We start from the raw sequence: 71,247 nt of genomic DNA on the forward strand, positions 1-71,247 counted from the left end.
CAAAAACATATAAAACAAACACACATTCAATTAATATTCAAGATATTCATGTCAATTTCGAAAATAAATTCATATTTAAGATATTCATGTCATTTGAAAGTCAATTGTTTATACAGATTTTTAGGGGAACACCAGACAACAATAGAAGAGAATATCCCCAATAAATGAATACATGAATAATGTGAATGTTCACCTGTGGGCAGGAGGTTTGACAGTATTTCTATCTGCTCCAGTGGGGTCATGTCCGCATCTGCCTCCCTAAACCACCCTGGTCCAACAGTGTCCAGCCACCCTACAATTGAAAAGATATGACAAATGAAGCACCTTCAACTCTTTACAATCAGTATGTAGTGTCCAGGATGAGTAAGGTCACAGAGTATATGTTAGAGCCATAAATAGAGACCTTTATTTTGACACAAGGTTTTTTGACCTTTGAAGACAACCGTTTAGTTAAAGAAGAGAAGCACGAAGATATACAATTTTTTGACCGTGCTCGTTTAATTGTAAAGAAAGAAAGAAAGTAGGAATCATTTATTTATGTATGTACATAGATACCTGAAGATAAAGAAATTTCAACTTTTAAGCTTTGCACGCGTTCAATTCTTTCCACAAGTGCTTCAAAAGAAAATGTCACAGATACTGGATCTGTTGCCATTACAGTATATTTACAAAGGGTAGTGAACAATTGGATGGAATAAATTAAAAAATAATTTGATGATCTGATGAAGATAATGGTTTATGGCAGTTTTTCTTTGCTACAAAGAACCTCTTTCTTTCTCATACTAACTCACCATAATTAAAGGTGTTCCAGACGTCCTCAACCTGGTCCAGGAAGACCCTGTCTGCTGACTGCTTCAGCCAGCTGTCCTGAGCCTGGTCCAGGAAGACCCTGTCTGCTGACTGCTTCAGCCAGCTGTCCTGAGCCTGGTCCAGGAAGACCCTGTCTGCTGACTGCTTCAGCCAGCTGTCCTGAGCCTGGTCCAGGAAGACCCTGTCTGCTGACTGCTTCAGCCAGCTGTCCTGAGCCTGGTCCAGGAAGACCCTGTCTGCTGACTGCTTCAGCCAGCTGTCCTGAGCCAGGTCCAGGAAGACCCTGTCTGCTGACCGCTTCACCTCTGCTGGCTCCTTGTCGGGCACATGGTGATCTTCCATGGACTCAAGCAGGCAGCACTCACAACGATCTGTTGAAACATCCCAAAGGAATTAACTACAATGAAGCGCTTGTTTCTATTGAGGTTTTGCTGATGTAGTTGATGTTCAATAACAGTGGTTTACTGAAATATCACCAAAACAAGTGTCTTTCCGTAAAAGCACAAAATATTGTATAAATACCATTACACATCACGGCTAAATCTAAAACATAGCTACATTTCTGTACTAGAACATCCTATCCACCATATCCTGTCTTTCTTTAATCTGCCTTCTGAACTTACACTCTGTGTCCAAGCTGTCCTGATCCTGGTCCAGGAGGACTATGTCCTTAGGCCTGGCCTCTGCTGGCATGTTCCGGGGCGCGTGATGATCATCCATGCACTCATGAGGATCAGTCAGACAGCACTCACTCCAGCCTATTGAAATATCCCACAGGAATTAGCCACAGTGTAGTGGTTGGTTCCTATTGAGGTTTCACTGTAGTTGATGTTCAGTAACAGAAGTTTACTGAAATATTACCAAAACAAGAGAGTGTATTTCTTTCATTTATCTGCCTTTTAAACTCACACTCCTCCAGTGGGTAAGCTAGGTCGACTTGCTCAGCCCAGCTCATGTGTCTTCTGATCAGCTCCATCTCGTCCTTTCTGCCAGAGTAGCCACTGCCTCTCTTCACCATAGCCATTTCTATTTTCTACTGACAAATGCTAAACTCACCTCTAAATTAAAGCCTACGGTACAAATAATTCAGTAAAAAATGCTGTATAAGCAATTAAACAAAATAAATCAATTAAATATGTAAGGTAATTAATCAAGTTAAGCAAACAAGAATAAGTAATCAATATGAAGAAATATCGTGGGCAGCAAGCTCTTTCTAATGTTGTATCTCTCTCAGCAAGATTCAAGTGTGAGAGTTCTATGTCAAAGTAGAATTTTAATGTTCAAAGTAGAATCCTCAGGTCAAAGTAGAATTCTCGCAACATTTTAGTCTATGATGTCATGTGAGTGACATCTGGTGAAACTTGAAGAAGACCAGAATTCTAATTCTTATTGCTGTATACTATCATTTGATTTGATTTGATTTGATTTGTTTATTTGATGAAGAGGGAGGGACAGTGTGCATTAATAAACATTAAAATGTAAATGCACTCAATTGTAGCCAACGTTTTCATTGGCAGTCCCCCTGCCAGAGCGAAACTGGCTAAAGATAGGGAAGAATTACAGCATAACATTGGGGAGGGGAGGAGAGAAAAGACAACACCCAGACTATGCTCCTAGAGGAGTACAGTGTGGGAACAGTACTAAAAAAAATGCTGCCACTTGCATTGGCGCATGGCAGTTATGTTTGGGAAATACATGTAATTAACTATATTAGACATGTTTGCTTTGGTGTTTTTATCACATTGCTGCACCAGTTGAGCCACGGGAATACAGACAAGCCTGTGGGTTGATGTTACAAAATAGGAACGGAATGGAACTGGGTTGAGATATCTGTCTGAACCAGAAGCCATATTATAGCCAAAACAGAAAACCAAACCAGGAGACTGAAGGACGGAAAGCTAGTGTAGTTATGCCCACAGTACTCTACACAGAGTGACGAGGACCATGTGGCTGTAGGGGGAGGGCAGATTTATGTGTGCTGGAAGAATGAATGGGATAGATACCACCACATAACTCTGGATACTAATTAGTGAATAGACTTGTGTGAGAGTATTATGTGAGTGCAGTCTGCTCATTGGAGACGAGGGCCTCTGGAACAGGCAGGTGGAGTCCCACTGAATGGTCAACCCTTGATTTTAGCCCTTGGCAGCATCATAAACCACTGTCTCCTCAACTTAGGGCCACAGAATGGCACAGCTGACGTGATCCATAGGGACTGAACTCTCGTATTTCACTCTGAAAGGTCTTAATTCAGTGACAGAGAGTTCCCTGACGTACCCGTAACGGTTGCAAGATGATGAAGCAGTTGCTGCTGTTTGGGCTCCATGGAGCTACAGTATCAGCAGTGTGCATTTTCATCGGACACTGGTGGATATACATAGACAGCCCATAGACAACCCCTGTCTGATTTATTATTTCAACTTTGTTGCTCATTTACAATTAGTGGTTTTCTGAATGAATGCTTTGTGTAAATTACTATTGGTTTTTTTTGTGAGAGATGTTAGAAGATTTTTTTTTTATGTTTTGTTTCTGGCACTGAATATCTGACAGGGGCAGGAAGTGACTTTGCTGCCTGTGATGGGGCACCTGAGTGACCCGCCACTGCAGCCTGTATGCTGCCCCTGGAATAGATTGGATGCTAGTGTTTGTTTGAGTGTTGAGCTTGTTTGATGTTCGTGTTAGTGTACAGTTTATATGTTTGCTATCCATAAATGTTCCATTTATTTAGTTTAAAATCATACAGCATATTGTCATATTTCATAGCGTTTGTCTTACCGCTGTTTAAGTTTCGTCTTATGTTCGTTATTCTGAGGGCATCACTGGCCTTGAACTCATGGGGCCCTTGTCTGTCCCTCCTTTCCACATGCACCCAAACTGTACAAACTGAAATGTCATCTTCAGCCCTGAAGAGGGCGCCATCGCTTTATCACTCCTAAAAGTCCAGAAATGAATCCTCCACTGGCTTTGAGATCAGACAGTTTGGGCTGCAGCTGTGGTGTTGGGTGGAGTGGAGAACACAACACATTCAGTATCCTCAGCTAGTGACATTCTCTGCATGTTTACAGACATTTGCGTGTGTTTATGCATTTCTTTAATGGACTAAAGACAGGAGAAAAGAGCTGACAGGCTACTGTAGACATACAACAATAACATAGACATCTTGCAGAGTTATCCAGTGCCATTTCATCTCGAACCCAGTGCATTGACACAGCCACTGTATGCAAGCATATGCAAAGAGCATCAACACCAGTTACCTGTATTAGGTTGAAAAATCCTCCCAACTCCAAAATGGTTGCCAACTAGTATACTGGTAAGACATACGATAATGCATACGATATAATTTGAACTGTGATTATTGGTGTTGCAGATCAACATTACACAACTTTACACATCACTGTGTGGAACCTGAAAGACCCATTTTGTCATGTAATGCAAAGTTTCATCCATTCAAATTTATTTTCAAATAATTACTTTAGTGTTCTTTCATGTTCATCTGAATTCACTGGAAATTTGGGTGACCTTTCAGCTGGCATTGTTGGCCTCAGCAGTGTGTCATGGTTCACTGATGAGAGCTTTTCAAACCCACGGGTTCTACAGTGGCCTCTTTCAGTCTCTTTAAAGCTAATCTGCTCAACTTGCTCCTTCTCTCTCTCAATCTCTCTCTCTTTCTCCCTCTCTCTCTCTCTCTCTCTCCACACCAGCACTTGAAGACCAACTGCAGTGCCTTTTGGCCAACAGACATTGCAGATGTGACCTGAGTGTTGGGTGGCAAGACAATGTATTTACAACCCTTTGTGGATCCATAAGAAAGGACATGCATATGGTTATATCATATGTACGTGCGCATGGAAAGAAGAGAGAAGGAAAGAGTCTTTTCTCTGATAAAAAGGGGAAAGAGCAGAGACCAGAAAATAATCTTCAGCTCTTTACTCCACACAGCGCTTACTCAAATACTGTTAAGGACAAAAGTGGCTTTTCCATTCAGCTCCTGCTAATGTTCGTCCCTTGGCTGAAGCCTCCTGAACCATTGTCACAGACGAATGGGGAACTAGACAAGGAGGCCACAAAAAGACACGTTTTACAGGAAGGAGAGGACAGAGAGAAGATGCTTCAAATAACGAGTGATAATGACTCAGAGGTAATAGAGGGAGATAGGGAGAAATATATAGGGAGAACTCTGTAACAATGCTGACACAGGTCAGATGGTTGTGTTTGTGTGTGTGTGTGTATGTGTGTGTGTGTGTGTGTGTGTGTGTGTGTATATGTGTGTGTGTGTGTGTGTGTGCCTATATGTGTGTGTGAGGATGGTCGATACAGCCCTTCAGATGATTCAGACAGCCCTTCATCTCATGACCATGCTTTCCCAAATTTAATTGCAAGCAAATCCAAATTCCTTTCATATATTTACTGAATTGTAAAAGGACAATAGCAGTTTCTCCATTAATATTTTGATTACAAGTGTAATTTTTCGGTTAACATTTTTCTCTGTCAAGGCTTAAGGAAAATGGAAAACCTCAAGGGATTTTAAGGAGTTTCTGACATACTGTATGTATGTCATAGTCAGTATTAACTCTTCAGACATTTGACCCAGCAGTGTCATATAAATCTCAGATGAAGATTAAATCCTCCAAACAAAAAGGTATCATGAAGCAGGCCAGCTGTGACCAAATGTAGCACTAACAACATTTTAATCAGTAGAAGGCAAATGAACCAACAGAAAATACTTTTTCTTTACAGACTGAGCCTCCTAACAGAATGTGTTTTATATTCGGAGTCATAACATTTACACATGCAGGTACGTATCAAACAGTTCCCTTCAGATGGACACAACGCCTCTGTGAGTCTGCAGGAGGTCAGACTAGATTCCAGTTGGGTGAAGAAAAACGGGTTTATTGGACACAGTGTGTTCTCAGGTCATCTGTGCTCTGGTCATTACCCTGTTCTCCTCAGGAATGCTTTGGAATGTCTTATCTTCCCATGTGGACTCGATATGCATTCTAAGCAATGTATGTGCTCTGAAAGAGAGCATATCCATCTTGGTTTTTATACATTTTTCTGTTAGCCTGTCTAATAGTCAGTCTAACATTCTGTCCATTCCTTTATCCATAGCTAATCTATCACTCTATGTGATGTGTTGGATATGTGTATGTGTGCTCACAAGTGCAGAGTGGCATTGGTATCAAAGGATATTGTTACTGTAACGTAGCTTTTCAGATAGAACACTCCAAAGTGGTGGTTGGATTCCACTTGCATTTCTTAACCAGAATGATCTTTCCTGACTGTTCCATTCCTTTATTTCATTTTATAAATCTCATTTTTTTTCCGGCCCAAAGAAAATAATTACCCACAATTCCCTTTCTCAAGTTGTGCTCTAGCTGCACCATGTACATTAGGTTTTGGCACTCTCTCCCTTTTCTCTCTCTCCCTTTCTGGGTAAGGTTGAAGTTAACGATTGTTCTCTTCTCAGAAGCGTGGCCACAAATACAGCTGGACTGCATCAACCTCACAGCATTTTTCTAAGTGTGTGTGTGTGTGTGTGTGTGTTCATGTATGCGGACGTGTGCATGTGTGTGTGTTTGTGTTTATATATGTGTGTTTTTGCTTGTGTGTGCATGTATGTGTGTGCGTGCATGTGTTTGTGTATGTGTCTGCGTGTGTGGGTGCGTGCATGTCTATGTGTGTGTGTGTGTGTGTTTTAGAGGAGTGCTGCTGTGTCTGAGGGGATAGTTATCTGTCTGGCAGCTCCCCCTTACCAGAGCACCAGAGGGCTGTGAGCCTGGCAGAGCCATGCCAAAGAATGTTGTGTTTGGAGGAACCTGCTTCGTTTTTCCAAAACACAGCATGCCCAGAGAGTTAAACAGCGTTTGAGACAGTTTTTCTTTTTGGGAATATGAGTCTCTTGAATTTGTTGTCTTTGGTTATTTAAAGATGAAAACCAAATTTAATGATACCTTTTAGTCGCAATTGCAGTTAAGTTTGGCATGTTGGCCATTTTAAATGCAACTGTTGCACATGCACTGTTTTCTTAGGCCGAGCTATCTAACCTATGGGCAGACACATTACTGGCTCCTGTTAAAAAGGTAACAGTCTGGCTTGCTCTTGCCGATCAGTAACCGACACTGATAACAGTAGCACACGTGCTCAAATCTGCGCATAACGAGAACCTTTGTCTGCTTCCCCATGTCAAGAGACTGTTTAACAACTGAATGAACAGCACAGTGAGGTGTCAGTGGTTGAAAGAGGAGCAGGGATTTTGAACAATACTCGTGGAGGAGAAGGATGACATGTATAGAGAGACAGGTGAAAATGAGCAACAAATAAACTGGGAGAAAGACAGGGGCAGAACGTCAGACTGAGAGGGTCATGTCATTCATGGTGGTGGCCATGGTGACAACGCTTCAGATAATTGATGTTTTACATTTTTATTTACTTTTGTGTGTGGACACATGCCATGCTTAAGTGTGTTTTGGTATCTGTGTGTGCGAGTGGCAAAATAGGCCTACTTGTCAATTGAAGATATATTTCAATTCATTCTGATTGAATCATAGGGAACATTGTGGTCTGCATTCTGTTGTGAGCTTTAGTCAATTTGGTCAACTTGACTTGAAGAGTGAACAAATGAGTGCACTTATCCGAAATGCAATTTTTGCCGTGAGCCGACATCTTAGTTTTCGTTCGGAACATTTTGATTTGATTAGACATTGAAAGCATATCTGGGATATTAGTCTTGCGCAGTTTGTCAACTCCAAATATGGCGAGACTCTATTAAAAGCTCAGCAAGATGAGGACCATATGGAGGAATAAGATGACATTCTTGGAATACTGTTAGTAACCAACAGCAAGGATTGGCTCTCTGTGAGCCTTTCCAGCACATGTTCACCATGTCAAAGATATCATATTAGGAAACCAAATGAACACATCCACTGAACAGAGTCTATCACAGGATCTTTCACAAAATCAGTCATGTTTCTACAAAATATAGATTTCAATAGACTTGCGTAATAAATAAGAATCCAAAAAAACGGAGTCACTGAGAAGCAGAGTTGCTAAACTTTGGGTAAGATTCAACATCTGCTTGGACCAATTTGCAGTCATTTCAAAACCTTGTGCGTCAACATGACCTCGAACAGACAATGTTGTAACAAAGGTAAATTGAGCTATTTATACCAAGGGATCTGGTACCTCACAGTGGCCAATAACACAGGCAAAAGGGGCAAATACAATAAAGGGATTTATTAATAGACAATAGTAAAATAGTATAAAATTATGAACACTTGATGCAGCTACCGACAGCAGAGACAACTGGCTCCAAGCCTAGGACAAAAGGTGAAAGAAAATAATCACATCAATAAATCAACCGAAGTAAACGGAAACCAAAAGATCACGACAGACAATGGTGAACAATGAGCCAGTCCTCACGCAAACAACACAAACAATGGAGCTGGGCTACACACAGCAAATCGTGTACGGCGAGGTGGGCTGGACAGGTGTATACAATGGTAGCTACACAGTGTAGCCTAATAGTTGGAAACGGGGCAGCAGACAAAAGGAAAACATATAAAGAAAGAATACAATTACCCGGTGGGAAGTGCGAGGGTCGGACTATGCGTCGCCTGTTGCTTGTTACAAAATAGGCTACCCTTGCAATTACGATTATCAAACTCACCCGTCAATGAATAATGTCGTTTGCTGGCTTGCTCTCCCGACTCTCGCATTTCCCAGACAAAAGCGGCCGCCCTGTCACCGAGTTTGCTTTCCTTTTTAAAACCCACGTTATTGATTAAAACCTCCCACTTCTTCATTCATCCCACCGTGACCTCCCCTCCGAAGCCTGCAGGAAACTAGACGGAGGCCGCCAGGCCATGTCAGGTTAAGAGTCTCATAAGTACGTGTAAATAAAGACATACCTCTTTATTCCCAATAACACCCCACTCAGTGCCCCTTACATCCCTCCCCACTTTGTAATAGCCATGTCCTCATGGCAGTTTGACATTACACTTGGTCAATGAGGCGGTTAGGTGGCGCCCCCTTGTTGGGACGAGTAGATCTCCTTACGAGTTCTTCTGAAGACTGTATGTCTCCAATAGTCGTTGCGGCTGATCGTTGCTGAAAGGGCTGACGGCCATCATGTTCTAATGTTTGTGGGGCAGTGGACCTTGTTAGAGTGGTTTGTTGGAGGAGGTCATCCTTCTGAACAGGCATGGAAGTCAACTGTTGGGTGTAGTTGTAGCTGTGGCAGCAGTTGTCTCATGGTTCAGTGAAGTGGTCGATGCAGGTGGCGTGGTACAGTGGTTGTCGCTCGTCACCGATGTAACTGGTTGATCATTCGAGGAGCGGTCATCACTCAGCATGGACGCCGTGGTGGAGTCATTGTCTATAGAGGGAGCAGTGGCAAAAACAGAAGGGACGTGATGTATTGGAGTGAGGCACGTAGAGCTATTACCAGGGCGCTCGTCACTGGACAGTAGGGCAATGGTTGGTTGGCCGTCTGTGATGGAGGGTGATGCAGCCGGGGTGGTGGTGTTGTCCGCTGGGCCGGGCCTCGTGTTATCTGACAAGAGGGTTGATGGACCTGCAAGAGACATATTACCCCACAACAAGCCTAGTGGCTCAACATTGGTTAATGGGGACGGTACAGTGGGTAGTTTGTTAGATTTGACAGATACAGGGCATGGTTTCATGAGATTTCTGTGTAACACCATTTCTCTACCTTCCCCTTTTTCAGGCTTTACCACATAAACAGGTATGTCAGCATTGGGTTGTTTAGCTATGACATATGGTTTGTCTTCCCAGTAATCAGTCAGCTTCCCATGAGGTCTAACACCACGTCTTTTCAATAAAACCCTCTCCCCAGGAAGTAAGGGCAGATTAGAGGGACAGGTGTCATAACATTTCTTCTGCTGTGCCTTGACCTTTTCTGCCTGCTGTAGTGCCGTGTGATGAGCATAAGACAATCGACGGTGGTGTGCACTCACCCATTCAGGTATAGAATCTGACATCTCTGGGGGTGAGGTTCCCAAGGTCACATCAAGTGGAAGCCGTGGGTGCCACCCAAGGAGAAGATAGGAGGGCGTGTGATTCGTAGCGCTATGTACAGTGTTGTTATACAAGAAAATCAATTCTGGGAGGTAAGACGGCCACTGTGATTTCTTGTCATTTTCCAAGGTGCCCAACACTTGCAAAAGAGTACGGTTCATTCGTTCACAACCCCCATTTCCCTGGGGGTGATAGGGAGTGGTACGAGTCTTCTTAGCTCCATACAAGACGCAGAGCTGTTGCATCACATTTGCTTCGAAATTGGGACCCTGGTCGGCATGAATTTGTTTTGGGCAGCCGAAAAAACGAATAACATTTTCCCACAATACTTTTGCTGTGGTTGTTGCGAATTGATCACGCGTTGGTACAGCCCAGGCATATCTGGTGAAGGCGTCTACCATCACCAACACATTCTGGAATCCCTGTGTGGAAGGGGGTAATTTCAGAAAGTCTAATTGGAGCATTTCCAAAGGAAATGACGTCATGATCGGGACAAGGGGGGCTTTCGTCTGGGTGGTAGGGGCCTTGCGCAGAACGCACCGTGGGCAGGATGCACTCCATTCTAGAATATCCTTGGCCTGTCCCACCCAAAAGAAACGGCTTCGCATTAAATGCAATGTCTTTTCCCCTCCAAAGTGGCCTGCTTTTTCATGGCACAGCTGCCAGGCCTCCTGCCTCCATGCCAGCGGCAATACCAGCTGGTGCCATTCAGCCAAAGTTTTGGGATCTCGCAGCTTACGGTGCAGTACTCCATTCTTCAGGAATAGCCTCGGACGATGCCTTAGGAGGCGCCTTGCATCTGGGGACAGCACTGCTCTTTCTGCTGGCGTGAAATGTGTCCTTCCAAGTGCTTTTGTGACTGTACGAGTCACATGATCGTCCACCTGGGCTTGTTTCCAGTCCACAGATGTAAGTTCAGGACACTGGTTGGGAGCATCAAGGGGCTCACTGGTGGAGGGCCTCACACCTACCGCATTACAGCAGGCCAGCACGACTTCAGCAGACACAGTTTCGACCAGGTCAGAGTCGTTGTCTTCTGGGGTTTTGGCCTGTAGGGGCACTCGAGATAGAGCATCAGCATTAGTATTACTCTTTCCAGCTCTGAATTTAATTTCAAAATCGTAATTAGCTAACTGAGCAGCCCATCTCTGCTCAACACTCCCCAATTTGGCAGTTTGCAAATGAGACAGTGGATTGTTATCAGTAAAAACTACAAATTTTGCACCAAGCAAGTATTCATGAAATTTCTGTGTGATTGCCCACTTAAGGGCCAAGAATTCCAACTTAAAAGAACTGTAGTTGGAATCATTCTTCTCTGATGGGTGTAAACTGCGACTTGCATATGCAATAACACGTTCTGTTCCCTGCTGGACCTGTGCTAAAATAGCCCCCAAACCCCGGTGACTAGCATCAGTGTAGAGCACAAAGGGAAGTGTGAAATCGGCATATGCTAATACAGGTGCTTGGACTAATGTTTGCTTCAGCTGTTGGAATGCATCTTCCGAGTCTGGCCCCCAATCCTTCAGTAGTTGTAGGTTCTGATGTTTACGGTTCCTGGGCTGGCCACAGAGATGCTTATTCAGTGGCATGGCAATCTTAGAAAAATCCTTTATAAAGCGACGGTAATAGCCGGCCAAGCCCAAAAAGGCTCGGAGTTCTCTGACCGTAGCTGGCCGAGACCAATCTTGGATGGCTTCTACCCGCTCTGGTATTGCTGCAATACCTTGCTCTGACACCTCATGGCCCAGGTATCTCACCTTATTCTGGAACAGGTGGCACTTGCTTGGTTTCAGCTTAAGACCTTGTTCTGCCAGGCGCTGAAACACTTGTTCCAAACGCTGTAAATGAGAAGAAAAGTCTGGTGAAAACACAATTACGTCATCCAAATAGATTAAGAGACTCTGATGATTGAGATCACCCAAACAGGCCTCCATCAATCTTTGAAAGGTCGCCGGCGCATGACATAATCCGAATGGCATACGATCCCATTCATATAGGCCCATGGGTGTTGCAAATGCTGTTTTTTCCCGGTCCTCTGGGTGCATCGGGACCTGCCAGAACCCACTAGCAAGGTCAAGGGTGGAGAAGAACTTGGCCTGGGAAAGCATAGTCAAAGACTCCTCTACACGTGGAAGTGGGAAAGCATCTTTACGTGTGAGGCTGTTTAACTTACGATAGTCTACACAAAACCGTGTGGACCCATCTTTCTTCTTCACTAGCACTATCGGTGAAGCCCATGGGCTTGTGCTCTTATGTATAACACCAGCCTCTACCAGTTCTTGCAAGAGGACCCGTACTTCTTGATAAAGGCTAGGGGCAAGTTGACGATAGCGTTGTCGAACAGGAGGTGCATCGCCTGTGGGGATCTCATGGAAGACCGTATGGGTGTAGCCATGGTCTTTATCATTCAGAGCAAAAGCATGTCTGTATTGAGCCAAAAGGTTTCTCACCTCTTTGGATTGTTCAGGACATAAAGCAGAACCATCCAAGTGTACTGGTATATCACTGTGGTCGGGGATGGTAAGTGGGGGTTCTGGTTGAAGATGAACTTCCATCACACCAGTTGTCTCCATTGACAGCTGCACGGTCCCCGAGACGACATCTGTAGGTTTAATCAGACATTTGTGCCAACTTCTGATACTTCTTAAGAAACAAGGGGTGGTTACACACATTCTTCAGCCTTACTGGAACAGTGTTGCCTTTAGCGGACACCACAGCCCGAGCTATCCAATAGGCCTTGGTCTCTGGTGTAGCTTCAACCAACCCCAGGTATGGACGGCCCCCTGGTCCACCTCGCACACGCCCTTGGAGGACCATCTCCGCCCCAGCTGGTATCTCAGTGTTAGTTAGCATACGCACATAACTGACTTCACCGTGACGGTCGTGGAATCTGGCTTCCTCGCTGCATAGTCTCATTGCAGCAGTCCAGGCTTGGTGGCCCGATGGGGTTGCGTCCAGCCCCAGGTCAAGGTTGGCACGCTCTCTTGGTTGCAGCTTGTCCTTAAATAAAACAGACCAGCAGTGACTGAGAATATTCATGCCTAACAGACATGGGCTGCGAGTCAAGCATTGATCTCGCACCACTATGATTCCACAGCGGGAAATAGTTAGGCCGCCGATATTATCAGAGATTTCTAGACAACCGATATAAGGGATAGCTTTTCCGTTAGAAGCAGTAAGGGAGAGCCATGAGGACGGATCTTGTAGCTGAGCACCCTGGCTACCAAACAGTTGCTTAAACATACTCTCTTTTAGAAGGGTAACTTGAGAACCTGTGTCTATCACACATGGCACCTCCTGTCTGGCCATCTTGGCCATAACAATGGGGCCTTGTCCTACCAGGTTATTTAGGGGTCTTTGTCCCTCCCCGACCTCCCCCACTGACAACCCCGCGTCAGTGAGGTGCACTAGTTTAAAGGGCGAGACCCTACGGAGTTTGAGCGCTCTCTTTGGTTGCAATGTCTCTGCATGTGGCCTGGCTGACGGCATTTACTACAAATGGGCCTGCCATCGGAGGTGTATTGATGGAAATGTTCTGTGCGGGGCCTAAAAGACTCCCTGGCTGGGTATGAAGAGGTTGGTAAACTAGGCCGACGCTCTCTTTGGTAGTCATATGGCTGAAAATTACGTCCAGTGGCACCTCTAGGGGCTAGGTTGAATTCTTCTCGGAGTTCACTCACTATACCTTTTGCTAGTGAGGTCATCTGGTTCTGAATTTCAGCTGCCATTTCATCTCGGAGTTCTTTCTTCAGTTGTGCCAAATCCACTGGAGCAGTAAGGGCATTGGTCACGTGTCCAACGGCATCACACGCCACCAAGCCGACCTCTTCAGATACTTCCAGGCGAATTGAGGCCTCTTTGTAGACATCTATAAAAGAGAGACTTGGAGAAGACACGGTGCGCAATTCTCTCTTCAAGACCTTATCTTGCAATCCATGCACAAACTGATCTCGCATCATTGCGTCCATGTTAGGTATACCCTCTGCATCTTTTTCCTTCAGTTTCTTAAAAAGCTCTTGTAACCTAAGAGAAAAGTCTGGTACCGTCTCATTTAGCTCTTGTCGACAGCTGAAGCAAAGAGAACGAAGGACTGAAGCAGACATTTTATCCCCATACAAAGATTTAAGCCTTTTAAACACTTTCTCTGTGGTGTTTCTTTCTCCAGCAGCAACTACTAATATTTGTCGTTTAGCCTCTCCTTCTAGATGACTTAAAACAAAATCCACTTGTAGAGTGTCTGGGATTCTATACATTCGAAACATTGTATGTTAAGTTTCGATCCATTCAGACAGGCTTATGTCTGAATGTTTCCCCTTAAACCTCTGGCCGCACATACTTCCAGGCATAAAAGGAGACATTAGCATTGGTGAAAAATGTGCTTGCGCAGAAGCCTCTGGGGGACTAGACATTTCAAATGAATTGCCTTATTAAAAGGCCACCGGAAACCAGTCCACACCCTGCTCGCAGCGCCAGTTGTAACAAAGGTAAATTGAGCTATTTATACCAAGGGATCTGGTACCTCAGTGGCCAATAACACAGGCAAATAGGGGCAAATACAATAATAACTACTTACTGGCCGAGAGTGAGGTCATGCAGGTATATATCAGACAGAGGCCGTAACGTATCGACCGAGCGTAGCGAGGTTGATGCGGGGGGCCGAAGTCTGATATATACCTGCATGACCGAACGGTTGAGGTTAGTAAGTTGTTTATTATATGGCATTTTTATTTATTTATTATTATTTATGTACATTATTATTACATGTCGTTTTGTTCAGCTATCAAGTCTTCTCACGATTTGTTTCAGATGTTGCCTAGCAACCAAATACTTTTTTTTATAGAAAACAGACAACAAGATTCAGCTAAAATGGTTTTAATTCCAACATCAAATAATGGTACAAGTGATTTAAAGTTTCTAGTCTTCGTCGTCACTTTCGATGACAAATCTTCGCTTCTTCTGAGAGCCTTGTAAGATTTTAACTGGACCATTAAAGATTTGAAACGAACAGCCAGTAATGCTGCTGATGTTTGCCCCGGCGAATACGGCTGGCGTGTTTACTCCTTGCAATGCCGAGGGAAAGGTACTTGCTGTATTCGTTGGAAATGAAGGCATCGATTGCATCGGCATGTTTGCAGAGCCATGGGTAGAGGGACCTTGTGCTGGGGCTGGCATAATCTGGTTTAAAGGTTTGCGGCTCAGGATACTGGACATTTGCCGCTGGTGCTGTTCGCTGGCCGACTTGTAAGACTGAAGGCTTTGGGTGTTCTTGTGCCCATTCAGTTGCGCAACAAAGTTTTCAGGTGTGTTGGCATCCAGTAGCCTGCTGATGCTTGTTTTGCGGGCAACGTGGTTGGACACTTTCCCACCGGTTCGCTGAGCTATGCCAGAGCTTCCAGCAGCTTTCCGCATAAACATGCCCATTTCGTTTTTCCCGAGGGGGGCGTTCTTGTACCAGATGTTACTCTGCTTGCCACTTTGTCTCAAAGAAAGAAAGAAGGGCAAATCTTCCGAATTCATTTCAGCTGGCCTATGGCTTTTAAAGATCTTATATACCATAACTGGACACCTGTTAGTGCCAGTGGCGAACATTTTAGGCTGAAAAGCTCGCCGGTGACCATTATCTTGCCCTTTACGGGTCTTTGTGCCGCGTTCGCTAACCCACACCAAAAACTCATTGCCATCCTCATCACGCTGCATTTCAATGTCGCCCCAGCACAACTTACGGCTCTCATCTCTGGCACGAAACCCAAAGTGTAGTGCCATAAGCCACCATATGGTTCGCTGAAGAGCCTCGGGGTTGGAAATACCGAATACTCCGCTGTCAAACATCTTCTCCTCGTCGTCATCTGTAATTGGCCGGGTGGCGTTAGGTCTGTTGCCTTTGCCGTGTTTCACAATCAGCTGTTTCCTTTTGGCAGCCAAAACCCTCCTGGTAGTTTCAAACGCCGTGTCCTTTAGGATGTTGTGAGGATACTTGTTGTCAGTCAGGAAGCGATGTATGCTCCTATGAAAGCTAGAGACGGTGTCCGGCTCGTATTCTTCTCCATTAACTTTTACTGTGTCCTTAAAGAATTTTGACAGATAACGGTCAAGTTCGGGAGCTGGTAAATTTACCGTTTCTAAATGCCCCTTGTTGATAGATTGTAAAAAACGGTTGAATGTTTTTAGGTCGCTAGTTGTTTTCCTCTCTGTGTTGAGACTTTTTTGCTCTTTAAGAAAGTTGAGTATTTCCTCGTCGCTGTTTATGTCTTCATTATCATCTCCTGGATAGTAAAACTCGGTTTCATTGATATCGCTCAATTTAATGTCGCTGTGTAATAAGAATACTTATCAGACTTCAGACCGGCTAGAACGTCAATGCGCGGCTGGCATGACTACCCATTATCCAATCAGAATGCTCGTACTGTCGTTGCCATATAATAAAGGGATTTATTAATAGACAATAGTAAAATAGTATAAAATTATGAACACTTGATGCAGCTACCGACAGCAGAGACAACTGGCTCCAAGCCCAAGACAAAAGGTGAAAGAAAATAATCACATCAATAAATCAACCGAAGTAAACGGAAACCAAAAGATCACGACAGACAATGGTGAACAATGAGCCAGTCCTCACGCAAACAACACAAACAATGGAGCTGGGCTACACACAGCAAATCGTGTACGGCGAGGTGGGCTGGGCCCTGTTCGGCGTACGACTGAAGCTAAGATAATTAATTTAGCTCGCAACTGGAGATTAACTAGCTCGCTAAATGAGAACAGGCCAAGCCGGTCTGGCGACGGGCGCTAATTTATTTTAACCTCAAGTTAATTTATCTCGTCAGCTAAATTGCGCGTGCACGTCTTGCTTCAAAAGGCAAGAAAGGTCGATCCCCAAAACCATGATTTTTTTGAAAAGGTACAATGGTCTAAACGTAAAGAAAAAGACTATTTTTTTTCTCCGATATTGCAGGATATGATCATTAACGCGTTATGAAGAATTCAAGACCATAATCATGTCAAAATTCAACACTCCCGCGGCTACCACAGCAATATAAGAAACTGTCTATAAGATGTATAATACGTGACATCTTCCCTAAACAGAATGGTACTATGGTGCAGCGGGTAAAGCGTATGGCTTACATGCTGTAGATCACCGATTCTACCCCCCCCCGCACCCTCGTAGGAATTGTAGTTTTAAATCGCTTTGAATAAAACCGTCTGCTAAATGACTAAATGTGAATGCATTAATAAGAGATTCAATACATTTAAGCAATGAAAAGAAATTGTGTCTATTTCTCTCTTCTTATCATGCACCCACCTTACCATCCACCTCCACCACTCACTACCGCACAAACACTAGACACGTTTGCAAAACTAAACGTTTGCAATGATGTAAGTTAAAGTAGGTAAAACAACTTTAGCCAATATCTATTTGAGTTATGTGCTCAAATTTCCTGGGATCAAAGAAAACGTTAGTATTCATGTGCAAACTAAAAATCACATCTCAGGCTGCACATGAAAATTATTTCGGGTTTATCAACTGTACCAATGTCTCAACTGTACTATACTACGGTGGGCTCTCCTTTTTTTATGTACCGGTAGGCTGGTTATAGATATGACAATGTGCAAGGCAAAGCATCTAGAACCCTGCTCCATGCGTGACTTGGTTATGTTAGGTTATGCAAACTATAGTTCGCTCACAGCCTCATACTCCCAATCCCATCACACACTCGGACAGGCCAATGCATCACAAAACACAAAGATGCGTTTACCGACCGCAGTAATTCAGTACCAACAGAAGGCTGGAATTAATACATGCATCCTAGTAGACATAATTTCGGAATTAAGAGCTGTCATTATCCAACGTCACACAACACAGAATATAGTTATCATTTTGTTGCCTCCGCAGCGGGAGAAAACGCTGTTTGAAGCAGCTCGGCGGAGGGGTAATGCCCAATAAGGCTGAACCATCTCGTCGTTGCACCTTCTCCTTGTCTGTGTCCGAGGCTCTCATTTAATTTTCTTTTCATAGTCCCTGTCTTAAACCACCAATCCATGACCTTGTTAATAGATTAGGCAACGATTATTAGATTAGGCTACTGGCTGTGTTCTCTTCGTTCTGAGTTGTATGTTAGAAATGACGCAATAATTTGCTTTTGGCCGTGGCGGACCATTACGGGGCACTGGCGGACCACCAGTGGTCCGCGGACCACACTTTGAGAACGACTGCTATAGGCTACCACTGTCATATAATTATGAGTGCTTTGTTCTCCGCATCGCCGACATTACAAAAATGAAGGCTACCACTCGCAAGAAAGTGATGACATTCAATGTTTGACGGTGGTGTATGCAATAAATGACTCGAGAAGGTCTTCTAAATTAATTATTCCTTGTCGGGTGGATCGGTAGCGCTCATACAAGAACTCATCATGATGGAAAACTGGATCTTCTTGGCGATCGCAAAGAACTCTTCCTACGCTAATCAAACTGACTCCTTGTCAATGGGATCCCTCCTTTTGGCGTGGGTGTGGCAAGTTTAGCCAGCTAAACTTTGCTTAGCCTGCCCTGGAGCAGGCTAGGGCTAAGCGATTAATTACCATGGAAATTGAGCAAAAGTTGCTGAGCCGAATCCGCTAAAGCGTTGTTGTGTTTTTTTAGCCTGGAATTTAGCTCGCTAAACCGCTTAGCGAGTGACGCCGAACAGTACCCTGGACAGGTGTATACAATGGTAGCTACACAGTGTAGCCTAATAGTTGGAAGCGGGGCAGCAGACAAAAGGAAAACATATAAAGAAAGAATACAATTACCCGGTGGGAAGTGCGAGGGTCGGACTATGCGTCGCCTTTTGCTTGTTACAAAATAGGCTACCCTTGCAATTACGATTATCAAACTCACCCGTCAATGAATAATGTCGTTTGCTGGCTTGCTCTCCCGACTCTCGCATTTCCCAGACAAAAGCGGCCGCCCTGTCACCGAGTTTGCTTTCCTTTTTAAAACCCACGTTATTGATTAAAACCTCCCACTTCTTCATTCATCCCACCGTGACCTCCCCTCCGAAGCCTGCAGGAAACTAGACGGAGGCCGCCAGGCCATGTCAGGTTAAGAGTCTCATAAGTACGTGTAAATAAAGACATACCTCTTTATTCCCAATAACACCCCACTCAGTGCCCCTTACACAATGTTTTGGTTAAAGATCTTGAGTAGTTTGCTAATGGTTTTCAGATCCTGCCAGAATTATGAACATGAATTACTGTCATGACATGAACATTCCCCATATGTTGACACAAAATCTATAGTGCTCATTGAGATCCAATCTTAATCGGAATGAAAATTACTTCTGTGGAATGAGAGTCAAAAACATGCAATTTTCCCAACACAGCATTCTGTCTAATACACTTTTATATTAGAAATCACCTGTAGCAAAACAAAAAAAATTGTGGGTGAAGGCCATTAGGCTTTCTGTTTACTGCTAGTCTAGTCTACTCCTCTAAAGCCCCCTAGTCACAAATTTAACATTGCATCCCTATGAACCGCCCAAAGAAGACACCAGACAGAACTCTCACTCTGGCCAGAGAACTCCGCCGGACAGGACAAACACTGGCCAGAAGTCAGTCTGCTGGCTCATGCAAAACCCTCAAATGTTGCAGGGAGGGAGCACTTTTATGAGGGGCGACAGGCCAAAATTCCTCACAGCCAGTTACAAGGCCGCAAATCCCTCAGAAATAGTTACAGGAAACGTCTAATTGAAGGGACTGATGCTTAAGGATTCCAAGCACAAAAATAATGTGAACGTATACCAGTATGCTAAAAGCAGAAGACAGTGCACTTCTTCATGCAGAAAAGATACTGAACGAAAGGTTGAGCTTTTGCACTTTCTGCATGTTCGTTATAACTTTTTCAGTTAAATGCTTTGCACTTCTAGTTTTATCCACCATAGTTTTCCTAGACACAGCATGGATCACCACCTTTCAAGTGGTTCAGACTTAAAGTGGGCAACTTTATTGTGTTCAGAACAGGTCTGTTTCCTTCATTTGTCCAGAGACTGGCTTGCCATCAGATGCTTGCATCCTTCTTTATGAAAAGCCAATGCATTGTTACTTGATTAAATTTAGTTTTAAAGTACTAATCTATGATACATATTTCAATATCCAATTAGTTTTTTTACATACAACTCTAGGGCACAAATACACATTATAATGAACCTCCCTTGTGTCCGAGAGTTAAAGGAAACAGAGATGTATATCATTCAGTTGTGGCTCAGTGTTCCCAGAGTGTTGGTGATGGTCCATAATTCTCTGTTCCTCGCACTTTTTTTTTTTTTCCACGGCCCCTCATCTGTTTCTCATTCTGGGTGCTCCCGTCCTCCCTCCTCCTCTCTGAGGCGCTCCATCCATCTCTGCGCTTTCGTTTCGTCTCCCTCTGTCTTACCATACCGAAGACCCTCCGGTCCGCCTATCCCTCGTTCGCGACCGTCTCTCCACTAGCTCGCCCCTACCCTCGTTACCAATCGTTCGCCCGGAACCCCTCGAGAATTGTTTTTGTTCGTGGCGCGCAATAAAAGTAATGCAATTGCGTAGCTGTGCCATAGCCGTTTGGTTTGCAAACTCAGTGAAAGTTTAATATACTAAGTTTAAGAGACTTAAAAAAAAAAAAAAAAAAAAAACCTTCCCATGCCAAGTCTTTATTGGCCCGAATGAGAGAGTGTGTATCTTTTTAAGGGGAGGATGGACCATGCCTAAGGAGGTGCGAATACTACGGCGAGAGACCGCAGCTAATTATCTTCCATCAGTGGTCTGACTTGACCCAACACTGAACAGCTACAGGTGGGTTTTGGTTAATGGTGACCGAACAATAGCATTGATTGTACCAGAGCAGTTGACGCAAACGTTTTAAAAGTTAGAAGTGCGGTTGATTGTGTTGGATTTTCAGGAAGGGTGTAAATGTGTTTTGGCTGTAGGACGTAGACATGTCAGAACTTTTCCATTCCGACTACTGAGGTTTCAGATTCCTTTTAAATCAAATCTTCAAACAATAAGTAATTTATATCTGTTTAAAATATGTGGCATTTAAAGCAAGCACTGCCATTCCAGTGTATCTACTTCATTTTTAAGGAACTGACGTTGAAAACTGAATGATCTTATCTTGTCAACATGTGGATAAATGATAACATGTTATGTTCCACGTCTATAAATCATGCTGGTTCTGTAGTGAGCTACCACTGGAGGAAAGTAAAACCAATGCAAAGACCAGGACAGTTACAAGGATCATGGAAGAGGAAACTTCTATGAAAAACGTTTGGGCTTATTTGACAGACATTGATTATGAACAGAACCAGTTATTGTATTTCCCCATGGGATGATGCATACTGAGGCAATGTGTGTGTGCAATATAATAACAGTCAGTTTACACTTACACACACACACACTCACTCACTCACTCACACTCACACACATGCAGACACACACACAAGCAACTCTAACTCCATACAATACGGCCAGGAGTAACTTGCTTTTCCACAAACAAATAGTTGTTGGTTTGGTCATCCTTGGTCATTCATATGAGTTGCAAACTGAGAGCCTGGCTTATGTGACCATTATTTGTGTATCGCCGTATGTGTTTGGAGGAGCTTAATTTAGCCCAAATTTGGCTTTGATTGGGTTTGGAAATGATTGAGAAAGATTAGGTCAATCTGATTTTCAGACAGGCATTATAACACATATATCGTTTTTAAAATGAAGAAGCAGCTGAATAGGCCACAGCAGAACATAGGATCTTTGAGAAAGATGTACAGTAAGAAGCAACAATGAGACTTTGATATCTGTTTTTCAAGGAGAGACTCTCTCTGGCTTGGCATTGATAACAGTTGTCCTTGATTTCGGTCTTTAACCCCCCCCATGCTCTGTCTCCTCTCTCTCAGCGGTGGCATGTGCCAGCCACAGCGCATAAGGGTCTTACTCTTACTCCTCTGGTGTGGTGCAAGCATGAGGCAGTGGACAGCATTGACTCTCTGTTGCATCCTGCTGTTTAGGGCAAAGAATACAGGTCAGTGAAGCATGAATGAGTTGATTCGTCAAGAAGTCAAGCGCCCCTGAGATTGCTCAGTACACACGAGAATACAGTGTATTCAGAGGATATATGTCGGTTTGATGGGGCTGTTTGCTTGTTTTGGTCTCTGCAGACTGTGGCCAGGGTGCGGACTGTTCACTCAGCTCGGTGGGGACGGTGTACCCAGTGCAGGGGTTTCTGGAGCGCTTTGATGTGGGGCTGGGCTGTGCAGCCAGGGAGAGTGGCCCCAAAGAGACACACGTCATCACCGTGGCAAGAGCATCACGCTTCTCCAACCAGCAGGTGTAGTGGTTCTTCCTTTCTCCCTTGACTTCTCTCCCCCACTATATTCCCTTAGACTTTGTCTCTTACCCTTCATTTCAGTCTTGGTTTTTTGTTGTTTCTGTATTACAAAGTCAACTGCACACATAAATGTGTGTATGGCAATAATGTATGTACATTGCATTTATAGCCACACATCCATGACTGTTTTATTTCAGGTTACTGTGCTCTTGAGGCCGTTGTCTTATTTCAAGCCTTCAAATCGGCCGGTTGTCTTGGTGCTGAGCTCCCAGCATGCAGTGCGTTGGCGGTTGGAGGTTGAGGGTCTACCTCTTGATCTCCTGGTGCTGGCTCAGGTCTTTCTCTCAGTTTTTTTTTTCAGATCATGCTCATGTTAGTCTGTCCAAAAAGATACATTTTTGTTTTATCTTGTTTTTAACAAAATTCTTGTTTGCCAGGCCTCACCCAACTCCACGGTGGAGTCCCAGAGTGTGGGTGTGCAGGTGCAGCTGGTGCCGTTGCTACCCTGGCGCCCGCGGGCACTACTGCACTGGAGCCTGCAGCGGTACAGGACCATCTCCTCCCTCACCCACTCCACTCATGCCAACCACGTCTACATTCGCCTGGGAGAGGGTAAGCCTGGCGCTGACACACACACACACACACACACACACACACACTCACACACACACACACACACAGGCACTCTCTTTTCAAAAACATTCATTTACAAATGTGTATCTTTGAGATAGTGAGCAGAAAAACTATTTAGAGTGTAACATTGGCTTTAATAATTGGTACTATAGTCAGACCTGGTCAGGACTTTGTTCTAGAGTGGGAAAGCACCAGGGCTAGGGGTGTGCGATTTCATTTCTTTTCTCTGCCCTTCCACTCTAAAATCTCCAAGATCACACTTTGCCAAGGGAGTGTCACCTGCAGTCTCTTTTCCTGTCCCGCAACTATCTGACCTCTGAAGTCCAGCCTCAGGATGTCCAGGGCTGTGTCCCGCCGTTGGCTGAGTCTGACCCGGAAGTACATGTCATCAAACTCTGGTCTGCAGGATCTGGCCTCTGTGGGTGAGACTTTGGCACTTAAACTCAGTATTGGTGTGACCCTGCTGGCCCCAGCAAAGTAGAAGTAAAAATGGTGGGAAGTCTTTAACTGCTTGATTAAAGTCAGCGCTTTTGCACTACATTACCCAGCATGAATCAGCGAAATACATCATTCCTTTTTTTCTCACTCTGTCAATGTTTAATAAATAAGTTCACTCCATCATTGTCTGTCAGCTCTCTGCAGGTGGAGGTGTCTGTCTCGCTACTGCCCCCAGTGGCCAACCGTGGCATGCACAGGCTGGTGCTCATTCTGAGCAGTGCTGCCCCGGTAAACTGGGCCCTGACTGCCACTGGAATCCGGGGACACATATTTGTCTACGTGAGGCCCTTTTTCTCCCTCCCTCCCTCCCTCCCCACACCCTGTGAAATATTAAACAGTAAATCTGTTTTAATGTGTTTATAATGCTCCTCATTTTGAACAAATCTCATAATACTCCCAGCTTTCTTGTCTCATGGACAGTTACATAGTGACTGGGCAACCTGCCCTTGAAAACACAGAGACTGTGGTGTAGCAGCTCTTGGCAGTTTCTCCAGATTAACCAAACAAATGGCTGTGCTTGCCTCTCTGCTCTGACTTGTAAGCCTATATCACCCTGTATGCTTTCCGTGGGTTGTTGTTTTTTGTAACCCACCCACAGGCATCCAACAGCGTTACCCCGCTCTACCCCCCAAGGCCTGATCTGACCATGACCAGCATGCTCAGCTATGACCTCCTCTCCACATCAGACCTCCTGGAATGGGCCAATGAGAATGGCTTTCCCAAAGTGACCTCCTACACGGAGGCCGACCTGGCCAATCGCTTTGTGATCAGGCTAGCAGGAGGAGGAACGGACCAGGATGGTATGCCCCCTTTTTAGGTGCTTTTTGTCTGACATGTGTGTTTAATCATTGGACAGTCTTGACTTCCTTTTTCACTGCCAAAGTGAAGGGTTTTATAATAATGTGTATTGTACATTTTAATATCAGTTCATCAACTCCACAAGACCATGAAAAACACACTATTAGATGCTCTTCACTTGGTCTACACTTGGGCCATATATATATATATATATATATATATATATATATAGTATATATATTAGTTCTTTATGTATTTATTTATCTAACTTATTTATCTTTCTTTTTTCGCCCCTGTTTAATCCCAATCCATCATACATTCTCTGCCTCCACCTCCACCTCCCCCAGTGCAAGTCCCGGTGAGGCCATCATGGATGGGGCAGTCCAGCCTGAGGCAGTTGCTGACCGGAGATGAGGCGGCTCAGGAGGCCATCAGCGTTCAGTGTCAGGATGGTCGACTAAGCGTGGCTGTAGACAGGCACACCCTACAGGTGCCTCTTTTACTGCGCTCCTCTGTTTTATCTGCTCATCTCCAACAGAGTGAGAGAGCGAGAGAGCGAGAGAGTGAGAGAGCGAGAGAGCGAGAGAGTGAGAGAGTGAGAGAGAGAGTGAGTGAGAGAGAGAGTGAGAGAGTGAGAGAGTGAGAGAGTGAGAGAGTGAGAGAGAGAGAGAGAGAGAGAGAGAGAGAGAGAGAGAGAGAGAGAGAGAGAGAGAGAGAGGATATCACCTCTGACTGTAATATTTGACAGTACTTGTGTAGACAGTTGTGTCCTGTCAAATGTTCTATTTGTGGACCGAAAACCAAATTGAGATTACTTAGAGGTCAGATGTAATATTTACCGCGACCCATTTCCCCTCTCTCCCTTCCACACCTGTACAGGCACGGTCGCTTCCTCTGTCAGCAGTGACCTTGCGTGACCCCAGCTGCCAGGCCTGGTCAAACGGGAGCCATTTTCTTTTGGCGTTCCCGGTTATTTCCTGTGGGACCGAGGGCTTGCTGGAGGGAAGCTCCCCAGTCCCTCATTATAAAAATACGGTGAGAGGCTGCAGACTGACACTCGCAAAATACTTTTGGAAAATGTCTGGTACATACAGCATAAAACACATAAGACATGTTGACAAGAGCATGATAACTTCAAAAATGTCCCAAGAAAAGTGCATTACTGTATTACAAACTTGTGATGAGAAAGAAAAATGTTTAGAGCACTCTTTTTGCATAGAATGTTAGATGTTTCTGGAAAGTTCTGGACACTGGAGAGTAGACGGTGGTGGTTGACGTGAATGTGTTAGAGGTCAGCCTGCAGCCACACACAGGAAAAAACAGAGAAGCCCCAGCTGCCTGTCTTACTCTCAGAGGCAGATCTCTGCTGAAGATAACAAATACGGCCCAACCCAAACAACTTGACTCATGCCCAACTGTCTGCTCAGAGCCGCACGGGAAGCAGCCTCGCCTTTGGGGAATATGGGACTGTGAGAGAGTTGGTCAGGAAAATACTCTAGGCCTGATGGTCTCCTTCACATTTTGCCAAAGGTGCTGTTGCATACTTAGACATTTTCACTTCACTTCATGAGAGACACTTCATTTTGAGCTCATGAACCCAAACATTGTGCCTTGTCATTGACCAGGTATGATTAATGGGAGATAGCCTTTTCTGGTTATAGAAAAGAGGATTGAAGTGGGTCACTTTAATTTTCTGTGTGATGTGAATGTATGTGTTGAGTACATTATTGCTGGTGTCTAAGGGATCTCATCCCTGCAGGGTCATTATTGGTCATAACCACACATGGGGCAGCTGTCCAAGGTGTGAACAAGGTCACAGTGTTCAGAACACTTGGACATGATATGAAAGCCTCATCTTTAACACAGGGAGATAGTGAGGAGATATGAATTAGTCATCTTTTACACAGGGAGGTAGTGAGGAGATATGAATTCGTCATCTTTTACACAGGGAGGTATTGAGGAGATATGAAAGCCTCAGGAAGGTAGTGAGGAGTTCAGTGAATCTAGAGAGTTTACGCTATCCAGCAGAGAGTATGGTAAACCATGTGATGATTTTGACAATATCCTTCTCTTTGTCATCCTGCTGTCTCTTGAAAGGTGTTGCTATGGAGAAATAAGCTCCCAGCCCCGGCTCAGAATGAGACAGCATTGGAGTGGACCCCAGACCAGTCTCCAGTAGCCATACACGTGAGACAACATTCACATTTAACTTCTTACTTAAGTCAACAGGCCACTTGAATCACTGAAAATCCGTTTTCACTCAAGTATATTTGTAATATAATTTTTATCTAATATATCATCTCTCTCTTGTACTCAGTTCAGTTGTAAGGGTCCAGGCCCTAATCCTGTGAGCCCCCCAGTGGTTAACCCTCCCCCTGGGTCTGGTGAGGTGTCAGGGGGCCGGAGGGGGCAGAGCTCTCCCTTGTTTCCAGGCCATCGGATGGTCCCTCGGCTCACCATGCAGCTCTTTGTGACTGAACACTACGAGAAAAGGCAGATTGGACCCTGCATCGTAACGGCGGAGAATCGTGTCTATGTGCAGGTCTGCTTGGTCATCTAGTCATTTACACTAAATTCCCTTGTTGGTGCAGATTGTGTTTCCTGTTATGCAACCCTGTGCAGGGCCTTTTGTTTCACTCATATCAATTTACCCTGTCAAGGCTGGCACAGGCTGTCTCCTTGGCACTTGCTATCTCCAGAATGGCTCCAACTCACTATCAGTTCACAATACTGGCTGATAGAAATCAGGTCACCAACAATTCTTCAAGCATTGTTTTCTTTTTGAACTTCTGTTGCTTTTGTTCAGAATTCGACCTTCAGTTAGATTTATCATAAACTGACTCTTTAGTCATATTCATATCTTACATCAATGAATGCTTATCTCTTCTATTTTCTTCAATGTGTAATGTTTACGGATCAGAAAGATGTCCCCTAATTTAATTATTTAAATAATTTTTAGATCTGGGAATTGACTGGTCTATATGAACTTGTGACCTGAATGACTGCATATTGTTCTACATAGGAAGAAACCTTGAACAGAACCTCAGCTCAAAGGAGGGCACCATATGCTTGGGGCTGGCTGGGTAGAGAAATAGAGATAGAAAGAGGGGGTTTGAGAATCAGGAGCAAACAGATGGATTCATACACAGATCAGAGAATATTAGCACATTTGCAGATTATGTACATGAAACAAACAAGATTCCAAGACACATAGAGTAAGGTATATACATGAAATATACAGAATTAATAGTGGATACAAAGGGAGAGAGACAGCATTAAAAGTATTGGTTGTAGAACTGCTCAGTGAGTATAGAGAGTCCTTATAAGGTTATGATTATAAGGATAAGCTGAGCAATCAAGCAGAAAACGAAATAAATGATGGCATTAGTTTATATTATATGGCATATAATAAAGTTTATAAATGGCATGTATTATAAGCAATTAGAATTTGTGTATAATAGTTGGTGGGAATTTGCAGCTGTGAGTAGAGGGTTTCTGCAGGTAGATTGGGTAGAAAGACTGTAACAGCATTCCACAGTGGAAGAAAAGAGATGGTGGTTATGGTGATGAGTAATAATTGTGTCACAGCCATCAGCATTTGCAGGTCATGGTCCTACTCTATGGGAGGGAACAGCGACAGGTTAGAAACAGAATATCAGAAAATTGGTTTTACGCACACACACAAAGTTATAAACGACACACTCACTATGTGAATGGAATGGACTTATTATTACTGTATTCCTAATTATTACTGTATTCCCTAGACTTTCAGTTGTCTCTTCACTCCCCACAGATTTTAGCGGAGGGTCACTTCAGAAGAGGCGTGGAGGTTCAGTCATGTGTCGTCTCTCCCCACTCGAACTCCAGCGCCTCACCCAGCTGGCCTGTCATCCTCAACGGCTGCTCGAAAGAACCCACCTTCATCCTCACCCCCCTACGGAAGAAAAGCGAGGTCGAGGAAGAGACGCCTGAGGAAGAGGAGGGGGTTAATGAGGGTGATGACGAGGATGAGGATGAGGATGACAAAGAGGAGGACAAAGAAGAAGAAAAGGAGGAGGAGGAGGACGATGACAAGGATAGAGGCAAAGCCCCGTCTTTCAGGCGGCAACTTCAAGCAGAGCAGCGTTTGGGAAATAAGAGGAGGAGCCGGACAGGTGTTAATGAAGGGCGGGCTGAAAGAGAGTGGGGAGCGGAGGAAGAGAAGGAGGCGAGGCCGTCCCACCTGAGATTCAGCTTTGTGCTGCGGCCCGTCTTCAACAACTCCATACACTTCCTGCACTGCAGCCTGCGACAGTGTAGCCCAGCAGCCCACAGCCAGTCGGCCTCAGCAGCAGCAGCAGAGAGGGTCTGCCATGGAGGAGTGCCCATCCCAGCCCTCATCAAAGCCCAGCTCACCAGTCAAAAGGTTAGGATCTCAGCAAGTAAACAAGAGGGACAGGCAGACTAGACATGGCACAATGTTTCTTACTTTATGTTTTTCCTTTTTAGTCAATCTCTTCACTCTCTCTCTCTTTCTCTCTCTCCCCACCCCTCTCTCTCCCCTCTCTATCTTTCTCTCTCACCTTTCATCTGAACCACATATCCCTCTTTCTCGGTCTCTGTCTCTCTCTCTCAGTGTGAGAACAGGAATCTGTCCAGGCCAATGCTGGTCACCTCACCTCTGGGGCTGCCCAAACGTCTGCCTCCCCCTGCTGGTGAGTATCATATATTACTCTCACTGTAACTTGGGAGAACAAAACAAAACTGTACTGTAGGAAAAGGATCCCTGTCTGTGTTTCGTTTTTCGTAGAATATTAAATAAATCTAAATGTGTCTTCCTCTCAGGCCAGAGAAATCACAAGTCTGGTGTGAGTGACTCAGCCAAGCCAAAACCCCTGCGTACCAGTGCCAGAGGTTTGGCTACTTCCTCAGCACTATCATCTGATAAATTTCATGTTTTAATGGTTATGTTCATACATAAAATATGTGTATGCTGTGTTTGTTTGTGTGTGTGTGTGTGCGTGTGTGTGTGTGTGTGTGTGTGTGTGTGTGTGTGTGTGTGTGTGTGTTTGTGTGCGTGTGATATGTGTGTGCATGCATGTGTGTTTTTGTGGGGGCAAACAGCAGGTCAAGAGATTGACAAACACCGTGTGATGGAGCCGTTGCAGCCCAGTCCTCTACAAAGTGGTGAGTGGCCCTTATTGACACGTTCAACTCATTCGGTATCTAGCAAAACAAAAATAGATCATGTTTTCTCTTCTTACTGGCTAAATTATTATGAAGATATATGTAATAATGTATTACACTTAAGATATGGGCCATTCTACCGAATTCGTGTAATATGCAGTCCCTCAACAATAAAAATGATTTACAAAACAATTAGGTATTTAGTCATAGATATTTAATTAGAAAATGTTATGGTCTAAATAAACCCAATGCATTACATGAGATAGTGATAAGCTAAATATATACAAAATCATCATTTATAGGGTACTTTCTATTGGGAAGTAGCTGTCCCCAACCCTGACATCTAAATTTCAATGCCTTTAAATAACACTTTTCAATTTTTTTTGATTTTTTTCAATGATTTAATTTCAAAGATCTTTATGATTGGGTTGAAACAGAACTTGGAATATTTAGATTTATTGTGGGTTTAATTTTTAAATCAATTTACTATACTCAAAAAATCATGTCCCTAGTTTTCATGTCACTACCGAAACACAAGAGTTTTAGTCCATTGGCTGAGCCTGTGTTTTAGCCACGACTCTGCATTTTTGACCATGCAGTGACACTGCATCTCTGTCCCTCATGGTTGAATGGTAAGTAGCTAAATCCCATAGTTTTTATATAAATGTGTTCCAAAGTGTAACCTAAAGAATTGTCACTACCGAAACGCATGTTTTCTTCAATTAAGTAAACCTTTTGGGGTTTCATGGAAAATCTTATGTTTGGATGTGTGTTCACCTCTTCAAAGATGTGTTTGAAAGCCGTGTGCTTGCTAGAATTCTTTATTTATGCTTAAAGTTAGCTAGAATTGTCACTACCGAAACAGTCACTACCGAAACATATGGTAGTGACCAGATGATTTGGGTAGTGACAAAATGAAATGGTAAGTAGTTCAATCCCATAATTTTTAAATAAATGTGTTGTGTGGACTAAAGGGCGGCCCAGAGCACCTTTTGGATGATTTTGGGAGAGAAATGAACATCCATCCAACAGTGCAGTCACTACCGAAACAGTGCAGTCACTACCGAAACAGATAAATTGAACTTGAAAATTTGGTAAAAAATTCATTTCTATGGATTTCATTGTGAAAACCTTCAAGAAATATTTGTAAAAATACACTTCAGAGAAGGGAAGGAAACACAATCTGAACAGGTCAATAATAATACTTTTTTACTATAGTAAATGTGATGTTTCGGTAGTGACAATTTTTGGAAGAGGAAAAACATTCCGACACATTCTGAAAATACAATATAAAACTTGACTGTTCTTTTACTAGATATGTGTACTTTAGATATGGTACAATGTACATACGGACAAAGTTTTGGGAATAAACCATAAAAAAATTCAAAATATATCCGACATGACTTTGCATCAATTCGGTAGAATGGCCCATATATGTAATAATGTATTACACTCACAAAAGTGGGACTGTGTGTTTTGTCCAGCGTCAGGAGTGGGCACTGGTCCTGTCCTGGGGATTGTGTTTGCTGCATTTCTGATGGGTATCTGCCTGATGGGGGCATTATGGTGTGTCTACTCTCGTACAGGTGGGGACTCACCAGCACTCCTGCCCACCGTCACACACACACACACAGACAAACACACACACAGACACACACATGCACAGAGTCATACTAACCCTGCATGTGGAATGGCCAGTAGTAAACAAGCAACAAGGTGTCCAAAGACAGACAGTCAAGCTGCCTCATAGACCGAAGCTAAACCTCAAATCTGATTGGTTGTGTCTGCAGGTACCAGGGCTGAAGGGCCGCAGGGCACGTCAGACATGGGCAGAGGTGCCGTGAATCATGCAGCACTTTTGGAGCAGTCAAACACACCTGTGTAGAGGTGAGCAGAAACGGCTTGCCCGGCTTTAAATAGAAATGAATATGTAGTTCTGATTCAGTCAAAGATTCTGCAATACTTCAATTGGAGCAGGTCTTTAAATATTTTTTTCTCACCCACAGGCTGCTTCAGAGAGGGGAGGCAAACCACTTCGAGGCAAACCACTTTTGTGTTTGGACATGTGTATGAGTGTGTGATGTGATTACTGGTCATGCTTGCCAGTGTGTGTGTTTGTGTGTGTGTGTGTGTGTGTGTGTTGTTTCTATGTTGCATTTCTGTTTGTGTACTATGTATTTGTATATATTTGAGAGCCTATGTCTGGGAGGAGATCAATGCTACATTGCAGAAGATGTGAACTATTTTTACCACTAACTGGCGCCAGACACACAACCAATCATTCTACCCTACCCAACGTGCATACTGTGCTTAGTGTAAATCCAGTGTAGTGTTCCTGTGCCAATGTGTAGTGTGACTGGTCATTGTATTACCCTTGTAAAGAGGACCTCCCGCCCTCAGACCCCAGTGCACTATTGTGTATCTGTCTCTAAGGTGCTGCTGCTGGTATACAGAATCTGTATGTACTGAAGAGAGCTCAGATGTGTTGTACTTTAACTAGGATACTATGTGTGTTTGGTTTCTGTGCGTAATGAAATAGTTATTCTGATGGTGTCTTGTGCTTGTGTTGGTGGATGACGTAGAAATCTGGCATTGCTGAAACAGGTTATATTTTTTGCTCACCCAACACCCAACAGAACCTCAGGGTGGAATGAGAAACACAAATAAGGCATGCAAATTTGACTGAGCAATCCTTGAAACAACATTCTTATTGTTCATTATGAATGACACATATTAGAGAAGAGGGTGTTTTCTTAATGGAGTATCCATAATAGAGAAGAGGGGGTTTTCTTAATGGAGTACCCATATTAGAGAAGAGGGGGTTTTCTTAATGGAGTACCCATATTAGAGAAGAGGGTGTTTTCTTAATGGAGTACCCATAATAGAGAAGAGGGGGTTTTCTTAATGGAGTACCCATATTAGAGAAGAGGGGGTTTTCTTAATGGAGTACCCATATTAGAGAAGAGGGTGTTTTCTTAATGGAGTACCCATAATAGAGAAGAGGGGGTTTTCTTAATGGAGTACCCATATTAGAGAAGAGGGTGTTTTCTTAATGGAGTACCCATAATAGAGAAGAGGGTGTTTTCTTAATGGAGTACCCATAATAGAGAAGAGGGGGTTTTCAAGCAAATGGCACACACAGGAAGAATCATACAGATACAGAAGAAAATGTTTTCGTGATGGCAGCAATGTGTTTTACAATATACAATTATATTTGAATGTATGTTTGTGTGTGCTTGTGGGATGTGCACACACAACAGAGTTCAATTCGGATGATAGTTGTTAGAGGTAGCCGTACTGCTGCTGCTGCTGTTGCCACAGTTTTGCTCTAGGTGGCGCTGTAACTCCACTTTACGCTGGAACGATCTGGAGCAACGGTGACAGGCGAAGGGCCGGTATCCGTTGTGCTTGCGGCTGTGGGTGATGAGGTTGGAACTCTGACTGAAAGCCTTCCCACACACTATGCACACGTGAGGTTTCTCCCCTGGACCACAAACACAAACGCAAACAGTCACAAACCATCATGATGATCACACATTAATACAACAAATCCTTTTCATTTGAATCATGCTTACATCTTCATTTTTCATGATGTTCATAAATTTGAATACACTCTTATAATTTTACAAAAATATTACTTGAATCATAGAACATTTAGTTGGGTGTATATTTTGCATTGGCTGATGAACAAGCACATTAGTTTTGTTTGCCATGACACTGCGTTAAGTGATTCATTTTAAGACTGAGTGAAAAGAAATTAATTGCCACTCTTTCTTTATCATTGCCACCCCTATCATGCATAAATGCAACCTCATCTATGTCAGTGACATTGGAAGGGCATATCTGATTCGATTCAACGACTTTGCAACATATGAAACTCTAACTTGAATAAGTATTTATGCCATAATATTTTGCTTACAGTTTTTGTCTTATTGGTCATGAAGAACCCGATAGTACCCTCTACAAGCACTTGCCAATGTACACAATACAAGAACTTACATGAGCTGCACACACATGCACAGAGACACACTAACACACACAGACATTCACACATCCTACTGCTGACCTGTGTGTATGAAAGTGTGCTTCTTCATGTCGGACTTCTGGTGGAAGCGCTTGCCGCAGTACTGGCAGGGGTAAGGTCGCGTGTCTGAGTGGATGAGTAGATGAGTGGAGAGGGTGGAGGAGCGCTTGAACACCTTCCCACACACCTTACAGCCAAAACTACGCTCCTGAAAGGCACCAAAACTTTTATAAACAACCTGAAGGGCACTTAACTTCACAGATGTTCCAAGGAGATAATACACTCACATGTGGGATGACCTAAGCAGTCTTTTTTAAATCCCAGACACTGACTTAATTTTCAGCTTTATACATATTTTCATTTTGTGAGTAGACCAAAATGGATTTGGTTTTGTGTTTTATCCTTGTTTGGTTGAGTTTGGTCACTGGTGTCATGATGCGTTTCTTAAAAGAATACAGCACACTGAAACCACATGCCTTGGTCCTGCCATAGACTCCTGTGGTCTGCTGAAGGTCATAAGACTGGTCAGAACAGTTGGCTGAGCCAGCCAATGGGAGGGGGATTCTGCTGACATGTGACCTACGCAGGTGCGTTACTAGGCCTACTGCAGAGGAGAGTACCTGTTGGAAAGGAGAGGCTTATGAGGAAAACTCACATTCAAGGGTTTAAGGCATTGAACAAGGAAAATAATATAGGACTTGACTGAAGAATCTAATAACCACATGTATTTCTCAAGTATTAAATTACATGAAAACATAACAATAATAAAAGCAAAAAGTTCATAATTTAATTTAAACTATCCCACTGAAGTTTTGAAGGAACGGGCACTAGATAATCGTATATGTAGTTCCATGAATGAACTCAACCGTGGATCGGAGTTGAGGGGCTCGGGGTAAGCCTTCAGGGACTTATGAATGTTTTCACAAAAGCCTCGAACCTTTTTAATAACTTCAGCTTTGTGTCATTTCCCTCAGTTTCTCTGACTGGACCGACAATTCAATGGAGCAGAAGTTATATTACTGGGGAAATATCGCCACCTAGGTCCGCCCTGAGGGGATCTTTATGCTTTATATACACTCTCTATTTAGCCTACAGTCGATGGGTTGTGGCGTGTTTTATTTTTCGTTCACTCTGTCACCGTAGTGAGCAAGCTTGCTAGTAGATAGCTAGCTAACTCATTTGACATAAGAATGTCATTCAAAGAGTCAACCTCAGCTGCCATCCCCGGAAAGTGGTTCATTTTCAGCAGCATGACCATCGACCAGTGCACCGCGGAAAGATGTGCCTTCGGTGTGTGATTCCGCAGCTCCAAGCTAGAAGCAGTGAATTGGTGATGTGACAAGCCCATTGTATTGCTGCTGGCCAACTATCTTACGTTATCGGATTTGACATAGATGCCGCATCGGAGCTTGTGAGATGCGTCTCTGCCGCTGCTGTCTTGCAAACATGACCTGTTCAAATAATATACTGCATTTGGATGTCCTAACGAAAAAAATGGACAAGCCAAGCAACAGGGAATAACGCATCACAGGCGTGAAGTTATTTAAGGATGTTTTATTCCATACCAATCATCGTCAGTCTTCATATACATTTATGTTAAGAGATTAGAGCTACATTTGTATTGTCCCTCTTTCTTCTATAAACAAGTCATTTCTCTGGTACTTTTATTTTCAGTTGTAGCCTACAAAACTGTGAGATTGGTTTATCACAATGTGTAACTGTCACACTGCAACTTTACACAAACCGTCTGATACATTGGAAAGGAATACATAGTTTTTATACATAAAAACTAATAAAATAGCAATATGTTAAATATATCTAAATATAAATGTATTTTTAAAAATGTAAAGCCTGACAAAAATGTACTTAGCCTTATCGTTTGACTTCAGTGCTTGTAATTATATCTTTTGTTAATTAATTCATATTTAATTTATTTCCAAAATTGTCAACAAAATTATGGCTAAAGAATGTATACATAGAAACTAATTACGTAGGGTAAATTCAGCTTAAATATTATATTAATGAGCTATTAACCTACTGTTACTATCTACATAAGAAAGTATGTCTACATATAAAGTATTTTACTTTGACAAGGGAGTGCCCCTGGACTCCATTTGGCTAAACCCAGAATGTTTACAATGTCTGGCTCAGCCCCTGCTTGTTTATGTTGCTGACCACACTGTGTGTTAATCAGCAGTAGAGGTTACTGATAGTTTTGAACACTCGTGGTAATGTTGATCTAGATGCAGCACTACTTTTGGTGGTCTAAATCCAATCATACCACTGATACCTTATTTAGGCTTCCTGCGTTTTTTTTTACCATACTAGTCATAACCTAGATTGGTTATATGGAAGAAGATGAGGTTGCGTTTTGATGGTGCAGTCCTTTACCTTTTCACAGAGGGGGCACTCACAGAGGGGGACCTTGAGATTAATGTGTTGCCTGTAGGTAAGCAGAGCATGGACCAGCCTCTCCAACTCCATCTCCCTCTCTAACCCAGCGGGCCCAAAGGTGGACCAGGGCAGCTCAGGATGGGCTGGCCCGTTAGGAGGACATCTGGGTGCTCCAAACAGAAATGAACACAGAGTTGGATGGTGGAGCTGACTCCATTTTTAATTTCTCCCACAGATTAGGTGGCAGAGATGACATATGCAGGTGCATAGCAGGCTCACAAAGCAGAAATATTCAATGGTCCTTCGCTGATTAGAGTCACTCTTGAGCCTTTACTGTTGAATCGACACTCCCACCCCTGTTAGATGGTGACTATAAAAAATACATACCCATGGGCAATGTGGTCCAGCTTGAATTAGCTTTTGGGCTAGGATCAAGGCCAATTGTCATGGGAACATGCGCTGGGGCATTGCGGTGATCTGCTGGGGCAGACTGGAACTGTCTGGCCACATCCGGGGAGGGGCTTCTCTGAGGCATTTTTACTTCCTGGAGCGAGCAGAATGGCCCATCCTTGGGCTGTGAGCGGCGGTGTGTGAGGCATCGGGTGCGAGACCACACCCTTTTGCTTTTGACCAGGAATGAGCGTGGCATCGCAGGGTCCTAGGTGGAGCTAGAAACATTCACTGGCGGTCATAAACCCATACGAAAACCTGTACAATAAAAGCCCTCCCAAGTCTAATGCAAGTCTACTCGTCTAAGTTATGCTCAAATGATGTGTGTCACAGTGGGGACTTTATAATTGCAGCCTTGATTCCAAGCATATCATACAAAATGTATAGGAAAAGTGTTAATACCAATTCATGTGATGACTGTGAGACATACTACATATCTTAACAGTTGAACAGTTGAAGGCACACAAACACCACATGCACATACACCTGTGACAAGAGGAGTTCAGTTAAAATGTCAGAACTTGAGGTTTTGGGTAGGAACCACTGAAAAGAGACACAGACCATCTGTGAGCAAATACTTCACATTTGCAAAGTAGGCCCAACTATAAGAACTGGCATATATTTGCAGAGGAACTATCTTCATTGTATTATGTCTTGTTAATATTATTTTGAAGCATGGGCATATCTCCCACTGCCCGCAGGGCTAGCAGTTAATGTACTTATAGTTTCTCACTGCAAATAATCAGGGAGAAATCTTTATTATTATATTATTATTATTATTATTATTATTATTATAACCTTATTATATAACTTGAAATATCCAAGATGGTAGATTCCACATAAATCATCAACAAAGATAAAACTGGAAAGTAAACACTGAATGGTGTGGAGGAGGGTGCTGACAGAAATGTTGCTTGCGATAAAAAATATCTTTAATTCTGAATAGTTGTGTGTAATTGTAATTAATAGTAAGTAATTGTAATCAGATGAATTAAGAAGTTTAGAGTAATTATATTTCTCATTCAGATATAACCACAAAATGTGAAGATTATTTCAACATCTCTCACCTCTGCTGCAGGAACTTATTGGAGTACCTATATAAAGTTCTTTTGTAAGCACACTCAATTTTATTTAGTCTTAAAGTTTATTTAGTCTTAAGTTTATTCCTAAGGTTACTGGTTGTCCATTCAATTCCCTTCCCAGTAAAATCTCTGATAACTAAATGGTCTTAAAAATCATAGTGTTTTATAGAAAATTGCTCAATAGGCACTGCTCCACTTACCTTGGTAGCACCTGTAACTGTTGATGTCTCGCTGATGTTTTCCCCACTACACTTTCTCTCTCTGTCCTTGACTTGTTCACTCTGCCTCTCACACACACGTAATAGAACGAGTAACCACGCGCGAAAGAGAGATGTGATTTGCCTTTCAAGACTTCTGCTTTGCAGTGCTGGGGATTCTGGGGATTGTACCAGAGATTTGACAGAAAGCATCCATGTCAGTTTTAGAAAGGCAATATTTAACCCTGAACAGACATGTTATTGTTCTCTCCAAGTATACATTTTTAAATTTCAAATTTAAAGGGGAAAAAAGGTGAACCACATAGAAACAAAATATGTAAGGCCTAATGTTATATCCGCATATTATCCCTACTGAATAGGCAGTAAAAACATTTAAAATATTGTGAACAGACACTATTGGCACTTCACACTAATTGTGAAGTGAACACCACACTCTTAAAATACTCATTGATATCATCTCATGAGGCAGCAAACAAGCTTTTGAAAAGGTAAACCAGTTCACACAAATTAGCCTCATAATTCATCATTTCATTTAGCATGTTTACATTTTAACTTCCAGCACAAAAGTGAGTGTTGCAACATGTACATTTAAACAGGCACATTTAGTGATTGGAGTCAGCTATACTGTTACATGTAGATGTGCATAATGTCCCAAAATAGAGACCTACAAATGACCAATGTCAACCCTTAGCAATAGCAATAAGTGCCACAGCAACCGTCACTTCCCCATTACTTACTTTAGATCTGTTCCAATGTCATATATAGCCCTAGGCACTAATCTGAAATAAAAGGCTTGACCAGTCCTACATCAGTGCATGCTAATTCAGCCTGCAAAGAAACAGTAAAAGTGAGATTTTACATTACATTTGTTCCTGTAAGGTATCAATGAGGCTATGTGTGAAGCATCTCACTGTGCTCGCTGCTGTCTGTGACCTTACATAGCAAAGGTAGAGGCTGTTGTAGACCACAGATGTTGTGAGAGCTAGTTCACCCCCACACCACAAAGGCACTGTGATATTTATGGTGATTGCAAATGTGATTTTTTTTTTCAGTCAGTATGTGGAGAAGTATTTGAAAGTTTTCATTCTTAAGGCATATCGGTTAAACATTTATTAAAGAAATCCCATGTGGTTGGGTGAGGTTAAAGTTGAGAAAAACGTTCTCCTTTCAGGTAAATGCCTATGACTTAACATCTGTAAAATAAAAAAAAATTACATACAGTACTTAAGGTAACCTTTAACATGCGTATACTGGCATACTGTACTTGCAACTTGTTCTACACCACCATCCACAGAATGTTGCTTGACGATCTTAATCTTTTTGCCAAGCTTTCTTTCAGGCTACATAGGTAATGTTCCCTATGCACTGTGTGAACTGTTTAGCACTTTTGCACATAAATGTTGACCTCAGCTGATTCTATGAACCACAACACTCATAGCTCTACTTCTCACACTTCACACGTCGCCGGCAAAGCTGGATGCATGGGCCGAGGGCAGAAAATGGCTGCTGTGTAAAGGCGAGCGTGATTCAATCTTAGCACCAGAAACTCGCAAAGCTGCACAGGTGGTGAGCAGCCAAACACAGCGCAACCAAAACACACAGCTGAGACTCTGTACTGTTTCTCTTTCTCTGCTTTCCTTTTTTTCTCATTCTCTCTCTCTCCTCTATCTGTCTCTATCTTCATCTCCTTCCCACAGTATCTCTTTATGGTTACTGTGGCTGGGGGCTGGTAGACAGCTCCAGGTTTTTGTCAGGCTGCAGGTGTGTGTGTGTGTTGGGGGGGTGGGGGGTGGTGCAGGCTGTAGAGATGGAGCGGTGGGCTCGGTGGGTTTGAGTCACAGGGGGGAGGGGGGGGGCAGGGTGGCGGGGGGCCTCATTCTACTCCATTTCTCGTCTCTGTCGCTCTTGCATTGTTGCACAAAACCTTTCTTTCTAGGAACTAAGGGTAGAAAGGCGTGTGGGTTAGGGGTCCCGGGGAAGAGGGGTTTTGTAGAGGGGGTTGGCAGAGAGAAGTCTACATTTGTGTTCATGCTCTTAAGTACATATGATGTGTGTGATTGAGTTTTTCTTTCATGGTTGCACAACTGTTCTGCTGAAGAGCATATTACAAAACAATTAGAGCTAAAGGACCAATATGTAAGAAACCTACTAAATCATAAACTGACCATGATATGTCATTAGAGATTAAGGTAACATAGTACACTGAAAAACTGGCTTCTCTGACAACAATGCTACAGCCAGTATATTCTCCTTTTAAAATATATTTTCTGGAGCAGAATTTCTGTTTGTGTTTTGTGATTTCACTCACTGCCCATTTCTCAAGTAGGCTACCATTTCGACACAGCTGGTTGCTAGATAAGAATGTGAACATAGTGTGCGACCGCCATGGAAGTAAGCTAATTAACTGGACCAACAGAGATACTGTTTGATTCTACCCAACCAAAAAGCCTCGGCATTCTTCTCCAAAGCTGCATGACCAGAGACGTAGCAAATTGTTTAAATATTGAAGTTACATTGATTTTTTTTTTTTAAATAGTAAAGTTCCATTTATTTTAAAGTAGCATTCCGAATCAATTGCTAATCGCTTACTATATGCTTGCGGGTTAAACTAACGAAATCTCTTGAAATGTGCTGACTTTGACATTATGACAAACTAGTTAGTCAACAACTGTCCTAACACAGTCAAACATCAAGCAAGTGCAACACAAGACAAAGCAAGACGGCAAATTAGCTACTTACTTGTTCGGCAGACAGTAAAAAATCGGGCGGCTTCAGGCAATCCTACATTTAGCAGTAATATGCCTACGGCACGGTGGCGATTCTCCATATTAAAAGTCATTGAAGCGCCCCAATTTTTTTCAAGCTGTTATTTAAAGGCACCCAGTGCAACTTTCGAGGCTTAAAAATAAACATTCAATTTCTAGTCTTTTTTACACGTAGTAAGTTTCAATAACTCCATACGATTACATATCGACATTCAAGGAGCAAAGATGAGACGTCGTTGTGTGGTGAGAACTGTTGGAAAATCGATAACAACAACAATCGCCGCCATTTTCTTTATTTTTTGTAACCTACAATAAATACAGCAGGATTCCAGTCAATGGAAAATGGCCTCTCCCCACCGGCGATTGTTGTTGTTTACGATTTTCTATCAGTTCTCACCACACAACAACGTCTCATCTTTGCTCCTTGAATGACGATATGTAATGGTATGGAGTTATTGAAACTTACTACGTGTAAAAAAGACTAGAAATTGAATGTTTATTTTTCATTGAATGTTTACATAAAGTTGCACTGGGTGCCTTTAAAGGTAAAACTGATCCTAACCCTAATCCTGAAGTACAATTGTTGCATAATGCTTCTTTAATGAGCCACTCCAACATTTACCTATGATCTGGCCCCCCAATGACCAGACTGAACGCGTTGAGTTTAATTTGAGCTTGAGACCCCTGCATTTGACAGATGGAGACAGCTAAGAGCCCAGAAGGATCTTAAGCTAGATGGCAAGTTGGCTCATTCCCTCTTGAACAGGTAAGCATTTAGCTTCAGCTAAGGTTAGCTCACCTTAGCTAGTTTATCACAGCTACTAGTAGGGATGGGCATTTCAAGTAGTTTCACAATTCCAGTACTTACGTTAATATGTGTGCTGCTGGGTTATCAAGGCAGTAAGTATTTGAAACACAAAGCCGGTGAAGCGATCTGTCTAACGCAATCATGCGAACACATGCTAATGTGCTACTATCAATCACACGGTTTCCTACCTTGGCAACAACCAACGTGACAGAACTATAGCCTATGACAGAAACTGTCAGTTTGACTCTAGATTTACATAATTTATATAAGTGATTACTCTATACATTGAAAGAATACTGACGTCCAAATGCAGTCACCATTGACCATCTTGGACAATGACCACCACCCACTGTACAGTACTTTTAATAGCATCTTCAGTGGCAGACTCCTGTCTCTGTCATGCTCATCGGACAGGCTGAGGAAGTCCTTTGTCCCCAGGGCCATACAGCTATACAACCATAGACATGTAAAGGTATACAACGCCACGCAAAAGAGGAGGGGGAGGGAGATGGACTTCTCTGCATGAGTCTACCTCAGTCTGCCCTACCCTTCTCATCTGACTTTATTCCATCCCACTGCCCATCCTTTTTTACTGGCAACACTAGCCCCTGGGACAGTCTTTACTTTGTTTTTTTTTACTATTTATATGACTTTGCACTATCCTCACTCACAAGCACAGGACTCTTTGCACTATCCACACATGCACATGAACACTCTTGCACTACTTTCCACTACTATCCTGTACCTGTAAACACCCCACCTCCTGTGTACTCCCTGTGTATTGTGTGTATTGTGTTGTGATTCATGTATGTTTGTGAGTTAAGTGTAAGCTACTGGATGACCTTAATTTCCCTCGGGATCAATAAAGTATCCATCTATCTAATGTTACTCATTTACATTTAGTCATTAAGCAGACGCTTTTATCCAAAGCAACATACAAGGAAATTGCATTTATACATCAGGAGCAGTTAGGGGTTCAATATCTTGCTCAAGAACACTTCAAGGACACTTACACACTTGGTAAGGAGGAGTGGGGAATTGAACTAGCGACCCTCTGATTACTTAACGACTCCTCTACCTCCTGTACCACTGTCTCTCACGCCCATCCCTAGATAGCTATTTATCTATCGTATCAAATATGTGCGAGTATGCAGGACTTGCACTCTCTCTTCTCTCTGTTGCTCTTCCTCTAGATCCCTCGCTGGCTTCACTTTACACTGGTGAGGGCACGTCATTACTTAGTTTGACATCAGGCTGTAACAAGGAAGAACAGTAGGCTACTACTCCAAAATAAATGTGAAATGATTTATAAGTTATTCTTTGAAATTGAGCAATATGTTTTCATTATCAGGGCCTGGAAAATATTAACTCCAACTGCAGAGTGTAGCCTATTTTTGGAGCCGTGGGCTTGGTTTTGGAATAACAGGCCCAGCTTTGGCCAACGTACATAGCCAGCCACCACGCATCTAGCTAACACGGACAGAGTATAAAAATACATATGAGCTTGTTTACAATTTGCAAAGGACTTGTTTTTACTTGCCATTGTCAAAGTTTTTGTTACGCTCGTCTTGCACTTGTTTGTGTTGGTTTGGTGTCATCAACCTGGCTATCCGGGTGAGGCTGGGGTCGAGTAATATTCAATATTGTGAATTCGGAATGCAGTTCTGATTTGAAATGCTTGGTTTCTGGGCTACATATTGCTCCTTAAAGTAAACACACACGTTACCAGTATGGGTCAGTGGACAGATGTGCATATTGCAGTGGAAGAATGGAAATCCAAAGTAATTGTTATTCAGACAAAAACGAATGTGCTGTTCAACAAGGTCATCATAAACTCAATACAACTCCTGGTAGATGATATTCTACACCCAAGTTGACTTACATGACCCTTTGTGCCTCAAAAAAGCATAAATTAAAATAGAAAAAGTTCTTCAGTTCTGCTGCTATACTAGTAGCGGTGTACATATTAACCAAGTAAATTCTTTTTCAGGATCAAAGCACATTACTTTAGTATACTATAGCTATAGTCTTTTAAATGAAAACAGAGTAGGCTTACAGATAGATATAAAGTAAAATAGCCACATGCCAACTCACTGATGCCTACCACGTGTTCTCAAGTTAACCTGTGATGTTTTTTTTTTTTTAATTTTAGAAAGAAACAAAAGTGGAAATGATGATCAAAAGGTGAAAATCTTGACTGATGTTTCCCACCCCTGGCCAATGTATGGATGGCCAAAGTCAGAATCAGGTTGTGGGGTGGAAGAGTAAAATGTAGTGGTACTTTCCCACAGTTTGTTTCTCTGTCCCCCTCTCTCTGTATCTTTCATTCTCTCCCTTTATTTCCGTTTAGCACCCACATGTTACCATATTTCACACTTTGCCTCCCGTCAGAAGTTTAAAAGAGAAGGTCAGAAGAGGAACAAACCTCTGTGCCCACAAGCTGAGCGACACAGGCCACAGTGAAACAGTCATCATAGCATGTGACATGTAAACGTGTCTTTTTCACTGACTGGCCAAACTGTTTCCCAAACTGTGGTATAACAGTGGCAGGTTTACTTTCATATTCTTGAAGTGATCCAAAGATCATCTAGTTGTCTATATGTTCCTTATGTACTTATGTTATGTTTCTATTCCTTATGAAGACGATTATTTGTATTTAATGTTACTTTCTAATTGTGGTCAGCATCCCAAAGAAAATATTCAGCTAGAGGTAAATCCACTGAAAGTTATACTCTTGACAGCTTCCTGTCTGCCAGTTTACACATCTCTGAGGTGTCCACAAGAGAAAAAAAGTGCTCCAGTACAATGTCACTTTTGCCATGACCTTTTAATAATTTGAGATACGGAGTTACGCAACACAAGATTTGCACAACATTTCTTCTCACCACAGCCACCTCAAATCTTAAAGTTGTATGTGGTCCTTTCTAGCATTCTTTAATGTGGCTTTACTTACTCAAATTTCCCTTTGTCATTGTAGACTTTGTGTCTCAGTAACCCCTCTCTCTCACTCGCTCTCTTTTCTTATTTGTCACTTTGAAAGCAGAGTGGGAGGGAAGGGGGTGTGGGAACTGTGAAACTCACCAGTACTCATAGCCCTTCTGCAGTACAACTACCTCCACAACTCAGAAGAGAAACATTCAGTTATTACCACTGGTAGGAAGATGTTGGTACACCTTCTGCCCCACTCACCAACTTGCATTTCCACCTTGATTCGTCAATATAAATACACAGATTGAAACCTTTTGTATTCAAATTGGACGAATATTCAGTTTCGTTCTCACTCAGCACTACGTTTATACCTGCTACGTCACACCCCACTTAGTGAGAGTGAATACCGGCCTGAACATTTGGTCCAAAAGATGGCAATGCATATTTCTTTAACTCTTTATGCTCATACACTCATAAACAGTTAGAGTGACCAGGTGTCCTGCTTAGTGTTGTACTGGGATAATTTTTCCCTGGTCATTTGGTTTCAATTGTCAGAAATAAGAACACATGGATGCGTTATTTACCCACCAGGCACATGAGCCACTTATGCCATTGTGGTATAATCTCTACCCTATTTAATAGCGTACGTCACAAGCAGCCCCCTGGCTCATACAAATGCAACATAGCCACACTTTCCTAAAAGTCTGGCTTTCATACAGTGACAGAGAGAGCAGTGAAGGTGATCATCAAGAGGCCGGATGGCCGTCAACTGTGCATACTGGGCGGGGGTTTGGGCAATTAACACCTCTTCTACGTTCCAAAAACAACAAAACAAACATTGCAGATAAAGTATAATCTACCAAGCGAAATCATTGCCACATGCTTTACATAGGGACAGTTGCCTTCGATGGGCCTGTAATGGCCAGAGAATGTTAGATGTCTATCAATAGACATGTGTTACATTAATGTGCCAGCAAAAGCTGTAGCCTGTATCTTTTATGGCCAAACTGGTGTGCTGTGGAATCGAGTAGAGGTCAAAGTACGGGTGTTTGCAAGCCAAAAGTCAGAATACAAATGTTTTCTTATTCAGTTAGATAGACATTATATCAAAGGTTACCTCTCAGTGTTGGTAACATGTCCCATATTGTCCCACACAAACATACTATTCCGCCTATATTTGTTCTGCTTTCATCTGGTCATCTGTAATCAGTTTCTCCTGACCTGCCTCTTTTCTGAGCTCAATACAATATCATTGGCAGTCATGACCTGCTTGTGGTGTTTTTGTGCTCAAGCCAGATTTGAGTGCAGTGTGCCACAGCATCCGTTCTAATTTCCTGATGGGCTGACTGGGCAGATCTGGTGCAGTTTAAGACTCTGTTTCCTGTTTGTTAACACATCATGAACCCTCTATTATATCATTAGGTGCTGATTTGTCGTGAGATGTATGACTTTTGTGGCAGTACAATGTATACGGTACAGCTCGCACCGATGACTAAGGGTAATTTGAGACTTCCATCCGGCAGAAGGTTCCGGGGTATCAAGACCAAAACCGTTTTTTTTTGGGGCTCACAAACAAGCCCCCTGCATCACAGTGTAAATTATTCATATACTGCACTATGCTAATTCCAATTTACTGCATCTTAGCCCTAGCCTGGGTGCCATCTGTTTGTATACGTTCCACTGATTGCTGCTTTCTCGCTGAACAAACGGATGGCACTCAGGCTATCTTAGGCCCCCTTTACACTGAGTCTAGATTCACTGAATCGGGTTCATTTTTGACACGAATCGAATATTTTAATTCCTTAAGGACGGAGCCTGGTAACGAGAGATTTGCGTAAATACGAAGCCATCCGATTGTGATGAACTGACTGTAGTACATACCCCACGCCTGCTGGTGGCTGTTTACCGCTGCTACAGACAACTGAAAAAAACGTGAAAAAACTTAGAAGAAGACAGGAGGACACGGGTAAGCAGCCAGTATACAAGCTACAATTAGCAATGTTTAGCCTAACCGCATAGCCTACATTTAATCTGCACAGTAATACATTATGGTGGTTAATAAAATCGGTGGTCAGAGCAGACTATAGGTTATGCGTATATATATGAATTATATTTTGTATTGATAATAAAGAGTTTGGAACAGTGCAACATGAAATGTCTGTGAGTTGTTTAAATGCCTTTGCTTTATTGAGAGGCTGACCTTGAGCATTTTCCATGAGGCTTTGCTCCGACCTTTCTACATTAATTTCTGAACAAAAAAGCAAATTAAATCGCTGGCCAATTTATATTTGTGGTAATGAAAGGTATGCAATGTCTGAATAAAAAGAATTAGATCAAGATAGGAGGCTAAACAAAAACAGTAGGCTGGATTGATGAAAGTGAGTTTGAGACACACCATGAGTGAGATGTAGAAAGACAACAAGTGTTATATATATTGGTTGGAGGGATGTAGGACAATGTTGTCATCAGGTTGCGTGAATCTGTGCACACGAACACCAGCCCCTGTATCGATTTAAATCTTCTCACTTTCTTCTCCCAAATCGAATCGTTGCAGATACCGTGTGCGGATAGAGATTGTTCGTCTACATGATAGGGCTATCTGTATTAGTTTCAGCTCGGACGCAGACAAACTCAACTCTGTGTAAACTAGGCTTTAGCCCCACACGTGCCTAAATTATTTATTGGTCTCTTTATATTGTTATCTCTTATATATTGTTATCTTTTATTCTTATTTTTAATGTTTTGTTTATATGTTTTATGTCCTATGCAACAACCACACCAAGTTAATTTCCTGTATGTGAAAATATACCAATGATTCTGATTCTGATATTTTCCCACAGATTTTTGTCTGTGATACATTCTCAGACAGAATACAAATTCAACCTTATTTAGTGGGCCTTATTACAGAATGATTAGGCCCTTTTCTGTAAACACAACCACCACCTCCACCCCAAAACACTCACATTCAGTTATCCAAAGTTACATTGCAGAGGCAAGTATTAAGCATTGGCAAAAATGAGTGTGTGTGTGTGTGTGTGTGTGTGTGTGTGTGTGTGCGTGCGTGCATGCGTGTGTGTGGGTGTGTGTGTGTGTGTGTGATCAGCATTTTAAGTGGCCCTTCTGTGAACCACATGTGAAAGAGAACAGGTTAGAAGTTCTTTACTTTCTGTTGTCTCAGTGCACAGCGTCTGTGGAATAAAGTAAGTCATCACAGAACTTTCACACAACACCATGCATAACAATGGGCTGGACCCCACCCTTGTCCCTCGGCTGATGGATGTCTATTTATATACATCTCTGTTTCTTCCTGATTAATGAGTCGGTAGCACTGAGCACTTTAGCTACTGAGACCTGAGAACGAGTGCTTAGGCGAAGGTGTGAATACTCTCACACACTCCACCCAAGCACACTACCTCTACCTATGCCACAGGCCTGAGCAAGAGTTCCCTCTCGCACACGCACACTCACACACACACGCACACACACAAACACTTTTGTGCGAATCTGCAAAACCTAAGCATGCACTGACAAACACGTACCAGCAAACCCAAAACACAGACCACATCTACTTGTAATTCCACACTGTCAAACATTGCTTCAGTGACCTAAACCCCTCATATCTTCACATTATTCACCAACACAGCATGTCTGTACTGTCATGACTTTAGCATATTCATGTCATGACTTTAGCATATTCAAACCGAATAATCAAGTCAAGGCACATGCGGGAAAGGCGATGAGGTCATGTCATTTTTCATCTGTCTTGGCAGAGACCGTGTTTCCACTTGTGATTTCACATTGTGAAAGTGCTGTCCCAAACTCCTCCTGGTTACAGTTAGGCTGTGCTGCACGCTGTGCACTTCTTCTGACATTACTGAAACTTACATTGGCATTCACAGTTTACCACACACACAAACACATACACTTGAGCTTTCTCTCACAAACAACCACACACACACACACACACACACACACACACACACACACACACAAACACACACAAACTCCGACACCAGAATGCACACAAACCCCCTCCCAGCTGTGAACTGAACACACTGAAACGGCATAATATGTAACGGATTATATTCAGAGCATCACGGGCCTAGATACAGGGAAAGTATTCCACACCTGCTTGAAGAAAATCTCTTTCAGATATACACAAAAACAAAGAGACATTTAAAAAGAAAGCCATCCAGGTGTCCCCTGCTACTGTGGCCTATGTCAGGAAGCTAACATTATTTTAAATATAATGATTATGATCAGCCATGAACACACTGACATAAAAGGCAGGTGCTCTGGTAATCACTGGGTACTAAACACAAAGACAGACAACAAATACAAAAAAAAAAACACTTCAAATGACAGGAAACTGATTGTATTTATAGATCATATTTTCGGTCAAAAAGGCATAACAATTGCAAATAAAATCCCGGTTCATTTTGGTGAAAGATCTTCAGTATATGTCTCCTAATATATATTTTGTATTGTTATTATTTCTTATGTAAAGTAGTATTTATTGTTACACCAGGGTTCTAAATGTCGCTTTGGACAAAAGCGTCTGCTAAATGACTAAAAGTATGTAATATGCCCGGGGTCCCATGTTCTGTTTTGTGCGTTAAGATGGATGGACTTCAGTGGATGCTTTTAGAACTTTTCTGTCGTAACATGATATAAACAACCACTCCCTCTGCTGTTCAAAAATCATGTTACAGTTTTCAAACACGCAGTTAATGACATGAGTTTTAAGTGTGCAGGTGCACGTTCTGCTCCTCTAAGTGGGTTTTACATATGCATTCTTTCCCTGAAGTTTTCCTGAACATTTCCGTAAAGGGGTCATGTATGAATAGGAGCATCGATCGATATTCAGGGACATCTGTACCCTCAATTTCCCACCTAAAGACATTTGACGGGAAATGCATTTATGACTGTGTTGTGAATTAAAGCGGTCACATTGCAGGGATCAGCAAGTAAATCCATCTGCCCCACGATGGACTGTCCCTTGCCCCATCTTTTCCAGCATTACCGTGTCATGTGTGAGAAGGCGCAAGTTCCTGAATGTAGCTGCGTGTATGGATAGTGAAAATCACTTGCGGTGCCTGAAAGGATATCCCAGTAATTTACCATAAACTATGAGTGAAAGTGGCTCTTGACTGCACATAAAACACTGAAGTATTCGCGTGCTGAATACTATTGGTAGAGAGCGCGTGTTTGCTAAAGATTGTGCGTCTATTTCTCCAGTGGTCTCGTTTTGCCATGACAACCTCAAAGGAGCCAAGAAACACGTGATGCGGCCGCCTTTCACATCCCGGATCAGCGCTCCTATTGAAGTTTGTGTGAAAGTTTCGGTCCACTCCCGAAAGAACCGGACTGCGCCGGACTTGAGGCATTGAATACGAATGAATAGTACTTTTTCGTGTTATAACATATAATAAACTGAACAACTCTGCATCATCTTGTCAAATGGATATTTAAATTAAAGAAACACTTCTGATCCACCAGCAAATTGCAGTAAGTGTAAAAAATGTATCAATGCTGCGCGAAAGTTGTAGCCTAGATGAAATTCTAGCCCATATCATTGCTATAGAATTATTGTTTTCTGTTTGCTGTACTCGATGTCAACAACTTAGAAAATCAATAGGGGCTCATTTTATGCTTTATCTGAGCACTGTCCATCAATTCTGTGAGCGTTAAGTTACACTGTTTACGGTTTCCTACACGTTAATAATTCCTCCTAAGTTAATCAGAACCCCTGGCAAAGGTCAGTCGTTAAGGGGTGACCCTACGGACCCACACCCCCCATTATTATCTGTATTCAGGGAGGGGTTTGAGCTGCAAGAATAGACATCTTTGTGAAATGTATACAAATATAAACTTGGCAAGACAACTGCTCACTTGAAGGCACACGAAATGCCAGTCTTATTGACTCCCCACGACCCTCTCACCCATCCCCCAACTGCAGAAAAGATTTAGACTTGGTAAACAAGTTGTTTTGCAGCCGATTGTATGCCAGCAAAACTTTTTTTTAAGATTGTGTGATGTTAGTCTAAGACTGCACAGTGCACACTCACAGAATTTGATTAAATGTATCTGTTCAGTGACAAAAAAATTCTTCTGCCCATATTTGTCTCTCAGCCCGGTTTCACTCCAGTTTGAAGTTGTAGCGCCTCAACAATGTTTACCCTGTCTGAGCTGGCCTCTCTGAACGAGCGGCAGAGCAGCTACAAGCTGCTGAAGCCCTGGTGGGAGGTGTTCATGGATTACCTGGTGGTTCTCATGCTCATGGTTTCAGTGCTTGCCGGCACCCTGCTTCTCTCTCGAGACCGGGTGGTTTGCCTACCCATCCATCCCATCTCATCATCGATCAACCAGAGCCTGGCTTCTGAAGACCTCTCCCCTGAGGGTGCCCACATTACCCTAACCCCACCAGCCCCCACCCCCGAGCCCCTCTTCCCCTCTCACCTTTCCTCGTCTGGTGCCAAGAGTTCAGCCCGAGGTCGCCGCACCAACATGGACTACCAGCAATACATCTATGTCAGCCAGGTGTGCTATCATGAGGCACTGCCCTGGTTCTCCCGCTTCTCCCCATATGTGGCGCTGCTGCAGTCACTGATGCTGCTGGCCAGCGGCTGCTTTTGGTTCCACTTCCCACTCACCTCATCCCGCATTGAGCACTTCCTGACCATCCTGGCCAAGTGCTGCGAGTCACCCTGGACCTCCCGCGCACTCTCACACACCGCACGGCTAGACAGCGGCCAGTGTCGAGCCACAGAGGAGGAGAAGGAGGGGGAAAGGCTGCAGGTCCACCTGCCACACCCAGTCCATCCTGCCTCCCTTACCAGACAGTCCAGCCTAGACTCTGGTACAGACAGCCCCCTGCTGGTGAGGTCGGACAGTGCGTCCACCGCAGCCCCTCCCTCACCTTGCCCCTCCATGCTCTCACGCACCTCCTCGCTGTCTTCTCTGTCCTTCACCGAGACAGGCTCTCCCCAGCCACAGCTGTCCCGTGTCATCCCAGATGCGACGAGGCCGACAGCTAGTCTTGACCGCAGTGATGGGGAGCAGGCACGGGCGCTGTTTGAGAGAGTGAGGCGGTTCCGGGCCCACTGTGAGAGTTCTGACATTATCTACAAGGTCAGAGTAGAATCCAGCATTTTTCCAAACAGACTACATGGACTGACTTGGTATGATAACATTTTTCATGTGATTGCAAAATGTGGAAATCCTAGTGATGGTAATAGTACTGATTGGTGATTATCTGCAATGGTTTCCACATTTTGTATACTACTGCGTTATCACTTGATATATCTTATATATCTATATATAAATGAAAACACGTATGCATCAATGTTATGTCATACTCTTCCACTCAAAGGGAAACAAGACTGTTTGATGATACCTTATCACTGTAGTGGATGAGAATAAATCTGTAAATGTGTGCAGCCTTTAAAAGGGGTTTCCATGGTGTCTTTTCCACAGGTTTACTTGGCTCAAACAATATTCAAGGTCCTGAAGGTTGTTCTTATCGTGAGCTACACCACACCACTGCTGGGATCCATCTCTTTCAACCACATCTGCCAGCCCTTGACCCACGCCCTGACTGGCTACCAAGACTTCGAGTGCACTCACGCCCTGGCCTCTGTCCTACACAAGTTGCTGGTGGTCTACCTGTGCCTCGTGGGCCTTTTTGGCCTGCTAGGCCTGTACACTCTCAGCTGGATCTGGCACAAGTACGGCGGTGAACGCGGAAGGGCAAGCGGGAGGACTGTGTTCATATGTCTGTCCTCATGAGTGAGTGGTGTGATTGCTATCACAGATCTCCTCTGGATGGTGCTGGCCTAGTGTGCTTTTGTGAATGCACTAAACCATCTGTTTGTTTCGTGGTTCTAACTCTGTGGTGTATAATTTGCGTGGTTGGGCCTAACTGTCCTGGAAATGGGAAAGTGGCCTCCTAATCAGCTTTACTGGCTTTGTAGTTTATAGTGTGCTGTTTAAGGGGGTTTGGGAGAGACTTGTACCACCAACACGGCTCTCACAAACTTTTTTTGTTATGCTGTCAAGGAATGCATTAGCATGACTATTTTACCTGCTGTCAGAGCATAAAGGCAAGAGGCATGCCTTTATTGTATGCTTAAGCTGCCATAAAGGGATGTACTGCAATAGCCCATGAACTCTTAGGCTTCCAAGGCACTTATGGTTCTGCTATACAAACAATGCAATATTCTGTGTAGACCTATCCAGCCTGGTCAATTCTATTCTCTATTTATTTGTCTTTTATAAGGACATTTTATTCTCATCCAGTTGTGATACAGTATCTTGGCGTAAAGGAAAACAAATCAGGCTAGCTATCTGAGATAAGCTGGCATTAAGGCTAAACTTCCCATTCTCCTCTTTGTAAAGTTCTAACATCACTAATATCCTGATGAAATCTTTTTACCACCTTTACCAAGGGCCTCATAACCTTGTCCCAACTGTTGTGCTTATGCTCCAAAGGTCCTTGAGGAAGTATTCCTTTCAGTGCTTACATGAGACGGGTTCTATGCTGGATGTTCCAGACTTATGCAACGACCTGGCGTTCCTGCTTCACATGGCAGACCAGTATGACCCTTTACTGGCACACCGCCTCTCTGTCTTCCTGTCCCCAGTCAGTGAGACGCGGCTGTTGGAGGAGAATCTCGAGCGGCGCTGGGGAGTGGAGCGCCTACGCGGCATGACTACCTGTGACCCCCAGGGCCGCACACAGCTTCAGCTGGTGGCTCTATCCAGCCTGCCCCCTGCCCTCTTCACCCTCAGCCAGCTGGAGGTGCTAAAGCTGGAGCTCATCACTGATGCCAAGCTCTCTGCACAGATTTCCAACATGACATCCCTCAGGCAAGTAGATTCAGGCACCGTTCAACCAGGTCGATGCAGATATATACATCATATAACATACAATGTATAATAATGTAGAAGGTTATTCATTGTAATAACATGACTAAACTCCTATAACCTCAGTCCGCCTTATTCACTGTAATTTATTGTGGCTTTTAACCAATCTGTGAAACCACTGGCAAATTTCTACATCTGTTGACAAGACAACTATTTCGTTTTATTGCATTCAATGCTATTTAGTGCTGAGCTTGCCATTTTAAATTTGACTCACAGGGAGCTGCATCTGTATCACTGCACAGCTGCAGTGGAGCCCGGAGCTCTCCTGTGTCTGCAGGAGCGCCTGGAGGTCCTTCACCTCACCTTCATCCAGGCCACAGACATTCCCTGTTGGGTATACTCCCTTCGCGGACTACAGGAGTTGCACATGACTGGACACTTGGGCTGCGAGAGTGGAGTGGGTCGCGGCTGGGCGGTTGGGAACTTGCGCCAGCTCCGCCACCTCCGCATGCTTTCGCTCCGTGACTCATTGCAACGCATACCGGCAGAGTTGGGAGAGGTGGCGGGCAGTCTTATGCGTCTGGAAATCCACAATGAAGGCGCAAGGCTTCTGGTGCTCACAGGGCTGCGGCGGGTGGTGGGCCTTACTGAGCTGCAGCTTCAGGGCTGCCAGCTGGAACGCCTGCCCTCTGCACTTTTGGCCCTCACAGGCCTCCGTAGTCTCGACCTGCAGCACAACTGCCTGCGCACCCTGGAGGAGCTGCTGAGCCTCCAGCACCTGCGGCGTCTCTCCAGCTTGCGTCTGGCTCACAACCGTGTCCTGGCCCTGCCGTCCAGTGTCGGGGTTCTGCGACGTCTGGAGCTTCTGGACCTGGCCCACAATGAGCTGCAGAGCCTGCCCCCAGCTCTCTTCACCCTCCACAGGCTACGGCGACTCTACCTGGCAGGCAACCTGCTTGAAGTCCTTCCGGTAGAGGTGGGAGCACTGGCGCTGCTTCTGGAGCTTGATCTGAGCGGAAACAGGCTGGAGAGTCTCCCGGTGGAGCTCTGCACAAACTGCCTCGAGCTTCGCAACCTGAACGTGAGCTACAACTCCCTGGGCTCTCTCCCTCCAAACCTTGGCTCTCTAAGCCAGCTCTCACTGCTAGATCTGAGAGGGAACAGTCTGGAGCAGCTTCCTGCAGAACTGGGCTGCTGCACTGGGCTACGTGGGAGCGGCCTCCTGGTGGAGAACTGGCTGCTTCACTCACTACCTCGTCAGGTCCGGGACCTCCTGACACAGCCCCGCCCATCCTCCACCTCTTCTTCTGAGCCGCCCTCCCGCCCAGAGTCTGACAGCTTCCCCACTTTCTCCACTAGCCACTGGAGTTTTCTCTTGGCTGCTGAGTCCCGGATTTAAATACAATCAGTGGCTTCAGAAACATGTCTAAATTTGATTTGGTCATAGGCACTGAGAAGGGCTGAATAACAGCAAAGTTACGGCACAATTTACTTAATTTACTTAACGTGTTAGTTCTTGTTCTAGAACAGGGCAACACAACTTCATAAAGGTTGCCTACTGCTCTGAAAAAAATCTTTAAAATCAGAATTATTTTGTAAATCAGACTTATATAGGCGTAATCTAAAAAAAAATGTAACTAAATCTAAAAATTCACAGTGTTATTGCTACTAACACAGTTGATTGACACCCCTATGGATGATTTTTGTGGGAAATTTGTAAACCAATATTAATAATGCTTCTTGCTTGGCCATATACATTTTAAAATAAGATTTTAGAGCTTGTATAGTGCTTCATATGGTTTTGTTTTACTTGTGTCCCTGTCACTTTAATATCAATTCCAAAACTCAAAAGAACTACTCCTAATTATCTGGTAACATAAATGGTAAGGGGTAATTGTATGTCTTACATAGCAAAACGCCAAACAAAATGCACATGAAGGTTCACAAGCCAAGCAGATGTAATGACAAGAAGCATCTTCAAAAATGTATGTTTTCTAAAAGCAAAGTCATGCAGCCTTTTGTTTTAAGCAGCAACCCATGAGTGACCATTCGGTTTAGGGATCATGCCACTGAATAAAAACTTTCTGAAGCCTGATTATGCCTGTAAAGATATTCTTTGTGATATTTTCATTCTCTGTCGAAATATTAAACATAATAGCTAGAGACAACAAATAACCGATAGAGTCAATATTCTGTCTTGGATTATATGCGTTTATAGATGCTTTGAACTATCTGAAATCAGTGAAATGTAATTTACCTTAATATTAAAAAACAGATAGAGCAGAAAACAGTATACGTGAAGGCATGCATTCACTAAAGACCTCTTGAACAGTTCGGTTAAGACGAGCGTCTGGAACAACCAATAGCGTTTCTGTGTGTCATGGGGGCGGTACTTCCTGGAGGTGGTATAGGCCTACCGCTTGCACATGAGGCATTGATTCATTGAGTCAGTCTCGTTACGCAGTCTTGAGAAGTTTAAGGTCCCTGCAAGGTAAGAATTGTTGCTTATTAATTTACTCTCATTGTTCGATGTTGTTTGCATACCTACTGTTCACTGTTTAAATCGATATCAAGGACTTAAAGTGAAGTAGTAGTTATTAGCCAGCACACACTAGAAAATCGATCGCTGGTTAGCTCGTTGTGTAACATTAGTCTGCTAGCTACGTCTATGGTTAACTAGATGGCATAGTGTTGTTAATTCTCAGGTATCGAGGTGGCGGATTTATTCATTCTTAATTAATTCGTTCACTGACCTCGAGCTCAAATGCGTTTTTTATCGTTCACCCCCTTTGTGATTTTGAGATGAGATGAACTTTTGAAAACAGTCAGACATAGCTAATCACCCGTGTGGGTAACAAGGGACGTTGCAGCGTCCATTGTCCCCGTAACGTTAAATCCGAAAGGCCAGACACGCAAAAATGTACATTTATGGTTAACAAATTCGTCTTTCCCTCGAGAAGTTGGTACACGCAAGATTTATTTAGACTTGAAGTAACCGATTGAAATCAACACGAAATTTGTAGTAGTCGTGTATGGCTTAGAGCTCGTTCTGCTAACACGGTTAGCTTACTACGTAGCTTAGCTTGATTAGCCGTAGTTAGCATAGCTCACATTAACGCGGGGTGCGTGCAGTGAGGCTACATTAGGGCTGCGTTCAGCCTCTTCAAAACGATTATTCAACGAAACGATGGTGCATTGAGCACCCTGTCGTGTTATGCAAGAACAGCTTAGAGGGTTGTTGTTTTCCGAAACCAGCATGATTTAATCTGATGAGTATTCTTGTATTTGTAAAAGACTATAGTTGGATGCAATCTGCGCACTTTTTAATACAGCGGGGTTTATAAACACGTCGCTGCTGATAGGCTAACACTTATGGCACAGCCACTGAACGAGACAAAACGTACTTAAAACCCCGTTCCAGACCGTGTCAAGAAAACTCGTCGGTTTCGGTACGCACTGTTTTCAGATTGAACGTGCCCCAGGTGAGTGCCTGACGCTCCACCCACAAGACTCCTGCAAAACGGCATTTTAATATAGCAAAGTGCTTTACCTGGGTGAATATTTTGACCCTTAGCATTTAACTTGTTTGTTGACCAGAACAAGTTTGTCCAGTGTATGTGTACAGTTTAGTTAGGCTTAACTTAGGCCATGTGAGTGATTGAATTCTACAGAAATGCATACAGAATCCTGAGTGCCAACTTTTATTTTAAACCGTCCTTGTTCAAATAATCTACAGCTTCTTTACAGATATTTTGGCAATGTTTTTTTTTAAATACTTTTCATTTAACTATATGTACAACATACTGTATGAAGTATAAGTTTTAATGCTGCTCCCTTTTTTCTGATTGATGGTTTCCCAACAGGCATTACACAAATACTACTGATAACAGACACCAATAAACTTTTGGTATGACAATGAAGTCTATATTTTTTGGGGAAAAATTGTCTTACCAATTGTCCTCTCTCATCTGTGTTTGTAGCATGGCTGAGAATGATGTTGACAACGAGCTGCTCGACTATGAGGATGATGAGGAGCAGCAGGTCGCCCCAGAGGCCACTGCACCTGCTGGCAAGAAGGAGGTGAAGGGCTCCTACGTCTCCATCCACAGCTCTGGCTTCAGGGACTTTCTCCTCAAGCCTGAGCTGCTCCGGGCCATCGTGGACTGCGGTTTTGAGCATCCGTCTGAAGGTAAAAAAAAAAGCAGGAAGCAATCTGTAGTGGACCAACCTGGGAGTGCTTAGTGTCTGGGTGTATTCAGACTGTAGTTTCAATATTCATTAAATGTATTTATTTTTTCCTGCAAGAGACATTGATCAGTGGGATTGCACTTTGAGGTGGACTGGTGTTTTTTGTGGTGTTGTTTTTCTGGATACTCATTAAGCATTGACATTCTGTTCTCTTTCAGTTCAACACGAGTGTATCCCACAGGCCATTCTGGGTATGGATATTTTGTGCCAGGCCAAGTCTGGTATGGGAAAGACTGCCGTGTTTGTTCTTGCTACGCTACAGCAGATAGAGCCTGTTGATGGACAGGTGAGGAACACAATTGTTGTGCATGCCATTATTTAGTTTACTTATACTGTTTGTCATGGCTTGACCTCAAGCTTAATTGGTGGAGTTTCTGTTCTCATCTGGACCTTTCTCTTCCAGGTGTCGGTTCTTGTGATGTGCCACACACGTGAGCTGGCTTTCCAGATCAGCAAAGAGTATGAGCGTTTCTCCAAGTACATGTCCACTGTGAAGTGCGCTGTGTTCTTTGGTGGCCTCTCTATCAAGAAGGATGAGGAGGTTCTCAAGAAGAACTGTCCCCACATCGTGGTGGGCACGCCTGGCCGTACTCTTGCCCTCATTCGAAACAAGAACCTCAACCTGAAGAATGTCAAGCACTTTGTCCTAGATGAGTGCGACAAGATGTTGGAACAGCTTGGTAAGATGGATTTCCTACCCCTTCCCTGAGTATTTTCAAGAGTTACTTTATATTTGTAGCACAAATATGTAGGAGTAACTATTTGTGAGTTTTATGTGTAGAAAAAAACCTTGTATGAATGTAGCCATCTGCAATTTGAATTACTGCAAATGATGAGCTCTGAAATTAATGTGTTTTTAAAGGCGAGGGATTTAATATTTGTCCCACCCTTGTTGTGATCCCCCAACAGACATGAGGCGTGATGTGCAGGAGATTTTCCGGCTCACACCCCATGAGAAGCAGGTTATGATGTTCAGCGCCACACTCAGCAAGGAGATTAGACCAGTCTGCCGCAAGTTCATGCAGGATGTGAGTGATGTGGTGCTGAGCTGGGAAATTTCCCAAATTAGATTAGTGGATTTTGATGTATTTGTTAATAATGGATCATTGGATATTCAGCCACCTTTTTTGTATTTTTGTTTGTTGGTGGCATGTCTAATGGGTGTTCATCTCTTCTCAGCCCATGGAGGTGTTTGTGGATGATGAGACCAAGCTGACTCTGCACGGTCTGCAGCAGTACTATTGCAAGCTGAAGGACAGTGAGAAGAACCGCAAGCTCTTTGACCTCCTGGATGTGCTAGAGTTCAACCAGGTGTGAAGGATAACCTCTCCGCTAAATTTGTGGAAAAGCATGCATGAACTCCCTGTAAATTCAACTGCCATTTTGATTTTAAAAATGTTGGTTTAGAGGAATCGCCATCAGTGTGGCTTGAAATGTTTATATAGTTTTCTGCTGCACAGTTATTACACCCAGCATTTGCAGTAATTGGTTCTATTTTGCCGTTCCTTGTGGCATCTTGTTTTTCGATCTGTAGCTTTGTGAAAAGCTCGTGTTGTAATACCTGTCCATTCCTGCAGGTGGTGATCTTTGTGAAGTCTGTGCAGCGCTGCATGGCTCTCGCCCAGCTGCTAGTTGAACAGAACTTCCCTGCCATCGCCATCCACAGCAGCATGGTCCAGGCTGAGAGGTAAGTCAGCCCTCAACACACCCTAGCAATACTTAAGACCTCACATCTCTATCACCTTTGCAGAAGTGTTTCACGGTGGTAACAATTGACTCAATTGTCCCCAGGCTGTCACGGTACCAGCAGTTCAAGGACTTCCAGAGACGGATACTGGTGGCCACCAACCTTTTTGGTCGTGGGATGGATATTGAGAGAGTTAACATTGTCTTCAACTACGACATGCCAGAGGACTCTGATACTTATCTGCACAGGGTACGTCCTCTTGCATCCACCTTACGCATCATGCCTCCCTTAACGATGACATACTGTGGTGGCCTTTGGTTCTATTGAAGCTTAACCTTTCCTCGTTCCCCCAGGTGGCTCGTGCAGGCAGATTTGGCACGAAGGGCTTGGCTGTTACCTTTGTGTCTGATGAGACCGACGCCAAGACACTGAACGACGTGCAGGACCGCTTTGAAGTCAACGTTGCTGAGCTGCCAGATGAGATTGATATCTCCTCATACAGTACGTTTTGTTGTGTATATAATCAGAGTTCAGATCAGCTAATTCAAGTAAAATGACATGGCTCAACTGCATCTATGGATTCCTTCTAAATTGTTTCCAAATAATTTGCTCTCATTTGGAGTGTTGACTGTATTTTTACAAGATGCAAACTAAGTGAAAGCATTCAAGTCAATGCAGTATACTTCTGATGTAGTTTTTGATGGGACTGGCTATGCGTAATTCCCCAGATCAGTTATTCAAAGGTTTTTGCAGTAACACACATTGAGGGTAGCCTTCTGATCTAATATCTGTCCCTATCAGCCTGTTGTAGAATGTGTTTGTGACATGTGAGCTAGGCCATGCAGTAACCAGAGAATGTTTGTGGATGGATGGCCCTTTGAATCTCGTGTCAACACTGAAATGCAGGAATGTCCAGCTGTTCGCTCACCACATGTCCTGTCTTCCCCTTCTGTTGTCTTCTCTCTCTCTATATTTCTCTGCAGTTGACCAGTCCAGATGAGTCCTGATGCATGGTGGAAGTCCTCCCAGCTCTGCCGCGCCCTTGTTTTTGTTTTGTTTTTTTGTTTTTTAAATCAAGCTCATTTTGTTCCTACAATTTTAACTTTATTTGGTCTCTACTGCTTTTATTTTTTAAATGTGCCAATTGTGTTTTCTGTTGATGCAATTAAAAACTTTTTATACACCATAATGACTTGGCTCCCAGAGTGTTTCTGTGTTCTCCAGTGTTTTGTGTAAACCTATGTACCAACTTTTTTTCCAACCAGTTTTTATAGGTAATATTTTTTGGCATCTAAATCAAATTTATTTTGATGGTATTGTTAATTTCAAGCTCTTGTTTTGCGGTCCAATACAGATCACCTTTTAAAAATGTAAATAGCTTTTACAGCACTTTAAAAGGCACCAGTTAGCATTTCGAGTCAGCTTTATCTGTGCCAACTGTAGGTGTTTGAAGGGTTTTAGAATGCCTTGAGGAAGTTTACTTGCCAGTTATAGACCAACACCTCTGCCAAAATGCCTTACGGTTGCTTTGATTGGGTCTTATGTTGACTATTCCAAGTATAAATTTTGTATTTCTGTAGTTTTAGAGACTTCATCTTAAAATGATTTAATGTTGAGTTTGCTTCAAAAAATCTACAGTGTGCAATTTCACCATAAAAGTGAAGTTAAAAGCAACTTTCTTTATTCTATAATTTAAAAGCGGATGTGGACGGTATGACATTTGCATTTTAATGCAAAGTGGTAGGTTGTCTAAAGACCTGTGGCTTTTGGAAGCATGTTTGAGTGAACAATTAGTGCAAACTCGCATTTTCATTTGGAGCTTTTGCTGTGTCAGTGCTCACAGGGAAACATCACAGGGGGTTCAAGCCTTAAGAATCTTTTCACATTAACATTCCCCTTTGCCTTGAGCTCACATGTGCAGTGGATGTCAACAGGCACTAGATAAGTATGTGACATGTATGCTGATATGATTGACTGATATTTTATTATGTTACATAAAAAAAGGAACATTTGCATTGGAATGAACTGGTTATAGCCCTCACTAAATATAGAATCCTAAAGGGGAGTTGGAACTCCCTGAGCATAGTTGTCGTCATGCCCTCCCCCCCATCTATAGTCAAACAGGTGCTCTTGTCTTGTCACTCTACAAGTGCTGTTTTAAAATGAATTACACCGTGATTATCACCAAAGACAAAATGGGTATCCATGTGATACCAATGTCAAAGAAAACTGACATCAAAAAGCGTTTTAATTTTTATTTAAAAGCAGATGATTTGCAAAGACAAATGTTTAATCCTTGATTTCACTGAAATGTAAACCCAGTATTCTTGACAAGGACTTTTTTATTGATGTTCTACATCCGTAAATTGTCAGATTTAAGATTATTGGAGAAATGAAAACACAATGGATTTAGTAAAAAAATATTTTGGAATTCAACACAGGAAAAGAAACATCGTCGCAAAAACATAGATGGGTCTTAATTCTATTGAAATGTGTTTCTTTGCTCCCAGATATTCCACAATGCCACTCAATTTCCTTATTAAGAAATCTTACATTACAGACCCACATGATCAGAAAAATAACATATGGTAAAGGTTAAATATAGCTGCAATTTCTGTACTTTGAACATAATGGTTTGCTTCTTGATGCATCTGAACAATACTGTACATTGTAACACAGATATATTTAAATGAAAATGCTGCCTTTTTTTAATCCTTAATAAAGTCTGTGGTCAGAAATAAGGCAGGTAAGGTGCATGAACATCTCTCAGTCTCAGTTCTGTCCCACCAGAGCAGTATAACCCGAGTCTTCAAAAGGGCCGTGCTGCAGAAATGCTAATCTATTCATCTGGAAATTAACTTGGTGCTTCTCTTACTATACACCACACAGCTAACAGATTGATACCAGTGTGCAATGCAAACGCCTGCTAATGGCTAAAATCAAAGATACTCAAGTGGGGAGTGGGTGTATTGAGGTTGGAGATATCCCTATAGTGCCAGTCTCAACCATCACTTTGTTGTCTTAAGTTGTCTCCCATGGCTTTAATGAGGATGATGTCACAGTCGACATCTGTCTAACACTGCCAAATGGCAGACATGGAGACCACAAGAGGCACCGAGCAACTCAAACAAGGGTTTAGGTCTCTTGATTTTTTTGCATCAGTTGCTAGATTACAGGCCAGATCGAATCCAGAACAGTCCCACCCGCTAGTCACAAATTACATGTTTATGTCTGATGCTGGTGTTTTAAAATGTATTTTTACAGCAAACCAGAGGGTTGCTGGGTTCCTCACTACCCCCAAAACTCAGCATTGTAATTTGTTCAGCTACCAAGTTGACGTTGGTGCCAAGATTCATGAGATGGTCCCTTGGATCTTGGCAAAAGTCTCTCTAGACCAACTGCACCATTGTTGAGGTGCAAAGGGATGGAGTTGTGTATGAAGGTATTGAAGGTGAAGGTATCTTCCAGCTTTGGAGCTGGCCTCGGACCAACCAGTCCAAGAGAAGAGAAGGTTCAATCCAGTTGGCCCACATCCTAACCTCCTCCTCTTTCCTCTCGAGGAAACACTAGAAGGCCACTGGTCCAAGAATGCTCTACGCTTCTTGACAGTAAACTGTTTCCCAAGCAGAGGCTCATCATCTGTTTAAAAAAGGCTTGTCATTTCATCTGTCAAAAAAATAAATAGCCTGGCATAAATAAGAGGCAAAATAGAGACTGCTTTTTTGAAAACAAAAGGGGGACGCCTCCTCATCCATCTTGGTTTCCCCTTCGCTGTCTAAGTTCGCTGTCTCCGTCCATGTTTGAAGTCCCTAGTCTCCCCTAGGAGACAAGTCTCACACATCCCACACATCTCTTCTTTTCCCCACACTGGATGAAAATACTCTTTGCCGTCGAAGGGTTTACCGCCTGCTCACATTTAGCATGAGAAGCGAACCCCATTCTTTCACTCCACCAGCTCACTGGGCATCTTGTGGCAGCTGCTTGCAAGTCCTCTGAGATTCTGGATTTTCGCCACTTCTTGCTGCCAAGTTGCAACATTCCCTCTCCATGTCACTTCAGTCACAGAGCGCATTGCCACTGTTCTTTTTTCAGGGAGACAAAATGGCGGCTCGTAGAATCCACGGCTAGCTATTTACACGCGGGGCTCTCGTGGTGATCCCTATCGAACCGTGTTGGACACGGGTGTCTATTCTAAGGCCAGCACTAATCCACTATATCCGAGCAAAAGGGAGGATCAGACATGAAACTTAAAAAAAAAAAAAAAAACATAAAACTCTCCCTTTCCTCCTGTGGATTTGACACTCTTAGGAGTGGAGGTCGTCTGAGCCTCTGGCTAGCATCTACTTGGGAAGTACACTTGGAACCGCTACTCTATCAGGGTGTAGGGAGGTTGGCTGGGTAAGGAAGGGGCGATAGAGAGAGAGAGAAGGGTTTAAAAAAAAGTGAAGGTGCAGGACTAGTCGATGAACTTGTGTGTGTCACCGTAGAGCCAGCGCTGGGGTGGGAGGGCGGCCTCGTTGAGGTGGCTGCACTCGTCGCTGCACTTGCAGGACTGCACGAACATGACGGCCCGCTCAAAGCGGTCGCCGTCCGGGCAGGAGAAGCGCACAGAGGCAGTGCGTGAGCGACGTGGCGAGCAGCAGCGCCCATCCAGACACACTCCGCAGTAGTTGGGCCGGTAGAGACGGACGCTCCGGCAGCCAGCGTAGTGCAGGCGCAGGGGCTCTGGGGCCTTCTGGGTGCGTGAGCACTTACGCCCTTTCTGTTGAGAGATGGAGAGGGCTTAAGAGGCATGTCTGTTTGCCTGACTACTGTTAAAAACATCTGAAGTGCAACAATCATCTTTAACTCCTATTAATTAAGATGGGAACATTTGGTATTGAATTTCTGAACAACAAAGACCTCAGCAGACATGTAAGGACTACTTAGCTTTGAAATGCAACGGCATTCAGTGGATTAAACCATTGTTTTTGGCTTTGATACGTAGATTCCCACTACAGTATGATTACATTCATAAAATGGGAACTAATTTAAGCTCAAATTGACATAGAGGTATGGCATGAAAGCCCAAAACCAAATCCTCAAAGGCTTCTAATCCCTACATTACAACCAGCCCAGCTCGAAAGGCCCTAACACACACTGTGAAACAGGTGCATCAACACAGAGCATAACTGGATTGTTACTTTGCTTATATGGAGCAGCAGGTGGTACACTCACAGCTGTACAGCTATTAAATAACTAGGAGAGACACTTAGCATCACATCAGACACATCAGCACTGCTACTCAGTACACACTGACAGAAATGAAAAGGACTGAGCTGTTCCCCAGCATCCGCAACGTCCGGCTGTTATGTTCTCAGAGCGTCTTTTGCAAACCTTGAACTGCATGACCCATCAGCTCCCACAGTGACAACTGCTAATAGAATGGGCCTCAGCCAGAAGGACAGTGAACTGGAGAGAGGCTAGCTCTGAATTCTGAGATATTAATAATACCAATGTAAAACCCCCAGTGGGTCACCTTTAGGCCTATCTGCATCGACCCACAATTCCTGCCTCATTAGGAGTGTCTGGTTTTCCCGGCCAAGCAGATTCCAGACAGAGCAGGCAAGGGTGTTGCTTTTTGGCCTTTCCAAAAGACATGCTAATTCCGTCCGCTCTCAGTCCCTTCACTTCCACTTCAGTTTCAAGGAGTTTGTTGACACTAGCAGAGATACAAGCGCTACAGTGCCAACTCTGTCTCCAGCAGTCTTCACTATAAGGATTCTCTCTCTCTTTATTGGTCCCCCCCCTCCTCTCGACTTCTGACAACACTGTCACAGATCATTGATGGCATGAATGGGTGGGGCTCTACATTTGAAAACAGTCTGTCTGCAAAAATAAACAAACACACACACACACACACACACACACACACACACACACACACACACGCATAAGCACATGTCACTACCTTGATGGGGACGGACATGGAGCTGCATGGTCGGATGTTGCACAGGCGGGTCTCCTTCACCAGCTTGCACTGGGCATTGTTGTTGGTGACCCGAGAGGAGACGCCCATCCCACAGCTGCGAGAGCACTGGGACCAGCTCGTCGTTTGGACTACACACTGCTTCCCCTCCTGCTTCCAAGCTAGAATAACGAAGAAGAAAGAGTGATGGAGTGAGCGGTTGAGAGAGGAAGATAATATGTGGGCAATTGAGTGACACCAGGAACGTGCCCACAAGAAAGACAGGGACAGAGAGAGAGAGAGATAGAGAGAGAGAAAGAGAGAGAGAGAGGGCAAGCATAAGATAGGCTAAGCGCAGGGAGCCCATTAGTAAGTAAGCAAGTAAGCACACAGGCACCATTCACAGAACTGGCAACAGTGACGCATAGAGTGGGTGATTGCAGTGTGGAGAAAATAGGTGGTCGACAGAAGTATGTGCTGTGTGAGAGCAGTGACTGTATGTGAGCATGTGTGTGTGTGTGTGTGTGTGTGTGTGTGTGTGAAGGAGAGGGAGAGAGAGGGAGAGAGAGGGAAAGGGAGAGTGTGAGGGAGTGAGTGTTGCTGGTGCCTAAGGATTCAGTGGAAACCACTCTGTGTACGGCTAAAACACTGTCACACAGAAAGAGAAGCGTGGCGGATGGGAAACGACTCAAGCTCACAGTGGGGTCAATTGTGCCTTCTGCTCGAGCACAAACAGCCACACTCTGGAGAGGAAAAGAAACAGGCGGCAGACTGAAGCAACAGGGCGTCAACACCCACCCCCCTCCACCGACCACGCTAATCCATTCAACCCCCTCTCCTTCTTACCGGCCAGGTGCTTGTGACTGCGTGGTTTGTCCCACTTCTTTCCCTCTTCCACCAGCTCGTTGCTCAGCGTGTCCTTGGCCTTGAGTGGGAAGCGCTTGTAGTAGTGCTTGGGGTAGGGCTCCGGGTAAGACTTTGGGTAGGGCTGGATGTGTGGGTAGAGATAAGGGGGCGGCTGAGGCTTCCTGAACACCGGCGGCAGCACCGAGGAACCCTTGTGGCAGTCCAGGCTCAGGCAGCACTGCCCAGGCACCTTGACGAGGCGTGGAGCAGGGCACGAGGGGGAGGCCAGGGGCAGGTGAGTGGGGCAGAGGGGCACGCAGCCCACGGCTCCGTCCACACAAGTACACTGGTGCTTGCATCCAGCACGGAAGTTCTCCCCGTTCTGGTACATCCGTCCGTTGTACTCACACGATCGGCCCTCCAGTTTAGCTGAAAATAAAATGAGTGGGGAATCAGATGTGTTTCTCCTACTGATAAAAATATAATATCTTTTCAAAATGTCTCACAAGCAGTAATATAAGATATTCACTAAGACGCTAACGGACTATATACCACTTGTGGCTTTGATCAGCAGCGTTTGCAACATTAAAAACCTCTGGTGCTAAAGTGAAAGCCAAGATGACTGAAATACTGCTAAATGTAAAAAAAAAAACTACAAAAAAAGCAGAATTGAAGAAATGAAATGGGGATAAAAAGCCCAGTAAAAAGGTTTAAGTACATGAAAGAGAGAAACATCTTATCCCTCATTTTATGAAGGAGCCTCTCTTCTTGACACGGAGAGGAATTTTGTCTTGTTTACAATGTTGCTCTGCTTCAATCCCTCTGTGGGACTCTCTCCCAAACCCCATACCTCCTCAAAAAAGCTCCACTACATCAATCCACATAGGCCTCTTTATATAGAAACGGCCTCACCTCCATAAATATAGCCCTGTTTGTGTGTGTGTGTGTGTGTGTGTGTGTGTGTGTGTGTGAGTGTGTGAGTGTGTGTGTGTGTGTGTGTTTGAGGGTGTGTGTGTTTGTGTGTGTGTGTGTGTGTGTGTGTGTGTGTGTGTGTGTGCCTGTGAGTGTATGTGCGTGTGGATGAGAGACTCACACTGAGCCAGTTATATTAGGACTGAACCTGGCACTAAGTGAAGGCCCATGAGGGCACTTGCAAGGATTCTGCCTGTTGCCGTTCTCAAAGCCCCAGCAAAATAAATCCTATCCTGTCCTCGTCTTGTACTCAGCTCACCCCTGCAGATGCCATGGGTGCTGCCCACATCATTGCCGTAGTTACACTCCAGGCCCTTGTGATGGTCGCAGGGTTGCATGGCGTGGCAGTCCTGGTTCAGCTGGGCAGCACACACCTTGCAGCAGCCACAGCCGTCTGGCACCATGCTCACCCCTGGCGGGCATGAGGGGCGTCCTGCTGGACACTCACACATAGCAGGGCATCCGCCGCGAACCTGGAGGGGCACAGGGACAAGACAGAGAGGGTTTATACTGGAGGTATAAAACATAATCAAAGGTAGGAGACACAGTAAACCTCCTTTAAATCTATTGAGATAATATCCCATCTTTGATGCCCCATTTCACAATGGAAGGTTTTGCAAATCCCATCTGTCATAAATAGTATTATTTCTTTCCCACATAGAAGTCTGCTTTTTAAGTTTAAAGTATAAAGCTAGGGAGTTGGGGAGCCAAGCTTGAGTTACCCTGCCAACTCTAGGAGTGATCCATATTCTCCAGAAATGTGAGCTGAAACGCCATCCTCATTAACACAGCGACTCAAAGTCTGATTCATTCAACAGATATCCATTCAAACAAATAGGAGGGTGGTCAGGCTTACATATTTTCACAAAGTCTAGCTTTCACAGGAGAGAGAACCGCTGCTGGCTAGTCCTTAAAACCACCTTTGTGAAGTACTGCGTGAGCGCCCCCTCCCAGCTTGCAAGTTTTTTCAAAACCTCTGGGTGAGCTTTTTGCATCTGAGACATGAGAGAGGATGAAAGACAAAAATCAGTGGATCCCCAAAGCTCCTCCCCGCCCGTTTCAGATGGCGCTAAGATCACAGGATGTCGGCAAGCCGCCACAGTTGGATCATCCCGCTACTGCAAAGCCAGTTCGAGGGAGATTTGAGGGGTCTAAATTGTTTCCGCGCAGCACGCTCTGTCTATTTTAAGAGCTGAATGTCACTTTTCAACATTGTAATCATTAGGTCGTTAAAAGGATAGGCCAGTGGCTGGTAAGACATTCAACATTCAAAAGTCCAAAACCTTTTGCGCATCTAAATATCAATAAGTGATATCCTTTGATCTTATAGGTGCGGAATTCAAAATACTTCAACAAGTTTTACCAAACCACCTAATCAACTGCACATTCTGGAAACTGCAAATAGCTGATGCAAATGTAAGCATAGTTTAAAGAATAAAAACTCAATGCGTCACCATTTGTTATCGCAGGTGCACATGAAAAGGAGCGACAGAAGACGATGGGAACTGATTTGCTATTAAAGTAAACATGAGTCTGTTTCTGGAGGGCTATGAGCAACGACAGCCACTGCATTTACAAAAGAGTTTCTATTTACAGTCAGTAAATCGGAGAATTGGCAAAACATTTGTAGACAGAATTTACACACCGTGGCAAAGATCGCCATAGTGAACGCAAGAAGGCACACAGACGTCCTCATTCTGCCAGCGAATATGTAGGCCAAATGTCTCAAGCCGTTTCTTCAGAGAAAGCAAAAATGATGAAAGAAGTAATACAAATAAAATAGTTGTAATCCCTGGAGGTAAAATAATCCACAAATCCAGTAGGACTAGAAATGGAAAAACGTTGCCCAGTAGCTTCAGGTGTAGCAGCTCACAGAACGTTGCACAACTCAATACTTGAAACTTCACAGATTTAAATTCTGACCTCTGCTATATATTGTGATCATGTCTTTTACTGCAGCTCCGCCTACCTAGAATCGTCTGGCCAATTAAGATGCGGGCGTGCAGCCAGGGCATTCCAAAGGGGGTGGGGAAGGGCGGGCGTTGGATGTCCAAAACGGCTAGCAGGGTTTTGGGGCGTGGTCACACATGAATGCACTCATTCATAAAAATTCAGAATTACTACATTCCAAAGAGGACCTGGCGTTTGGTGTTTATTTATTTATGTTTGAATAAAAATATTATTGATGCTTTAAAGTCGTTTTTATACACATATGTCTGTCCAGCCACTGCTTTGTGAAGGGCAAGATAAATATACTCAGCTGGCCAGTGCAGGCTACATTAATACTGGAACCTCCATAGAAAACAACCAGGAATTTCCTCCCCCACTTAATATAAAAATACCTGAGAAAAAAGAAAATGATAAAGCAGCCTACTGCCACAGCACTGTCTGCCAATGCACTGAATCTGAATGTGTTCCTGTGTGATCACTTGTCATTAATATGGATGATGACTGCAAAAACAGATCTTTCTCTCACCATCTTTTTTCCCATGCAGTTCCTTTTCCACAGATGTATGGTCTTTATAGCATCATCATCAGTGCTCAGTTAGACTGTGCCAGTCTGTTCACCCCTGGTCTTCCTCACCTCCAGCTGTCTCTCTTCCCTCTCGAGAGGAGTGCAGTTGTTTACAGTTTGGAACAGGTGTGAGCAAGGTCAGAGAGTGATGGGTCAAACAAACTGCCACGCACCAAATAAACACTCAAGATCGCACACCTGCTTTGGCCAAATGACTGTACCTGACACACACCATTTCCCCTCAACAATTCAAAACCAAAGCAAACACTCACGCACACATGCTTAGACAGTCAGTCACTCATCAGAGTGAGAGGTTATGAATTCACACCTGTCTGCTGTGTCCCCATCACTGTCTGTCAGTCTGTCTTGGTCTTTCGGTAAAATATGTTGACGCAATGGGTTCATGGAAAGGATGCTCTCTTGTAGGGGCAAAAGAGGAAAAGTTCTCCCTATAGGCAAACATAAGAACTCATGCTCACACACGCACGTACACACGTACACACGTACACACACACACACACACACACACACACACACACACACACACACACACACACACACACACACACACACACACACACACACACACACAGACACACACACAGACACACACACACACACACACACACACACACACACACACACACACACACACACACACACACACACACACACACGCACACAAACACACACACACACACACACACACACACAAACTACTCTGCCTCATGTATTCCCAGATTTGTTTTTCCAAAAATGCAAGGACATGAGTGACTCATCAAAAAACATGTCCCTTCCAGTTTGGGCACACCCACGCCATGCTCACCACACAAACACACACAGGCATGTATACACACCTTTCACCCTACATCAGTTTCCCAGTTTCAACAGTGGGCACACCTGCATACACTGTCGGTCAGGAGTTTGGCATTGGCCCTCGCCGGTTTGACTGACATCTGACCTCTTCGCCTCGGCCTCCTGGACGTGACGGTACACCTTAGATCCTGGGGACCGGAGCCTACCGGCCTGTTTTGACGGCTTCCGCAGCTTTTCAAGTGGAAATCCTTTGCAATATCCAGGAGCCTCTAGTGGAAATGAAAAAAGGGCGTGCGCCGAGTGGGGAAAAGGTGTGGGTGGACATATCTGACGAACACATCAAATGCCGCACTCTCTCCAAAACAAGTCTGTGGAAAGAGCAGCGCTGGCCATTGGATGGGAGGGGGCCTTAAATCTATGAGCCAGGGGAAAGACTGACCGAGGAATGGCACAACACCAAATAACCATGCCGGTGAGAGAGAAAAAGACCAAAGGAGAGAGTGAGAGGGAGAGAGAGAATAACTGGCTTTGTCATGTCATTTTGTGGAAACATGACAAGATCTTCCATTATTCACCTTGCACCACGATGGTAGTTAGCAGAAACCTCCATATTTTTCTGTTACCAGAGAGGGGAATGTGAAAAGGGAGAAAGGACAAAAGAGAACAAAGAAAACTAGAAACAGAAAACAGAATTGGGGGGGGGTGGGTGTTAAAAGCCCTTGACACACCTGTTGTGCCACGCCTTTTGGGGGCAAAAGCACATTCCATTACATAAGGTCATTCACAGTGAAAGCACAGATCAAGCACTACCAGTCCAAGATTGTATCAGTCAACAAAACACTGGCAAGAGGTTTAGGTCTGTGGATAACCAGACAGTCAAGAGAGACCGAGAGAAGTCGGAAGAAGAAAAAAACAAGAAAGAAAGAAATGAAAAAGGAAACAGAAAAAGAATGAAGTTATGAGAGAGAGAGGGAGAGAAGAGGGAAATAGAGAGGGATTTAAGTCCCACAGTTATTTTTAACCTAGAACAGGAACTTCTCTGTTGACTCCCCAAACACAGTCACCCAGACTTGGGCAGGATAAGAGAAGGGAGGAGATGGAGAGGGCAGGCACATGCCTGAACACAAACACACACACACACACACACACACACACACACACAAATGCACTCAGACACACACCTAGATAGCTACCGCCTCATACACGCTCTCTACATATTGACCCAAAAGGCAAGTACACACATTCACACACTTACATGCACATTCACAAACATAAAATACCTCCCTCCCTCCAAAGCCCTCCCCTACAGAATCGATTGCATCTCATTTCTGAAATCCAAAGTTACTCACAGACTCGGCTTCGGGGTGCATATTTCATCACATTTTATAAATGGAAGGACAAATGAATGTGG

The 71,247-nt window shown here is 43.7% G+C and overlaps 5 protein-coding genes across 6 annotated transcripts; 3 read left to right on the forward strand and 2 right to left on the reverse strand.

Annotated features, from left to right (window-relative positions):
* Positions 1-21,809: 21,809 nt before the first annotated feature.
* On the forward strand, positions 21,810-31,393 carry engl (endoglin, like; the record flags this gene model as incomplete). The annotated part of the gene is made up of 18 exons (XM_080855945.1): positions 21,810-21,870; positions 22,007-22,176; positions 22,374-22,511; positions 22,614-22,788; positions 23,063-23,231; positions 23,442-23,586; positions 23,906-24,107; positions 24,453-24,595; positions 24,985-25,140; positions 26,203-26,292; positions 26,423-26,647; positions 27,899-28,510; positions 28,721-28,799; positions 28,930-28,998; positions 29,209-29,271; positions 30,756-30,857; positions 31,062-31,158; positions 31,278-31,393. The coding sequence occupies 17 exons, from the start codon at positions 21,810-21,812 to the stop codon at positions 31,154-31,156; spliced, it is 2,694 nt and encodes an 897-aa protein (XP_080712071.1). The 3' UTR covers positions 31,157-31,158; positions 31,278-31,393.
* A 1,141-nt stretch (positions 31,394-32,534) lies between these two features.
* Positions 32,535-36,338, reverse strand: LOC308379100 (uncharacterized protein; the record flags this gene model as incomplete). The annotated part of the gene is made up of 5 exons (XM_080856156.1): positions 32,535-32,755; positions 33,338-33,503; positions 33,772-33,915; positions 35,687-35,852; positions 36,181-36,338. The coding sequence occupies 5 exons, from the start codon at positions 36,336-36,338 to the stop codon at positions 32,535-32,537; spliced, it is 855 nt and encodes a 284-aa protein (XP_080712282.1).
* Positions 36,339-50,111: 13,773 nt separating this feature from the next.
* On the forward strand, positions 50,112-54,204 carry LOC308379996 (volume-regulated anion channel subunit LRRC8D; the record flags this gene model as incomplete). The annotated part of the gene is made up of 4 exons (XM_080857274.1): positions 50,112-51,071; positions 51,417-51,667; positions 52,431-52,812; positions 53,086-54,204. 4 exons carry the CDS (start codon positions 50,112-50,114, stop codon positions 54,202-54,204), a joined length of 2,712 nt encoding a protein of 903 aa, XP_080713400.1.
* Positions 54,205-55,220: 1,016 nt separating this feature from the next.
* Positions 55,221-59,929, forward strand: ddx39ab (DEAD (Asp-Glu-Ala-Asp) box polypeptide 39Ab). The gene is made up of 10 exons (XM_080856944.1): positions 55,221-55,296; positions 56,786-56,994; positions 57,212-57,339; positions 57,457-57,733; positions 57,963-58,081; positions 58,233-58,364; positions 58,631-58,740; positions 58,845-58,989; positions 59,094-59,241; positions 59,724-59,929. Exons 2-10 carry the CDS (start codon positions 56,787-56,789, stop codon positions 59,738-59,740), a joined length of 1,284 nt encoding a protein of 427 aa, XP_080713070.1. The 5' UTR covers positions 55,221-55,296; position 56,786; the 3' UTR covers positions 59,741-59,929.
* A 1,082-nt stretch (positions 59,930-61,011) lies between these two features.
* Positions 61,012-68,365, reverse strand: LOC308379398 (CCN family member 1). Of its 2 annotated transcripts, none has more exons than XM_080856521.1 (5): positions 68,151-68,365; positions 66,765-66,978; positions 65,534-65,962; positions 64,691-64,869; positions 61,012-63,502 (listed from the first exon to the last, which is right to left on the reverse strand). In XM_080856521.1, exons 1-5 carry the CDS (start codon positions 68,199-68,201, stop codon positions 63,197-63,199), a joined length of 1,179 nt encoding a protein of 392 aa, XP_080712647.1. In that variant the 5' UTR covers positions 68,202-68,365; the 3' UTR covers positions 61,012-63,196. The 2 variants fall into 2 exon arrangements, with proteins under 2 accessions (XP_080712647.1, XP_080712648.1); XM_080856522.1 differs by lacking the exon at positions 68,151-68,365 and adding an exon at positions 67,362-67,474.
* Positions 68,366-71,247: the final 2,882 nt, after the last annotated feature.

The sequence above is a fragment of the Sprattus sprattus genome (genome assembly GCF_963457725.1).
Source record: "Sprattus sprattus genome assembly, chromosome: 18".
In the NCBI taxonomy this organism is placed as follows: Eukaryota; Metazoa; Chordata; class Actinopteri; order Clupeiformes; family Clupeidae; genus Sprattus; species Sprattus sprattus.

What these genes read in the sequence shown, in the direction of transcription:
- ddx39ab (XM_080856944.1), top strand. Translation starts at nt 56,787, where the DNA reads ATGGCTGAGAATGATGTTGACAACGAGCTGCTCGACTATGAGGATGAT. An exon ending in TTTTGAGCATCCGTCTGAAG is followed by an intron (nt 56,995 to 57,211) that starts GTAAAAAAAAAA and finishes GTTCTCTTTCAG; the next exon opens with TTCAACACGAGTGTATCCCA. An exon ending in CTGATACTTATCTGCACAGG is followed by an intron (nt 58,990 to 59,093) that starts GTACGTCCTCTT and finishes TCGTTCCCCCAG; the next exon opens with GTGGCTCGTGCAGGCAGATT.
- LOC308379398 (XM_080856521.1), bottom strand. Translation starts at nt 68,201, where the DNA reads ATGAGGACGTCTGTGTGCCTTCTTGCGTTCACTATGGCGATCTTTGCC. An exon ending in CACCCATGGCATCTGCAGGG is followed by an intron (nt 65,963 to 66,764) that starts GTGAGCTGAGTA and finishes TTTTATTTTCAG; the next exon opens with CTAAACTGGAGGGCCGATCG. An exon ending in CAGTCACAAGCACCTGGCCG is followed by an intron (nt 64,870 to 65,533) that starts GTAAGAAGGAGA and finishes TCGTTATTCTAG; the next exon opens with CTTGGAAGCAGGAGGGGAAG.